The sequence below is a fragment of the Accipiter gentilis genome, unplaced genomic scaffold, assembly GCF_929443795.1.
Source record: "Accipiter gentilis unplaced genomic scaffold, bAccGen1.1, whole genome shotgun sequence".
NCBI lineage: Eukaryota > Metazoa > Chordata > Aves > Accipitriformes > Accipitridae > Astur > Astur gentilis.
The window spans coordinates 76381-144753 of record NW_026060855.1 but is presented as its reverse complement, the minus strand read 5'-3'; the positions used below and the strand labels follow the sequence as shown (position 1 = coordinate 144753).

Sequence of the window (68373 nt, the reverse complement as noted above, 5' to 3'; positions counted from 1 at the left end):
CTTATAAGGACCGGAGATCTCAGGTAGCAGCCCCAGATTTGTCTAATGAGGCTACCCTAGATGATTCTTCTCTTTTGCAGGAAGCTCTCTTCTCCGGGATCAACCCAAGACTCCTCCCAGGCGTCATCCCAGAACGTTTTGACCTCTGCGTTCAGGACCGGAGATCCCAGCTACCTGCCCCAGACTCCTCCAAGTAAGTAGCTCGAGACATTTTTGTTCTCCTGTAGAGAAATCTCTCAACTCCGACAGGCACCTTAGACTCCTCCCAGGCATCTCCCACAGTCTTCTGTCCTCTGCTTTACCTACCTAAGGGGTCAGGTAGAAGCCCCAGACTCCTCCAAGGAAGCTACCGTTGAGGTTTTTTTCTTTTTTGGAGGAACCTCTGCCCTCCTGGATTCCCTGTGATTCCTTCCAGACGTCTCCTAGCATCTTTTGGCCTTTTCTTATAAGGACCGGAGATCCCAGGTAGCAGCCCCAGACTTGTCTAATGAGGCTACCCTAGATGATTCTTCTCTTTTGCAGGAAGCTCTCTTCTCTGGGATCAACCCAAGAGTCCTCCCAGGCGTCATCCCAGAATGTTTTGACCTCTGCGTTCAGGACAGGAGATCCCAGCTACCTGCCCCAGACTCCTCCAAGTAAGTAGCTCGAGACATTTTTGTTCTCCTGTAGAGAAATCTCTCAACTCCGACAGCCACCTGAGACTCCTCCCAGGCATCTCCCACAGTCTTCTGTCCTCTGCTTTACCTACCTAAGGGGTCAGGTAGAAGCCCCAGACTCCTCCAAGGAAGCTACCATTGAGGTTTTTTCTTTTTTGGAGGAGCCTGTGCCCTCTGGGATCCCCTGTGATTCCTTCCAGACGTCTCCTAGAGTCTTTTGGCCTTTTCTTATAAGGACCGGAGATCCCAGGTAGCAGCCCCAGACTTGTCTAATGAGGCTACCCTAGATGATTCTTCTGTTTTGCAGGAAGCTCTCTTCTCCAGGATTGACCCAAGAGTCCTCCCAGGCGTCATCCCAGAACGTTTTGACCTCTGCATTCGGGACCGGAGATCCCAGCTACCTGCCCCAGACTCCTCCAAGTAAGTAGCTCGAGACATTTTTGTTCTCCTGTAGAGAAATCTCTCAACTCCGACAGCCACCTGAGACTCCTCCCAGGCATCTCCCACAGTCTTCTGTCCTCTGCTTTACCTACCTAAGGGGTCAGGTAGAAGCCCTAGACTCCTCCAAGGAAGCTACCGTTGACGTTTTTTTCTTTTTTGGAGGAACCTCTGCCCTCCGGGATCCCCTGTGATTCCTTCCAGACGTCTCCTAGAGTCTTTTGGGCATTTCTTATAAGGACCTGAGATCGCAGGTAGCAGCCCCAGACTTGTCTAATGAGGCTACCCTAGATGATTCTTCTGTTTTGCAGGAAGCTCTCTTCTCCGGAATCGACCCAAGACTCCTCCCAGGCGTCATCCCAGAACATTTTGACCTCTGCGTTCGGGACCGGAGATCCCAGCTACCTGCCCCAGACTCCTCCAAGTAAGTAGCTCGAGACATTTTTGTTCTCCTGTAGAGAAATCTCTCAACTCCGACAGCCACCTGAGACTCCTCCCAGGCATCTCCCACAGTCTTCTCTCCTCTGCTTTACCTACCTAAGGGGTCAGGTAGAAGCCCCAGACTCCTCCAAGGAAGCTACCGTTGAGGTTTTTTTCTTTTTTTCGAGGAGCCTCTGACCTCCGGGATTCCCTGTGATTCCTTCCAGACGTCTCCTAGCGTCTTTTGGCCTTTTCTTATAAGGACCGGAGATCCCAGGTAGCAGCCCCAGACTTGTCTAATGAGGCTACCCTATATGATTCTTCTCTTTTGCAGGAAGCTCTCTTCTCTGGGATCGACCCAAGACTCCTCCCAGGCGTCATCCCAGAACGTTTTGACATCTGCGTTCGGGACCGGAGATCCCATCTACCTGCCCCAGACTCCTCCAGGTAAGTAGCTCGAGACATTTTTGTTCTCCTGTAGAGAAATCCCTCAACTCCGACAGGCACCTGAGACTCCTCCCAGGCATCTCCCACAGTCTTCTGTCCTCTGCTTTACCTACCTAAGGGGTCAGGTAGAAACCCCAGACTCCTCCAAGGAAGCTACCATTGAGGCTTTTTTCTTTTTTGGAGGAAACACTGCCCTCCGGGATCCCCTTTGATTCCTTCCAGACATCTCCTAGAGTCTTTTGGCCTTTTCTTATAAGGACCGGAGATCCCAGGTAGCAGCCCCAGACTTGTTTAATGAGGCTACCCTAGATGATTCTTCTCTTTTGCAGGAAGCTCTCTTCTCCGGAATCAACCCAAGACTCCTCCCAGGCGTCATCCCAGAACATTTTGACCTCTGCGTTCGGGACCGGAGATCCCAGCTACCTGCCCCAGACTCCTCCAAGTAAGTAGCTCGAGACATTTTTGTTCTCCTGTAGAGAAATCTCTCAACTCCGACAGCCACCTGAGACTCCTCCCAGGCATCTCCCACAGTCTTCTGTCCTCTGCTTTACCTACCTAAGGGGTCAGGTAGAAGCCCCAGACTCCTCTTAGGAAGCTACTGTTGAGGCTTTTTTCTGTTTTGGAGGAGCCTGTGCCCTCTGGGATCCCCTGTGATTCCTTCCAGACGTCTCCTAGAGTCTTTTGGCCTTTTCTTATAAGGACCGGAGATCTCAGGTAGCAGCCCCAGATTTGTCTAATGAGGCTACCCTAGATGATTCTTCTCTTTTGCAGGAAGCTCTCTTCTCCGGGATCGACCCAAGACTCCTCCCAGGCGTCATCCCAGAACGTTTTGACCTCTGCGTTCAGGACCGGAGATCCCAGCTACCTGCCCCAGACTCCTCCAAGTAAGTAGCTCGAGACATTTTTGTTCTCCTGTAGAGAAATCTCTCAACTCCGACAGCCACCTGAGACTCCTCCCAGGCATCTCCCACAGTCTTCTGTCTTCTGCTTTACCTACCTAAGGGGTCAGGTAGAAGCCCCAGACTCCTCCAAGGAAGCTACCGTTGAGGTTTTTTCTGTTTTGGCAGAGCCTGTGCCCTCTGGGATCCCCTGTGATTCCTTCCAGACGTCTCCTAGAGTCTTTTGGGCTTTTCTTATAAGGACCGGAGATCGCAGGTAGCAGCCCCAGACTTGTCTAATGAGGCTACCCTAGATGATTCTTCTGTTTTGCAGGAAGCTCTCTTCTCCAGGATTGACCCAAGACTCCTCCCAGGCGTCATCCCAGAACGTTTTGACCTCTGCATTCGGGACCGGAGATCCCAGCTACCTGCCCCAGACTCCTCCAAGTAAGTAGCTCGAGACATTTTTGTTCTCCTGTAGAGAAATCTCTCAACTCCGACAGGCACCTGAGACTCCTCCCAGGCATCTCCCACAGTCTTCTGTCCTCTGCTTTACCTACCTAAGGGGTCAGGTAGAAACCCCAGACTCCTCCAAGGAAGCTACAGTTGAGGCTTTTTTCTTTTTTGGAGGAAACACTGCCCTCCGGGATCCCCTTTGATTCCTTCCAGACGTCTCCTAGAGTCTTTTGGGCTTTTCTTATAAGGACCGGAGATCGCAGGTAGCAGCCCCAGACTTGTTTAATGAGGCTACCCTAGATGATTCTTCTCTTTTGCAGGAAGCTCTCTTCTCCGGGATCGACCCAAGACTCCTCCCAGGCGTCATCCCAGAACATTTTGACCTCTTCGTTCGGGACCGGAGATCCCAGCTACCTGCCCCAGACTCCTCCAAGTAAGTAGCTCGAGACATTTTTGTTCTCCTGTAGAGAAATCTCTCAACTCCGACAGGCACCTGAGACTCCTCCCAGGCATCTCCCACAGTCTTCTGTCCTCTGCTTTACCTACCTAAGGGGTCAGGTAGAAGCCCCAGACTCCTCTTAGGAAGCTACTGTTGAGGCTTTTTTCTGTTTTGGAGGAGCCTGTGCCCTCTGGGATCCCCTGTGATTCCTTCCAGACGTCTCCTAGAGTCTTTTGGCCTTTTCTTATAAGGACCGGAGATCTCAGGTAGCAGCCCCAGATTTGTCTAATGAGGCTACCCTAGATGATTCTTCTCTTTTGCAGGAAGCTCTCTTCTCCGGGATCGACCCAAGACTCCTCCCAGGCGTCATCCCAGAACGTTTTGACCTCTGCGTTCGAGACCGGAGATCCCAGCTACCTGCCCCAGACTCCTCCAAGTAAGTAGCTCGAGACATTTTTGTTCTCCTGTAGAGAAATCTCTCAACTCCGACAGGCACCTTAGACTCCTCCCAGGCATCTCCCACAGTCTTCTGTCCTCTGCTTTACCTACCTAAGGGGTCAGGTAGAAGCCCCAGACTCCTCCAAGGAAGCTACCGTTGAGGTTTTTTTCTTTTTTGGAGGAACCTCTGCCCTCCTGGATTCCCTGTGATTCCTTCCAGACGTCTCCTAGCGTCTTTTGGCCTTTTCTTATAAGGACCGGAGATCCCAGGTAGCAGCCCCAGACTTGTCTAATGAGGCTACCCTAGATGATTCTTCTCTTTTGCAGGAAGCTCTCTTCTCTGGGATCAACCCAAGAGTCCTCCCAGGCATCATCCCAGAATGTTTTGACCTCTGCGTTCAGGACCGGAGATCCCAGCTACCTGCCCCAGACTCCTCCAAGTAAGTAGCTCGAGACATTTTTGTTCTCCTGTAGAGAAATCTCTCAACTCCGACAGCCACCTGAGACTCCTCCCAGGCATCTCCCACAGTCTTCTGTCCTCTGCTTTACCTACCTAAGGGGTCAGGTAGAAGCCCCAGACTCCTCCAAGGAAGCTACCATTGAGGTTTTTTCTTTTTTGGAGGAGCCTGTGCCCTCTGGGATCCCCTGTGATTCCTTCCAGACGTCTCCTAGAGTCTTTTGGCCTTTTCTTATAAGGACCGGAGATCCCAGGTAGCAGCCCCAGACTTGTCTAATGAGGCTACCCTAGATGATTCTTCTGTTTTGCAGGAAGCTCTCTTCTCCAGGATCGACCCAAGAGTCCTCCCAGGCGTCATCCCAGAGCGTTTTGACCTCTGCATTCGGGACCGGAGATCCCAGCTACCTGCCCCAGACTCCTCCAAGTAAGTAGCTCGAGACATTTTTGTTCTCCTGTAGAGAAATCTCTCAACTCCGACAGCCACCTGAGACTCCTCCCAGGCATCTCCCACAGTCTTCTGTCCTCTGCTTTACCTACCTAAGGGGTCAGGTAGAAGCCCTAGACTCCTCCAAGGAAGCTACCGTTGACGTTTTTTTCTTTTTTGGAGGAACCTCTGCCCTCCGGGATCCCCTGTGATTCCTTCCAGACGTCTCCTAGAGTCTTTTGGGCATTTCTTATAAGGACCCGAGATCGCAGGTAGCAGCCCCAGACTTGTCTAATGAGGCTACCCTAGATGATTCTTCTGTTTTGCAGGAAGCTCTCTTCTCCGGGATCGACCCAAGACTCCTCCCAGGCGTCATCCCAGAACATTTTTACCTCTGCGTTCGGGACCGGAGATCCCAGCTACCTGCCCCAGACTCCTCCAAGTAAGTAGCTCGAGACATTTTTGTTCTCCTGTAGAGAAATCTCTCAACTCCGACAGGCACCTGAGACTCCTCCCAGGCATCTCCCACAGTCTTCTGTCCTCTGCTTTACCTACCTAAGGGGTCAGGTAGAAGCCCCAGACTCCTCCAAGGAAGCTACCGTTGAGGTTTTTTCTTTTTTGGAGGAGCCTGTGCCCTCTGGGATCCCCTGTGATTCCTTCCAGACGTCTCCTAGAGTCTTTTGGCCTTTTCTTATAAGGACTGGAGATCTCAGGTAGCAGCCCCAGACTTGTCTAATGAGGCTACCCTAGATGATTCTTCTCTTTTGCAGTAAGCTCTCTTTTCTGGGATCAACCGAAGAGTCCTCCCAGGCGTCATCCCAGAATGTTTTGACCTCTGCGTTCAGGACCGGAGATCCCAGCTACCTGCCCCAGACTCCTCCAGGTAAGTAGCTCGAGACATTTTTGTTCTCCTGTAGAGAAATCTCTCAACTCCGACAGCCACCTGAGACTCCTCCCAGGCATCTCCCACAGTCTTCTGTCTTCTGCTTTACCTACCTAAGGGGTCAGGTAGAAGCCCCAGACTCCTCCAAGGAAGCTACCGTTGAGTTTTTTTTCTTTTTTGGAGGAACCTCTGCCCTCCTGGATTCCCTGTGATTCCTTCCAGACGTCTCCTAGAGTCTTTTGGCCTTTTCTTATAAGGACCGGAGATCCCAGGTAGCAGCCCCAGACTTGTCTAATGAGGCTACCCTAGATGATTCTTCTCTTTTGCAGGAAGCTCTCTTCTCCGGAATCAACCCAAGACTCCTCCCAGGCGTCATCCCAGAACATTTTGACCTCTGCGTTCGGGACCGGAGATCCCAGCTACCTGCCCCAGACTCCTCCAGGTAAGTAGCTCGAGACATTTTTGTTCTCCTGTAGAGAAATCTCTCAACTCCGACAGCCACCTGAGACTCCTCCCAGGCATCTCCCACAGTCTTCTGTCCTCTGCTTTACCTACCTAAGGGGTCAGGTAGAAGCCCCAGACTCCTCCAAGGAAGCTACCGTTGAGGTTTTTTTCTTTTTTTCGAGGAGCCTCTGACCTCCGGGATTCCCTGTGATTCCTTCCAGACGTCTCCTAGCGTCTTTTGGCCTTTTCTCATAAGGACCGGAGATCCCAGGTAGCAGCCCCAGACTTGTCTAATGAGGCTACCCTATATGATTCTTCTCTTTTGCAGGAAGCTCTCTTCTCTGGGATCGACCCAAGACTCCTCCCAGGCGTCATCCCAGAACGTTTTGACATCTGTGTTCGGGACCGGAGATCCCATCTACCTGCCCCAGACTCCTCCAAGTAAGTAGCTCGAGACATTTTTGTTCTCCTGTAGAGAAATCTCTCAACTCCGACAGGCACCTGAGACTCCTCCCAGGCATCTCCCACAGTCTTCTGTCCTCTGCTTTACCTACCTAAGGGGTCAGGTAGAAGCCCCAGACTCCTCCAAGGAAGCTACCGTTGAGGTTTTTTCTTTTTTGGAGGAGCCTGTGCCCTCTGGTATCCCCTGTGATTCCTTCCAGACGTCTCCTAGAGTCTTTTGGCCTTTTCTTATAAGGACCGGAGATCCCAGGTAGCAGCCCCAGACTTGTCTAATGAGGCTACCCTAGATGATTCTTTTCTTTTGCATGAAGTTCTCTTCTCTAGGATCGACCCAAGAGTCCTCCCAGGCGTCATCCCAGAATGTTTTGACCTCTGCGTTCAGGACCGGAGATCCCAGCTACCTGCCCCAGACTCCTCCAAGTAAGTAGCTCGAGACATTTTTGTTCTCCTGTAGAGAAATCTCTCAACTCCGACAGCCACCTGAGACTCCTCCCAGGCATCTCCCACAGTCTTCTGTCCTCTGCTTTACCTACCTAAGGGGTCAGGTAGAAGCCCCAGACTCCTCCAAGGAAGCTACCATTGAGGTTTTTTCTTTTTTGGAGGAGCCTGTGCCCTCTGGGATCCCCTGTGATTCCTTCCAGACGTCTCCTAGAGTCTTTTGGCCTTTTCTTATAAGGACCGGAGATCCCAGGTAGCAGCCCCAGACTTGTCTAATGAGGCTACCCTAGATGATTCTTTTCTTTTGCAGGAAGTTCTCCTCTCCGGGATCGACCCAAGACTCCTCCCAGGCGTCATCCCAGAATGTTTTGACCTCTGCGTTCGGGACCGGAGATCCCATCTACCTGCCCCAGACTCCTCCAAGTAAGTAGCTCGAGACATTTTTGTTCTCCTGTAGAGAAATCTCTCAACTCCGACAGGCACCTGAGACTCCTCCCAGGCATCTCCCACAGTCTTCTGTCCTCTGCTTTACCTACCTAAGGGGTCAGGTAGAAACCCCAGACTCCTCCAAGGAAGCTACAGTTGAGGCTTTTTTCTTTTTTGGAGGAAACACTGCCCTCCGGGATCCCCTTTGATTCCTTCCAGACGTCTCCTAGAGTCTTTTGGGCTTTTCTTATAAGGACCGGAGATCGCAGGTAGCAGCCCCAGACTTGTTTAATGAGGCTACCCTAGATGATTCTTCTCTTTTGCAGGAAGCTCTCTTCTCCGGGATCGACCCAAGACTCCTCCCAGGCGTCATCCCAGAACATTTTGACCTCTTCGTTCGGGACCGGAGATCCCAGCTACCTGCCCCAGACTCCTCCAAGTAAGTAGCTCGAGACATTTTTGTTCTCCTGTAGAGAAATCTCTCAACTCCGACAGGCACCTGAGACTCCTCCCAGGCATCTCCCACAGTCTTCTGTCCTCTGCTTTACCTACCTAAGGGGTCAGGTAGAAGCCCCAGACTCCTCTTAGGAAGCTACTGTTGAGGCTTTTTTCTGTTTTGGAGGAGCCTGTGCCCTCTGGGATCCCCTGTGATTCCTTCCAGACGTCTCCTAGAGTCTTTTGGCCTTTTCTTATAAGGACCGGAGATCTCAGGTAGCAGCCCCAGATTTGTCAAATGAGGCTACCCTAGATGATTCTTCTCTTTTGCAGGAAGCTCTCTTCTCCGGGATCGACCCAAGACTCCTCCCAGGCGTCATCCCAGAACGTTTTGACCTCTGCGTTCGAGACCGGAGATCCCAGCTACCTGCCCCAGACTCCTCCAAGTAAGTAGCTCGAGACATTTTTGTTCTCCTGTAGAGAAATCTCTCAACTCCGACAGGCACCTTAGACTCCTCCCAGGCATCTCCCACAGTCTTCTGTCCTCTGCTTTACCTACCTAAGGGGTCAGGTAGAAGCCCCAGACTCCTCCAAGGAAGCTACCGTTGAGGTTTTTTTATTTTTTGGAGGAACCTCTGCCCTCCTGGATTCCCTGTGATTCCTTCCAGACGTCTCCTAGCGTCTTTTGGCCTTTTCTTATAAGGACCGGAGATCCCAGGTAGCAGCCCCAGACTTGTCTAATGAGGCTACCCTAGATGATTCTTCTCTTTTGCAGGAAGCTCTCTTCTCTGGGATCAACCCAAGAGTCCTCCCAGGCATCATCCCAGAATGTTTTGACCTCTGCGTTCAGGACCGGAGATCCCAGCTACCTGCCCCAGACTCCTCCAAGTAAGTAGCTCGAGACATTTTTGTTCTCCTGTAGAGAAATCTCTCAACTCCGACAGCCACCTGAGACTCCTCCCAGGCATCTCCCACAGTCTTCTGTCCTCTGCTTTACCTACCTAAGGGGTCAGGTAGAAGCCCCAGACTCCTCCAAGGAAGCTACCATTGAGGTTTTTTCTTTTTTGGAGGAGCCTGTGCCCTCTGGGATCCCCTGTGATTCCTTCCAGACGTCTCCTAGAGTCTTTTGGCCTTTTCTTATAAGGACCGGAGATCCCAGGTAGCAGCCCCAGACTTGTCTAATGAGGCTACCCTAGATGATTCTTCTGTTTTGCAGGAAGCTCTCTTCTCCAGGATCGACCCAAGAGTCCTCCCAGGCGTCATCCCAGAGCGTTTTGACCTCTGCATTCGGGACCGGAGATCCCAGCTACCTGCCCCAGACTCCTCCAAGTAAGTAGCTCGAGACATTTTTGTTCTCCTGTAGAGAAATCTCTCAACTCCGACAGCCACCTGAGACTCCTCCCAGGCATCTCCCACAGTCTTCTGTCCTCTGCTTTACCTACCTAAGGGGTCAGGTAGAAGCCCTAGACTCCTCCAAGGAAGCTACCGTTGACGTTTTTTTCTTTTTTGGAGGAACCTCTGCCCTCCGGGATCCCCTGTGATTCCTTCCAGACGTCTCCTAGAGTCTTTTGGGCATTTCTTATAAGGACCCGAGATCGCAGGTAGCAGCCCCAGACTTGTCTAATGAGGCTACCCTAGATGATTCTTCTGTTTTGCAGGAAGCTCTCTTCTCCGGGATCGACCCAAGACTCCTCCCAGGCGTCATCCCAGAACATTTTTACCTCTGCGTTCGGGACCGGAGATCCCAGCTACCTGCCCCAGACTCCTCCAGGTAAGTAGCTCGAGACATTTTTGTTCTCCTGTAGAGAAATCTCTCAACTCCGACAGGCACCTGAGACTCCTCCCAGGCATCTCCCACAGTCTTCTGTCCTCTGCTTTACCTACCTAAGGGGTCAGGTAGAAGCCCCAGACTCCTCCAAGGAAGCTACCGTTGAGGTTTTTTCTTTTTTGGAGGAGCCTGTGCCCTCTGGGATCCCCTGTGATTCCTTCCAGACGTCTCCTAGAGTCTTTTGGCCTTTTCTTATAAGGACTGGAGATCTCAGGTAGCAGCCCCAGACTTGTCTAATGAGGCTACCCTAGATGATTCTTCTCTTTTGCAGTAAGCTCTCTTTTCTGGGATCAACCGAAGAGTCCTCCCAGGCGTCATCCCAGAATGTTTTGACCTCTGCGTTCAGGACCGGAGATCCCAGCTACCTGCCCCAGACTCCTCCAAGTAAGTAGCTCGAGACATTTTTGTTCTCCTGTAGAGAAATCTCTCAACTCCGACAGCCACCTGAGACTCCTCCCAGGCATCTCCCACAGTCTTCTGTCTTCTGCTTTACCTACCTAAGGGGTCAGGTAGAAGCCCCAGACTCCTCCAAGGAAGCTACCGTTGAGTTTTTTTTCTTTTTTGGAGGAACCTCTGCCCTCCTGGATTCCCTGTGATTCCTTCCAGACGTCTCCTAGAGTCTTTTGGCCTTTTCTTATAAGGACCGGAGATCCCAGGTAGCAGCCCCAGACTTGTCTAATGAGGCTACCCTAGATGATTCTTCTCTTTTGCAGGAAGCTCTCTTCTCCGGAATCAACCCAAGACTCCTCCCAGGCGTCATCCCAGAACATTTTGACCTCTGCGTTCGGGACCGGAGATCCCAGCTACCTGCCCCAGACTCCTCCAGGTAAGTAGCTCGAGACATTTTTGTTCTCCTGTAGAGAAATCTCTCAACTCCGACAGGCACCTGAGACTCCTCCCAGGCATCTCCCACAGTCTTCTGTCCTCTGCTTTACCTACCTAAGGGGTCAGGTAGAAGCCCCAGACTCCTCCAAGGAAGCTACCGTTGAGGTTTTTTTCTTTTTTTCGAGGAGCCTCTGACCTCCGGGATTCCCTGTGATTCCTTCCAGACGTCTCCTAGCGTCTTTTGGCCTTTTCTCATAAGGACTGGAGATCCCAGGTAGCAGCCCCAGACTTGTCTAATGAGGCTACCCTATATGATTCTTCTCTTTTGCAGGAAGCTCTCTTCTCTGGGATCGACCCAAGACTCCTCCCAGGCGTCATCCCAGAACGTTTTGACATCTGTGTTCGGGACCGGAGATCCCATCTACCTGCCCCAGACTCCTCCAAGTAAGTAGCTCGAGACATTTTTGTTCTCCTGTAGAGAAATCTCTCAACTCCGACAGGCACCTGAGACTCCTCCCAGGCATCTCCCACAGTCTTCTGTCCTCTGCTTTACCTACCTAAGGGGTCAGGTAGAAGCCCCAGACTCCTCCAAGGAAGCTACCGTTGAGGTTTTTTCTTTTTTGGAGGAGCCTGTGCCCTCTGGTATCCCCTGTGATTCCTTCCAGACGTCTCCTAGAGTCTTTTGGCCTTTTCTTATAAGGACCGGAGATCCCAGGTAGCAGCCCCAGACTTGTCTAATGAGGCTACCCTAGATGATTCTTTTCTTTTGCATGAAGTTCTCTTCTCTAGGATCGACCCAAGAGTCCTCCCAGGCGTCATCCCAGAATGTTTTGACCTCTGCGTTCAGGACCGGAGATCCCAGCAACCTGCCCCAGACTCCTCCAAGTAAGTAGCTCGAGACATTTTTGTTCTCCTGTAGAGAAATCTCTCAACTCCGACAGCCACCTGAGACTCCTCCCAGGCATCTCCCACAGTCTTCTGTCCTCTGCTTTACCTACCTAAGGGGTCAGGTAGAAGCCCCAGACTCCTCCAAGGAAGCTACCATTGAGGTTTTTTCTTTTTTGGAGGAGCCTGTGCCCTCTGGGATCCCCTGTGATTCCTTCCAGACGTCTCCTAGAGTCTTTTGGCCTTTTCTTATAAGGACCGGAGATCCCAGGTAGCAGCCCCAGACTTGTCTAATGAGGCTACCCTAGATGATTCTTTTCTTTTGCAGGAAGATCTCCTCTCCGGGATCGACCCAAGACTCCTCCCAGGCGTCATCCCAGAATGTTTTGACCTCTGCGTTCGGGACCGGAGATCCCATCTACCTGCCCCAACCTCCTCCAAGTAAGTAGCTCGAGACATTTTTGTTCTCCTGTAGAGAAATCTCTCAACTCCGACAGCCACCTGAGACTCCTCCCAGGCATCTCCCACAGTCTTCTGTCCTCTGCTTTACCTACCTAAGGGGTCAGGTAGAAACCCCAGACTCCTCCAAGGAAGCTACAGTTGAGGCTTTTTTCTTTTTTGGAGGAAACACTGCCCTCCGGGATCCCCTTTGATTCCTTCCAGACGTCTCCTAGAGTCTTTTGGGCTTTTCTTATAAGGACCGGAGATCGCAGGTAGCAGCCCCAGACTTGTTTAATGAGGCTACCCTAGATGATTCTTCTCTTTTGCAGGAAGCTCTCTTCTCCGGGATCGACCCAAGACTCCTCCCAGGCGTCATCCCAGAACATTTTGACCTCTTCGTTCGGGACCGGAGATCCCAGCTACCTGCCCCAGACTCCTCCAAGTAAGTAGCTCGAGACATTTTTGTTCTCCTGTAGAGAAATCTCTCAACTCCGACAGGCACCTGAGACTCCTCCCAGGCATCTCCCACAGTCTTCTGTCCTCTGCTTTACCTACCTAAGGGGTCAGGTAGAAGCCCCAGACTCCTCTTAGGAAGCTACTGTTGAGGCTTTTTTCTGTTTTGGAGGAGCCTGTGCCCTCTGGGATCCCCTGTGATTCCTTCCAGACGTCTCCTAGAGTCTTTTGGCCTTTTCTTATAAGGACCGGAGATCTCAGGTAGCAGCCCCAGATTTGTCTAATGAGGCTACCCTAGATGATTCTTCTCTTTTGCAGGAAGCTCTCTTCTCCGGGATCGACCCAAGACTCCTCCCAGGCGTCATCCCAGAACGTTTTGACCTCTGCGTTCGAGACCGGAGATCCCAGCTACCTGCCCCAGACTCCTCCAAGTAAGTAGCTCGAGACATTTTTGTTCTCCTGTAGAGAAATCTCTCAACTCCGACAGGCACCTTAGACTCCTCCCAGGCATCTCCCACAGTCTTCTGTCCTCTGCTTTACCTACCTAAGGGGTCAGGTAGAAGCCCCAGACTCCTCCAAGGAAGCTACCGTTGAGGTTTTTTTCTTTTTTGGAGGAACCTCTGCCCTCCTGGATTCCCTGTGATTCCTTCCAGACGTCTCCTAGCGTCTTTTGGCCTTTTCTTATAAGGACCGGAGATCCCAGGTAGCAGCCCCAGACTTGTCTAATGAGGCTACCCTAGATGATTCTTCTCTTTTGCAGGAAGCTCTCTTCTCTGGGATCAACCCAAGAGTCCTCCCAGGCGTCATCCCAGAATGTTTTGACCTCTGCGTTCAGGACCGGAGATCCCAGCTACCTGCCCCAGACTCCTCCAAGTAAGTAGCTCGAGACATTTTTGTTCTCCTGTAGAGAAATCTCTCAACTCCGACAGCCACCTGAGACTCCTCCCAGGCATCTCCCACAGTCTTCTGTCCTCTGCTTTACCTACCTAAGGGGTCAGGTAGAAGCCCCAGACTCCTCCAAGGAAGCTACCATTGAGGTTTTTTCTTTTTTGGAGGAGCCTGTGCCCTCTGGGATCCCCTGTGATTCCTTCCAGACGTCTCCTAGAGTCTTTTGGCCTTTTCTTATAAGGACCGGAGATCCCAGGTAGCAGCCCCAGACTTGTCTAATGAGGCTACCCTAGATGATTCTTCTGTTTTGCAGGAAGCTCTCTTCTCCAGGATCGACCCAAGAGTCCTCCCAGGCGTCATCCCAGAGCGTTTTGACCTCTGCATTCGGGACCGGAGATCCCAGCTACCTGCCCCAGACTCCTCCAAGTAAGTAGCTCGAGACATTTTTGTTCTCCTGTAGAGAAATCTCTCAACTCCGACAGCCACCTGAGACTCCTCCCAGGCATCTCCCACAGTCTTCTGTCCTCTGCTTTACCTACCTAAGGGGTCAGGTAGAAGCCCTAGACTCCTCCAAGGAAGCTACCGTTGACGTTTTTTTCTTTTTTGGAGGAACCTCTGCCCTCCGGGATCCCCTGTGATTCCTTCCAGACGTCTCCTAGAGTCTTTTGGGCATTTCTTATAAGGACCCGAGATCGCAGGTAGCAGCCCCAGACTTGTCTAATGAGGCTACCCTAGATGATTCTTCTGTTTTGCAGGAAGCTCTCTTCTCCGGGATCGACCCAAGACTCCTCCCAGGCGTCATCCCAGAACATTTTTACCTCTGCGTTCGGGACCGGAGATCCCAGCTACCTGCCCCAGACTCCTCCAGGTAAGTAGCTCGAGACATTTTTGTTCTCCTGTAGAGAAATCTCTCAACTCCGACAGGCACCTGAGACTCCTCCCAGGCATCTCCCACAGTCTTCTGTCCTCTGCTTTACCTACCTAAGGGGTCAGGTAGAAGCCCCAGACTCCTCCAAGGAAGCTACCGTTGAGGTTTTCTCTTTTTTGGAGGAGCCTGTGCCCTCTGGGATCCCCTGTGATTCCTTCCAGACGTCTCCTAGAGTCTTTTGGCCTTTTCTTATAAGGACTGGAGATCTCAGGTAGCAGCCCCAGACTTGTCTAATGAGGCTACCCTAGATGATTCTTCTCTTTTGCAGTAAGCTCTCTTTTCTGGGATCAACCGAAGAGTCCTCCCAGGCGTCATCCCAGAATGTTTTGACCTCTGCGTTCAGGACCGGAGATCCCAGCTACCTGCCCCAGACTCCTCCAAGTAAGTAGCTCGAGACATTTTTGTTCTCCTGTAGAGAAATCTCTCAACTCCGACAGCCACCTGAGACTCCTCCCAGGCATCTCCCACAGTCTTCTGTCTTCTGCTTTACCTACCTAAGGGGTCAGGTAGAAGCCCCAGACTCCTCCAAGGAAGCTACCGTTGAGTTTTTTTTCTTTTTTGGAGGAACCTCTGCCCTCCTGGATTCCCTGTGATTCCTTCCAGACGTCTCCTAGAGTCTTTTGGCCTTTTCTTATAAGGACCGGAGATCCCAGGTAGCAGCCCCAGACTTGTCTAATGAGGCTACCCTAGATGATTCTTCTCTTTTGCAGGAAGCTCTCTTCTCCGGAATCAACCCAAGACTCCTCCCAGGCGTCATCCCAGAACATTTTGACCTCTGCGTTCGGGACCGGAGATCCCAGCTACCTGCCCCAGACTCCTCCAGGTAAGTAGCTCGAGACATTTTTGTTCTCCTGTAGAGAAATCTCTCAACTCCGACAGCCACCTGAGACTCCTCCCAGGCATCTCCCACAGTCTTCTGTCCTCTGCTTTACCTACCTAAGGGGTCAGGTAGAAGCCCCAGACTCCTCCAAGGAAGCTACCGTTGAGGTTTTTTTCTTTTTTTCGAGGAGCCTCTGACCTCCGGGATTCCCTGTGATTCCTTCCAGACGTCTCCTAGCGTCTTTTGGCCTTTTCTCATAAGGACCGGAGATCCCAGGTAGCAGCCCCAGACTTGTCTAATGAGGCTACCCTATATGATTCTTCTCTTTTGCAGGAAGCTCTCTTCTCTGGGATCGACCCAAGACTCCTCCCAGGCGTCATCCCAGAACGTTTTGACATCTGTGTTCGGGACCGGAGATCCCATCTACCTGCCCCAGACTCCTCCAAGTAAGTAGCTCGAGACATTTTTGTTCTCCTGTAGAGAAATCTCTCAACTCCGACCGGCACCTGAGACTCCTCCCAGGCATCTCCCACAGTCTTCTGTCCTCTGCTTTACCTACCTAAGGGGTCAGGTAGAAGCCCCAGACTCCTCCAAGGAAGCTACCGTTGAGGTTTTTTCTTTTTTGGAGGAGCCTGTGCCCTCTGGTATCCCCTGTGATTCCTTCCAGACGTCTCCTAGAGTCTTTTGGCCTTTTCTTATAAGGACCGGAGATCCCAGGTAGCAGCCCCAGACTTGTCTAATGAGGCTACCCTAGATGATTCTTTTCTTTTGCATGAAGTTCTCTTCTCTAGGATCGACCCAAGAGTCCTCCCAGGCGTCATCCCAGAACGTTTTGACCTCTGCGTTCAGGACCGGAGATCCCAGCTACCTGCCCCAGACTCCTCCAAGTAAGTAGCTCGAGACATTTTTGTTCTCCTGTAGAGAAATCTCTCAACTCCGACAGCCACCTGAGACTCCTCCCAGGCATCTCCCACAGTCTTCTGTCCTCTGCTTTACCTACCTAAGGGGTCAGGTAGAAGCCCCAGACTCCTCCAAGGAAGCTACCATTGAGGTTTTTTCTTTTTTGGAGGAGCCTGTGCCCTCTGGGATCCCCTGTGATTCCTTCCAGACGTCTCCTAGAGTCTTTTGGCCTTTTCTTATAAGGACCGGAGATCCCAGGTAGCAGCCCCAGACTTGTCTAATGAGGCTACCCTAGATGATTCTTTTCTTTTGCAGGAAGATCTCCTCTCCGGGATCGACCCAAGACTCCTCCCAGGCGTCATCCCAGAATGTTTTGACCTCTGCGTTCGGGACCGGAGATCCCATCTACCTGCCCCAACCTCCTCCAAGTAAGTAGCTCGAGACATTTTTGTTCTCCTGTAGAGAAATCTCTCAACTCCGACAGCCACCTGAGACTCCTCCCAGGCATCTCCCACAGTCTTCTGTCCTCTGCTTTACCTACCTAAGGGGTCAGGTAGAAACCCCAGACTCCTCCAAGGAAGCTACAGTTGAGGCTTTTTTCTTTTTTGGAGGAAACACTGCCCTCCGGGATCCCCTTTGATTCCTTCCAGACGTCTCCTAGAGTCTTTTGGGCTTTTCTTATAAGGACCGGAGATCGCAGGTAGCAGCCCCAGACTTGTTTAATGAGGCTACCCTAGATGATTCTTCTCTTTTGCAGGAAGCTCTCTTCTCCGGGATCGACCCAAGACTCCTCCCAGGCGTCATCCCAGAACATTTTGACCTCTTCGTTCGGGACCGGAGATCCCAGCTACCTGCCCCAGACTCCTCCAAGTAAGTAGCTCGAGACATTTTTGTTCTCCTGTAGAGAAATCTCTCAACTCCGACAGGCACCTGAGACTCCTCCCAGGCATCTCCCACAGTCTTCTGTCCTCTGCTTTACCTACCTAAGGGGTCAGGTAGAAGCCCCAGACTCCTCTTAGGAAGCTACTGTTGAGGCTTTTTTCTGTTTTGGAGGAGCCTGTGCCCTCTGGGATCCCCTGTGATTCCTTCCAGACGTCTCCTAGAGTCTTTTGGCCTTTTCTTATAAGGACCGGAGATCTCAGGTAGCAGCCCCAGATTTGTCTAATGAGGCTACCCTAGATGATTCTTCTCTTTTGCAGGAAGCTCTCTTCTCCGGGATCGACCCAAGACTCCTCCCAGGCGTCATCCCAGAACGTTTTGACCTCTGCGTTCGAGACCGGAGATCCCAGCTACCTGCCCCAGACTCCTCCAAGTAAGTAGCTCGAGAAATTTTTGTTCTCCTGTAGAGAAATCTCTCAACTCCGACAGGCACCTTAGACTCCTCCCAGGCATCTCCCACAGTCTTCTGTCCTCTGCTTTACCTACCTAAGGGGTCAGGTAGAAGCCCCAGACTCCTCCAAGGAAGCTACCGTTGAGGTTTTTTTCTTTTTTGGAGGAACCTCTGCCCTCCTGGATTCCCTGTGATTCCTTCCAGACGTCTCCTAGCGTCTTTTGGCCTTTTCTTATAAGGACCGGAGATCCCAGGTAGCAGCCCCAGACTTGTCTAATGAGGCTACCCTAGATGATTCTTCTCTTTTGCAGGAAGCTCTCTTCTCTGGGATCAACCCAAGAGTCCTCCCAGGCATCATCCCAGAATGTTTTGACCTCTGCGTTCAGGACCGGAGATCCCAGCTACCTGCCCCAGACTCCTCCAAGTAAGTAGCTCGAGACATTTTTGTTCTCCTGTAGAGAAATCTCTCAACTCCGACAGCCACCTGAGACTCCTCCCAGGCATCTCCCACAGTCTTCTGTCCTCTGCTTTACCTACCTAAGGGGTCAGGTAGAAGCCCCAGACTCCTCCAAGGAAGCTACCATTGAGGTTTTTTCTTTTTTGGAGGAGCCTGTGCCCTCTGGGATCCCCTGTGATTCCTTCCAGACGTCTCCTAGAGTCTTTTGGCCTTTTCTTATAAGGACCGGAGATCCCAGGTAGCAGCCCCAGACTTGTCTAATGAGGCTACCCTAGATGATTCTTCTGTTTTGCAGGAAGCTCTCTTCTCCAGGATCGACCCAAGAGTCCTCCCAGGCGTCATCCCAGAGCGTTTTGACCTCTGCATTCGGGACCGGAGATCCCAGCTACCTGCCCCAGACTCCTCCAAGTAAGTAGCTCGAGACATTTTTGTTCTCCTGTAGAGAAATCTCTCAACTCCGACAGCCACCTGAGACTCCTCCCAGGCATCTCCCACAGTCTTCTGTCCTCTGCTTTACCTACCTAAGGGGTCAGGTAGAAGCCCTAGACTCCTCCAAGGAAGCTACCGTTGACGTTTTTTTCTTTTTTGGAGGAACCTCTGCCCTCCGGGATCCCCTGTGATTCCTTCCAGACGTCTCCTAGAGTCTTTTGGGCATTTCTTATAAGGACCCGAGATCGCAGGTAGCAGCCCCAGACTTGTCTAATGAGGCTACCCTAGATGATTCTTCTGTTTTGCAGGAAGCTCTCTTCTCCGGGATCGACCCAAGACTCCTCCCAGGCGTCATCCCAGAACATTTTTACCTCTGCGTTCGGGACCGGAGATCCCAGCTACCTGCCCCAGACTCCTCCAAGTAAGTAGCTCGAGACATTTTTGTTCTCCTGTAGAGAAATCTCTCAACTCCGACAGGCACCTGAGACTCCTCCCAGGCATCTCCCACAGTCTTCTGTCCTCTGCTTTACCTACCTAAGGGGTCAGGTAGAAGCCCCAGACTCCTCCAAGGAAGCTACCGTTGAGGTTTTTTCTTTTTTGGAGGAGCCTGTGCCCTCTGGGATCCCCTGTGATTCCTTCCAGACGTCTCCTAGAGTCTTTTGGCCTTTTCTTATAAGGACTGGAGATCTCAGGTAGCAGCCCCAGACTTGTCTAATGAGGCTACCCTAGATGATTCTTTTCTTTTGCAGGAAGTTCTCCTCTCCGGGATCGACCCAAGACTCCTCCCAGGCGTCATCCCAGAATGTTTTGACCTCTGCGTTCGGGACCGGAGATCCCATCTACCTGCCCCAACCTCCTCCAAGTAAGTAGCTCGAGACATTTTTGTTCTCCTGTAGAGAAATCTCTCAACTCCGACAGCCACCTGAGACTCCTCCCAGGCATCTCCCACAGTCTTCTGTCCTCTGCTTTACCTACCTAAGGGGTCAGGTAGAAACCCCAGACTCCTCCAAGGAAGCTACAGTTGAGGCTTTTTTCTTTTTTGGAGGAAACACTGCCCTCCGGGATCCCCTTTGATTCCTTCCAGACGTCTCCTAGAGTCTTTTGGGCTTTTCTTATAAGGACCGGAGATCGCAGGTAGCAGCCCCAGACTTGTTTAATGAGGCTACCCTAGATGATTCTTCTCTTTTGCAGGAAGCTCTCTTCTCCGGGATCGACCCAAGACTCCTCCCAGGCGTCATCCCAGAACATTTTGACCTCTTCGTTCGGGACCGGAGATCCCAGCTACCTGCCCCAGACTCCTCCAAGTAAGTAGCTCGAGACATTTTTGTTCTCCTGTAGAGAAATCTCTCAACTCCGACAGGCACCTGAGACTCCTCCCAGGCATCTCCCACAGTCTTCTGTCCTCTGCTTTACCTACCTAAGGGGTCAGGTAGAAGCCCCAGACTCCTCTTAGGAAGCTACTGTTGAGGCTTTTTTCTGTTTTGGAGGAGCCTGTGCCCTCTGGGATCCCCTGTGATTCCTTCCAGACGTCTCCTAGAGTCTTTTGGCCTTTTCTTATAAGGACCGGAGATCTCAGGTAGCAGCCCCAGATTTGTCTAATGAGGCTACCCTAGATGATTCTTCTCTTTTGCAGGAAGCTCTCTTCTCCGGGATCGACCCAAGACTCCTCCCAGGCGTCATCCCAGAACGTTTTGACCTCTGCGTTCGAGACCGGAGATCCCAGCTACCTGCCCCAGACTCCTCCAAGTAAGTAGCTCGAGACATTTTTGTTCTCCTGTAGAGAAATCTCTCAACTCCGACAGGCACCTTAGACTCCTCCCAGGCATCTCCCACAGTCTTCTGTCCTCTGCTTTACCTACCTAAGGGGTCAGGTAGAAGCCCCAGACTCCTCCAAGGAAGCTACCGTTGAGGTTTTTTTCTTTTTTGGAGGAACCTCTGCCCTCCTGGATTCCCTGTGATTCCTTCCAGACGTCTCCTAGCGTCTTTTGGCCTTTTCTTATAAGGACCGGAGATCCCAGGTAGCAGCCCCAGACTTGTCTAATGAGGCTACCCTAGATGATTCTTCTCTTTTGCAGGAAGCTCTCTTCTCTGGGATCAACCCAAGAGTCCTCCCAGGCATCATCCCAGAATGTTTTGACCTCTGCGTTCAGGACCGGAGATCCCAGCTACCTGCCCCAGACTCCTCCAAGTAAGTAGCTCGAGACATTTTTGTTCTCCTGTAGAGAAATCTCTCAACTCCGACAGCCACCTGAGACTCCTCCCAGGCATCTCCCACAGTCTTCTGTCCTCTGCTTTACCTACCTAAGGGGTCAGGTAGAAGCCCCAGACTCCTCCAAGGAAGCTACCATTGAGGTTTTTTCTTTTTTGGAGGAGCCTGTGCCCTCTGGGATCCCCTGTGATTCCTTCCAGACGTCTCCTAGAGTCTTTTGGCCTTTTCTTATAAGGACCGGAGATCCCAGGTAGCAGCCCCAGACTTGTCTAATGAGGCTACCCTAGATGATTCTTCTGTTTTGCAGGAAGCTCTCTTCTCCAGGATCGACCCAAGAGTCCTCCCAGGCGTCATCCCAGAGCGTTTTGACCTCTGCATTCGGGACCGGAGATCCCAGCTACCTGCCCCAGACTCCTCCAAGTAAGTAGCTCGAGACATTTTTGTTCTCCTGTAGAGAAATCTCTCAACTCCGACAGCCACCTGAGACTCCTCCCAGGCATCTCCCACAGTCTTCTGTCCTCTGCTTTACCTACCTAAGGGGTCAGGTAGAAGCCCTAGACTCCTCCAAGGAAGCTACCGTTGACGTTTTTTTCTTTTTTGGAGGAACCTCTGCCCTCCGGGATCCCCTGTGATTCCTTCCAGACGTCTCCTAGAGTCTTTTGGGCATTTCTTATAAGGACCCGAGATCGCAGGTAGCAGCCCCAGACTTGTCTAATGAGGCTACCCTAGATGATTCTTCTGTTTTGCAGGAAGCTCTCTTCTCCGGGATCGACCCAAGACTCCTCCCAGGCGTCATCCCAGAACATTTTTACCTCTGCGTTCGGGACCGGAGATCCCAGCTACCTGCCCCAGACTCCTCCAAGTAAGTAGCTCGAGACATTTTTGTTCTCCTGTAGAGAAATCTCTCAACTCCGACAGGCACCTGAGACTCCTCCCAGGCATCTCCCACAGTCTTCTGTCCTCTGCTTTACCTACCTAAGGGGTCAGGTAGAAGCCCCAGACTCCTCCAAGGAAGCTACCGTTGAGGTTTTTTCTTTTTTGGAGGAGCCTGTGCCCTCTGGGATCCCCTGTGATTCCTTCCAGACGTCTCCTAGAGTCTTTTGGCCTTTTCTTATAAGGACTGGAGATCTCAGGTAGCAGCCCCAGACTTGTCTAATGAGGCTACCCTAGATGATTCTTTTCTTTTGCAGGAAGTTCTCCTCTCCGGGATCGACCCAAGACTCCTCCCAGGCGTCATCCCAGAATGTTTTGACCTCTGCGTTCGGGACCGGAGATCCCATCTACCTGCCCCAACCTCCTCCAAGTAAGTAGCTCGAGACATTTTTGTTCTCCTGTAGAGAAATCTCTCAACTCCGACAGCCACCTGAGACTCCTCCCAGGCATCTCCCACAGTCTTCTGTCCTCTGCTTTACCTACCTAAGGGGTCAGGTAGAAACCCCAGACTCCTCCAAGGAAGCTACAGTTGAGGCTTTTTTCTTTTTTGGAGGAAACACTGCCCTCCGGGATCCCCTTTGATTCCTTCCAGACGTCTCCTAGAGTCTTTTGGGCTTTTCTTATAAGGACCGGAGATCGCAGGTAGCAGCCCCAGACTTGTTTAATGAGGCTACCCTAGATGATTCTTCTCTTTTGCAGGAAGCTCTCTTCTCCGGGATCGACCCAAGACTCCTCCCAGGCGTCATCCCAGAACATTTTGACCTCTTCGTTCGGGACCGGAGATCCCAGCTACCTGCCCCAGACTCCTCCAAGTAAGTAGCTCGAGACATTTTTGTTCTCCTGTAGAGAAATCTCTCAACTCCGACAGCCACCTGAGACTCCTCCCAGGCATCTCCCACAGTCTTCTGTCTTCTGCTTTACCTACCTAAGGGGTCAGGTAGAAGCCCCAGACTCCTCCAAGGAAGCTACCGTTGAGTTTTTTTTCTTTTTTGGAGGAACCTCTGCCCTCCTGGATTCCCTGTGATTCCTTCCAGACGTCTCCTAGAGTCTTTTGGCCTTTTCTTATAAGGACCGGAGATCCCAGGTAGCAGCCCCAGACTTGTCTAATGAGGCTACCCTAGATGATTCTTCTCTTTTGCAGGAAGCTCTCTTCTCCGGAATCAACCCAAGACTCCTCCCAGGCGTCATCCCAGAACATTTTGACCTCTGCGTTCGGGACCGGAGATCCCAGCTACCTGCCCCAGACTCCTCCAGGTAAGTAGCTCGAGACATTTTTGTTCTCCTGTAGAGAAATCTCTCAACTCCGACAGCCACCTGAGACTCCTCCCAGGCATCTCCCACAGTCTTCTGTCCTCTGCTTTACCTACCTAAGGGGTCAGGTAGAAGCCCCAGACTCCTCCAAGGAAGCTACCGTTGAGGTTTTTTTCTTTTTTTCGAGGAGCCTCTGACCTCCGGGATTCCCTGTGATTCCTTCCAGACGTCTCCTAGCGTCTTTTGGCCTTTTCTCATAAGGACCGGAGATCCCAGGTAGCAGCCCCAGACTTGTCTAATGAGGCTACCCTATATGATTCTTCTCTTTTGCAGGAAGCTCTCTTCTCTGGGATCGACCCAAGACTCCTCCCAGGCGTCATCCCAGAACGTTTTGACATCTGTGTTCGGGACCGGAGATCCCATCTACCTGCCCCAGACTCCTCCAAGTAAGTAGCTCGAGACATTTTTGTTCTCCTGTAGAGAAATCTCTCAACTCCGACAGGCACCTGAGACTCCTCCCAGGCATCTCCCACAGTCTTCTGTCCTCTGCTTTACCTACCTAAGGGGTCAGGTAGAAGCCCCAGACTCCTCCAAGGAAGCTACCGTTGAGGTTTTTTCTTTTTTGGAGGAGCCTGTGCCCTCTGGTATCCCCTGTGATTCCTTCCAGACGTCTCCTAGAGTCTTTTGGCCTTTTCTTATAAGGACCGGAGATCCCAGGTAGCAGCCCCAGACTTGTCTAATGAGGCTACCCTAGATGATTCTTTTCTTTTGCATGAAGTTCTCTTCTCTAGGATCGACCCAAGAGTCCTCCCAGGCGTCATCCCAGAATGTTTTGACCTCTGCGTTCAGGACCGGAGATCCCAGCTACCTGCCCCAGACTCCTCCAAGTAAGTAGCTCGAGACATTTTTGTTCTCCTGTAGAGAAATCTCTCAACTCCGACAGCCACCTGAGACTCCTCCCAGGCATCTCCCACAGTCTTCTGTCCTCTGCTTTACCTACCTAAGGGGTCAGGTAGAAGCCCCAGACTCCTCCAAGGAAGCTACCATTGAGGTTTTTTCTTTTTTGGAGGAGCCTGTGCCCTCTGGGATCCCCTGTGATTCCTTCCAGACGTCTCCTAGAGTCTTTTGGCCTTTTCTTATAAGGACCGGAGATCCCAGGTAGCAGCCCCAGACTTGTCTAATGAGGCTACCCTAGATGATTCTTTTCTTTTGCAGGAAGTTCTCCTCTCCGGGATCGACCCAAGACTCCTCCCAGGCGTCATCCCAGAATGTTTTGACCTCTGCGTTCGGGACCGGAGATCCCATCTACCTGCCCCAACCTCCTCCAAGTAAGTAGCTCGAGACATTTTTGTTCTCCTGTAGAGAAATCTCTCAACTCCGACAGGCACCTGAGACTCCTCCCAGGCATCTCCCACAGTCTTCTGTCCTCTGCTTTACCTACCTAAGGGGTCAGGTAGAAACCCCAGACTCCTCCAAGGAAGCTACAGTTGAGGCTTTTTTCTTTTTTGGAGGAAACACTGCCCTCCGGGATCCCCTTTGATTCCTTCCAGACGTCTCCTAGAGTCTTTTGGGCTTTTCTTATAAGGACCGGAGATCGCAGGTAGCAGCCCCAGACTTGTTTAATGAGGCTACCCTAGATGATTCTTCTCTTTTGCAGGAAGCTCTCTTCTCCGGGATCGACCCAAGACTCCTCCCAGGCGTCATCCCAGAACATTTTGACCTCTTCGTTCGGGACCGGAGATCCCAGCTACCTGCCCCAGACTCCTCCAAGTAAGTAGCTCGAGACATTTTTGTTCTCCTGTAGAGAAATCTCTCAACTCCGACAGCCACCTGAGACTCCTCCCAGGCATCTCCCACAGTCTTCTGTCCTCTGCTTTACCTACCTAAGGGGTCAGGTAGAAGCCCTAGACTCCTCCAAGGAAGCTACCGTTGACGTTTTTTTCTTTTTTGGAGGAACCTCTGCCCTCCGGGATCCCCTGTGATTCCTTCCAGACGTCTCCTAGAGTCTTTTGGGCATTTCTTATAAGGACCCGAGATCGCAGGTAGCAGCCCCAGACTTGTCTAATGAGGCTACCCTAGATGATTCTTCTGTTTTGCAGGAAGCTCTCTTCTCCGGGATCGACCCAAGACTCCTCCCAGGCGTCATCCCAGAACATTTTTACCTCTGCGTTCGGGACCGGAGATCCCAGCTACCTGCCCCAGACTCCTCCAAGTAAGTAGCTCGAGACATTTTTGTTCTCCTGTAGAGAAATCTCTCAACTCCGACAGGCACCTGAGACTCCTCCCAGGCATCTCCCACAGTCTTCTGTCCTCTGCTTTACCTACCTAAGGGGTCAGGTAGAAGCCCCAGACTCCTCCAAGGAAGCTACCGTTGAGGTTTTTTCTTTTTTGGAGGAGCCTGTGCCCTCTGGGATCCCCTGTGATTCCTTCCAGACGTCTCCTAGAGTCTTTTGGCCTTTTCTTATAAGGACTGGAGATCTCAGGTAGCAGCCCCAGACTTGTCTAATGAGGCTACCCTAGATGATTCTTTTCTTTTGCAGGAAGTTCTCCTCTCCGGGATCGACCCAAGACTCCTCCCAGGCGTCATCCCAGAATATTTTGACCTCTGCGTTCGGGACCGGAGATCCCATCTACCTGCCCCAACCTCCTCCAAGTAAGTAGCTCGAGACATTTTTGTTCTCCTGTAGAGAAATCTCTCAACTCCGACAGCCACCTGAGACTCCTCCCAGGCATCTCCCACAGTCTTCTGTCCTCTGCTTTACCTACCTAAGGGGTCAGGTAGAAACCCCAGACTCCTCCAAGGAAGCTACAGTTGAGGCTTTTTTCTTTTTTGGAGGAAACACTGCCCTCCGGGATCCCCTTTGATTCCTTCCAGACGTCTCCTAGAGTCTTTTGGGCTTTTCTTATAAGGACCGGAGATCGCAGGTAGCAGCCCCAGACTTGTTTAATGAGGCTACCCTAGATGATTCTTCTCTTTTGCAGGAAGCTCTCTTCTCCGGGATCGACCCAAGACTCCTCCCAGGCGTCATCCCAGAACATTTTGACCTCTTCGTTCGGGACCGGAGATCCCAGCTACCTGCCCCAGACTCCTCCAAGTAAGTAGCTCGAGACATTTTTGTTCTCCTGTAGAGAAATCTCTCAACTCCGACAGCCACCTGAGACTCCTCCCAGGCATCTCCCACAGTCTTCTGTCTTCTGCTTTACCTACCTAAGGGGTCAGGTAGAAGCCCCAGACTCCTCCAAGGAAGCTACCGTTGAGTTTTTTTTCTTTTTTGGAGGAACCTCTGCCCTCCTGGATTCCCTGTGATTCCTTCCAGACGTCTCCTAGAGTCTTTTGGCCTTTTCTTATAAGGACCGGAGATCCCAGGTAGCAGCCCCAGACTTGTCTAATGAGGCTACCCTAGATGATTCTTCTCTTTTGCAGGAAGCTCTCTTCTCCGGAATCAACCCAAGACTCCTCCCAGGCGTCATCCCAGAACATTTTGACCTCTGCGTTCGGGACCGGAGATCCCAGCTACCTGCCCCAGACTCCTCCAGGTAAGTAGCTCGAGACATTTTTGTTCTCCTGTAGAGAAATCTCTCAACTCCGACAGCCACCTGAGACTCCTCCCAGGCATCTCCCACAGTCTTCTGTCCTCTGCTTTACCTACCTAAGGGGTCAGGTAGAAGCCCCAGACTCCTCCAAGGAAGCTACCGTTGAGGTTTTTTTCTTTTTTTCGAGGAGCCTCTGACCTCCGGGATTCCCTGTGATTCCTTCCAGACGTCTCCTAGAGTCTTTTGGCCTTTTCTCATAAGGACCGGAGATCCCAGGTAGCAGCCCCAGACTTGTCTAATGAGGCTACCCTATATGATTCTTCTCTTTTGCAGGAAGCTCTCTTCTCTGGGATCGACCCAAGACTCCTCCCAGGCGTCATCCCAGAACGTTTTGACATCTGTGTTCGGGACCGGAGATCCCATCTACCTGCCCCAGACTCCTCCAAGTAAGTAGCTCGAGACATTTTTGTTCTCCTGTAGAGAAATCTCTCAACTCCGACAGGCACCTGAGACTCCTCCCAGGCATCTCCCACAGTCTTCTGTCCTCTGCTTTACCTACCTAAGGGGTCAGGTAGAAGCCCCAGACTCCTCCAAGGAAGCTACCGTTGAGGTTTTTTCTTTTTTGGAGGAGCCTGTGCCCTCTGGTATCCCCTGTGATTCCTTCCAGACGTCTCCTAGAGTCTTTTGGCCTTTTCTTATAAGGACCGGAGATCCCAGGTAGCAGCCCCAGACTTGTCTAATGAGGCTACCCTAGATGATTCTTTTCTTTTGCATGAAGTTCTCTTCTCTAGGATCGACCCAAGAGTCCTCCCAGGCGTCATCCCAGAATGTTTTGACCTCTGCGTTCAGGACCGGAGATCCCAGCTACCTGCCCCAGACTCCTCCAAGTAAGTAGCTCGAGACATTTTTGTTCTCCTGTAGAGAAATCTCTCAACTCCGACAGCCACCTGAGACTCCTCCCAGGCATCTCCCACAGTCTTCTGTCCTCTGCTTTACCTACCTAAGGGGTCAGGTAGAAGCCCCAGACTCCTCCAAGGAAGCTACCATTGAGGTTTTTTCTTTTTTGGAGGAGCCTGTGCCCTCTGGGATCCCCTGTGATTCCTTCCAGACGTCTCCTAGAGTCTTTTGGCCTTTTCTTATAAGGACCGGAGATCCCAGGTAGCAGCCCCAGACTTGTCTAATGAGGCTACCCTAGATGATTCTTTTCTTTTGCAGGAAGTTCTCCTCTCCGGGATCGACCCAAGACTCCTCCCAGGCGTCATCCCAGAATGTTTTGACCTCTGCGTTCGGGACCGGAGATCCCATCTACCTGCCCCAACCTCCTCCAAGTAAGTAGCTCGAGACATTTTTGTTCTCCTGTAGAGAAATCTCTCAACTCCGACAGGCACCTGAGACTCCTCCCAGGCATCTCCCACAGTCTTCTGTCCTCTGCTTTACCTACCTAAGGGGTCAGGTAGAAACCCCAGACTCCTCCAAGGAAGCTACAGTTGAGGCTTTTTTCTTTTTTGGAGGAAACACTGCCCTCCGGGATCCCCTTTGATTCCTCCAGACGTCTCCTAGAGTCTTTTGGGCTTTTCTTATAAGGACCGGAGATCGCAGGTAGCAGCCCCAGACTTGTTTAATGAGGCTACCCTAGATGATTCTTCTCTTTTGCAGGAAGCTCTCTTCTCCGGGATCGACCCAAGACTCCTCCCAGGCGTCATCCCAGAACATTTTGACCTCTTCGTTCGGGACCGGAGATCCCAGCTACCTGCCCCAGACTCCTCCAAGTAAGTAGCTCGAGACATTTTTGTTCTCCTGTAGAGAAATCTCTCAACTCCGACAGGCACCTGAGACTCCTCCCAGGCATCTCCCACAGTCTTCTGTCCTCTGCTTTACCTACCTAAGGGGTCAGGTAGAAGCCCCAGACTCCTCTTAGGAAGCTACTGTTGAGGCTTTTTTCTGTTTTGGAGGAGCCTGTGCCCTCTGGGATCCCCTGTGATTCCTTCCAGACGTCTCCTAGAGTCTTTTGGCCTTTTCTTATAAGGACCGGAGATCTCAGGTAGCAGCCCCAGATTTGTCTAATGAGGCTACCCTAGATGATTCTTCTCTTTTGCAGGAAGCTCTCTTCTCCGGGATCGACCCAAGACTCCTCCCAGGCGTCATCCCAGAACGTTTTGACCTCTGCGTTCGAGACCGGAGATCCCAGCTACCTGCCCCAGACTCCTCCAAGTAAGTAGCTCGAGACATTTTTGTTCTCCTGTAGAGAAATCTCTCAACTCCGACAGGCACCTTAGACTCCTCCCAGGCATCTCCCACAGTCTTCTGTCCTCTGCTTTACCTACCTAAGGGGTCAGGTAGAAGCCCCAGACTCCTCCAAGGAAGCTACCGTTGAGGTTTTTTTCTTTTTTGGAGGAACCTCTGCCCTCCTGGATTCCCTGTGATTCCTTCCAGACGTCTCCTAGCGTCTTTTGGCCTTTTCTTATAAGGACCGGAGATCCCAGGTAGCAGCCCCAGACTTGTCTAATGAGGCTACCCTAGATGATTCTTCTCTTTTGCAGGAAGCTCTCTTCTCTGGGATCAACCCAAGAGTCCTCCCAGGCATCATCCCAGAATGTTTTGACCTCTGCGTTCAGGACCGGAGATCCCAGCTACCTGCCCCAGACTCCTCCAAGTAAGTAGCTCGAGACATTTTTGTTCTCCTGTAGAGAAATCTCTCAACTCCGACAGCCACCTGAGACTCCTCCCAGGCATCTCCCACAGTCTTCTGTCCTCTGCTTTACCTACCTAAGGGGTCAGGTAGAAGCCCCAGACTCCTCCAAGGAAGCTACCATTGAGGTTTTTTCTTTTTTGGAGGAGCCTGTGCCCTCTGGGATCCCCTGTGATTCCTTCCAGACGTCTCCTAGAGTCTTTTGGCCTTTTCTTATAAGGACCGGAGATCCCAGGTAGCAGCCCCAGACTTGTCTAATGAGGCTACCCTAGATGATTCTTCTGTTTTGCAGGAAGCTCTCTTCTCCAGGATCGACCCAAGAGTCCTCCCAGGCGTCATCCCAGAGCGTTTTGACCTCTGCATTCGGGACCGGAGATCCCAGCTACCTGCCCCAGACTCCTCCAAGTAAGTAGCTCGAGACATTTTTGTTCTCCTGTAGAGAAATCTCTCAACTCCGACAGCCACCTGAGACTCCTCCCAGGCATCTCCCACAGTCTTCTGTCCTCTGCTTTACCTACCTAAGGGGTCAGGTAGAAGCCCTAGACTCCTCCAAGGAAGCTACCGTTGACGTTTTTTTCTTTTTTGGAGGAACCTCTGCCCTCCGGGATCCCCTGTGATTCCTTCCAGACGTCTCCTAGAGTCTTTTGGGCATTTCTTATAAGGACCGGAGATCGCAGGTAGCAGCCCCAGACTTGTCTAATGAGGCTACCCTAGATGATTCTTCTGTTTTGCAGGAAGCTCTCTTCTCCGGGATCGACCCAAGACTCCTCCCAGGCGTCATCCCAGAACATTTTTACCTCTGCGTTCGGGACCGGAGATCCCAGCTACCTGCCCCAGACTCCTCCAGGTAAGTAGCTCGAGACATTTTTGTTCTCCTGTAGAGAAATCTCTCAACTCCGACAGGCACCTGAGACTCCTCCCAGGCATCTCCCACAGTCTTCTGTCCTCTGCTTTACCTACCTAAGGGGTCAGGTAGAAGCCCCAGACTCCTCCAAGGAAGCTACCGTTGAGGTTTTTTCTTTTTTGGAGGAGCCTGTGCCCTCTGGGATCCCCTGTGATTCCTTCCAGACGTCTCCTAGAGTCTTTTGGCCTTTTCTTATAAGGACTGGAGATCTCAGGTAGCAGCCCCAGACTTGTCTAATGAGGCTACCCTAGATGATTCTTCTCTTTTGCAGTAAGCTCTCTTTTCTGGGATCAACCGAAGAGTCCTCCCAGGCGTCATCCCAGAAAGTTTTGACCTCTGCGTTCAGGACCGGAGATCCCAGCTACCTGCCCCAGACTCCTCCAAGTAAGTAGCTCGACACATTTTTGTTCTCCTGTAGAGAAATCTCTCAACTCCGACAGCCACCTGAGACTCCTCCCAGGCATCTCCCACAGTCTTCTGTCTTCTGCTTTACCTACCTAAGGGGTCAGGTAGAAGCCCCAGACTCCTCCAAGGAAGCTACCGTTGAGTTTTTTTTCTTTTTTGGAGGAACCTCTGCCCTCCTGGATTCCCTGTGATTCCTTCCAGACGTCTCCTAGAGTCTTTTGGCCTTTTCTTATAAGGACCGGAGATCCCAGGTAGCAGCCCCAGACTTGTCTAATGAGGCTACCCTAGATGATTCTTCTCTTTTGCAGGAAGCTCTCTTCTCCGGAATCAACCCAAGACTCCTCCCAGGCGTCATCCCAGAACATTTTGACCTCTGCGTTCGGGACCGGAGATCCCAGCTACCTGCCCCAGACTCCTCCAGGTAAGTAGCTCGAGACATTTTTGTTCTCCTGTAGAGAAATCTCTCAACTCCGACAGCCACCTGAGACTCCTCCCAGGCATCTCCCACAGTCTTCTGTCCTCTGCTTTACCTACCTAAGGGGTCAGGTAGAAGCCCCAGACTCCTCCAAGGAAGCTACCGTTGAGGTTTTTTTCTTTTTTTCGAGGAGCCTCTGACCTCCGGGATTCCCTGTGATTCCTTCCAGACGTCTCCTAGCGTCTTTTGGCCTTTTATCATAAGGACCGGAGATCCCAGGTAGCAGCCCCAGACTTGTCTAATGAGGCTACCCTATATGATTCTTCTCTTTTGCAGGAAGCTCTCTTCTCTGGGATCGACCCAAGACTCCTCCCAGGCGTCATCCCAGAACGTTTTGACATCTGTGTTCGGGACCGGAGATCCCATCTACCTGCCCCAGACTCCTCCAAGTAAGTAGCTCGAGACATTTTTGTTCTCCTGTAGAGAAATCTCTCAACTCCGACAGGCACCTGAGACTCCTCCCAGGCATCTCCCACAGTCTTCTGTCCTCTGCTTTACCTACCTAAGGGGTCAGGTAGAAGCCCCAGACTCCTCCAAGGAAGCTACCGTTGAGGTTTTTTCTTTTTTGGAGGAGCCTGTGCCCTCTGGTATCCCCTGTGATTCCTTCCAGACGTCTCCTAGAGTCTTTTGGCCTTTTCTTATAAGGACCGGAGATCCCAGGTAGCAGCCCCAGACTTGTCTAATGAGGCTACCCTAGATGATTCTTTTCTTTTGCATGAAGTTCTCTTCTCTAGGATCGACCCAAGAGTCCTCCCAGGCGTCATCCCAGAATGTTTTGACCTCTGCGTTCAGGACCGGAGATCCCAGCTACCTGCCCCAGACTCCTCCAAGTAAGTAGCTCGAGACATTTTTGTTCTCCTGTAGAGAAATCTCTCAACTCCGACAGCCACCTGAGACTCCTCCCAGGCATCTCCCACAGTCTTCTGTCCTCTGCTTTACCTACCTAAGGGGTCAGGTAGAAGCCCCAGACTCCTCCAAGGAAGCTACCATTGAGGTTTTTTCTTTTTTGGAGGAGCCTGTGCCCTCTGGGATCCCCTGTGATTCCTTCCAGACGTCTCCTAGAGTCTTTTGGCCTTTTCTTATAAGGACCGGAGATCCCAGGTAGCAGCCCCAGACTTGTCTAATGAGGCTACCCTAGATGATTCTTTTCTTTTGCAGGAAGTTCTCCTCTCCGGGATCGACCCAAGACTCCTCCCAGGCGTCATCCCAGAATGTTTTGACCTCTGCGTTCGGGACCGGAGATCCCATCTACCTGCCCCAACCTCCTCCAAGTAAGTAGCTCGAGACATTTTTGTTCTCCTGTAGAGAAATCTCTCAACTCCGACAGCCACCTGAGACTCCTCCCAGGCATCTCCCACAGTCTTCTGTCCTCTGCTTTACCTACCTAAGGGGTCAGGTAGAAACCCCAGACTCCTCCAAGGAAGCTACAGTTGAGGCTTTTTTCTTTTTTGGAGGAAACACTGCCCTCCGGGATCCCCTTTGATTCCTTCCAGACGTCTCCTAGAGTCTTTTGGGCTTTTCTTATAAGGACCGGAGATCGCAGGTAGCAGCCCCAGACTTGTTTAATGAGGCTACCCTAGATGATTCTTCTCTTTTGCAGGAAGCTCTCTTCTCCGGGATCGACCCAAGACTCCTCCCAGGCGTCATCCCAGAACATTTTGACCTCTTCGTTCGGGACCGGAGATCCCAGCTACCTGCCCCAGACTCCTCCAAGTAAGTAGCTCGAGACATTTTTGTTCTCCTGTAGAGAAATCTCTCAACTCCGACAGGCACCTGAGACTCCTCCCAGGCATCTCCCACAGTCTTCTGTCCTCTGCTTTACCTACCTAAGGGGTCAGGTAGAAGCCCCAGACTCCTCTTAGGAAGCTACTGTTGAGGCTTTTTTCTGTTTTGGAGGAGCCTGTGCCCTCTGGGATCCCCTGTGATTCCTTCCAGACGTCTCCTAGAGTCTTTTGGCCTTTTCTTATAAGGACCGGAGATCTCAGGTAGCAGCCCCAGATTTGTCTAATGAGGCTACCCTAGATGATTCTTCTCTTTTGCAGGAAGCTCTCTTCTCCGGGATCGACCCAAGACTCCTCCCAGGCGTCATCCCAGAACGTTTTGACCTCTGCGTTCGAGACCGGAGATCCCAGCTACCTGCCCCAGACTCCTCCAAGTAAGTAGCTCGAGACATTTTTGTTCTCCTGTAGAGAAATCTCTCAACTCCGACAGGCACCTTAGACTCCTCCCAGGCATCTCCCACAGTCTTCTGTCCTCTGCTTTACCTACCTAAGGGGTCAGGTAGAAGCCCCAGACTCCTCCAAGGAAGCTACCGTTGAGGTTTTTTTCTTTTTTGGAGGAACCTCTGCCCTCCTGGATTCCCTGTGATTCCTTCCAGACGTCTCCTAGCGTCTTTTGGCCTTTTCTTATAAGGACCGGAGATCCCAGGTAGCAGCCCCAGACTTGTCTAATGAGGCTACCCTAGATGATTCTTCTCTTTTGCAGGAAGCTCTCTTCTCTGGGATCAACCCAAGAGTCCTCCCAGGCGTCATCCCAGAATGTTTTGACCTCTGCGTTCAGGACCGGAGATCCCAGCTACCTGCCCCAGACTCCTCCAAGTAAGTAGCTCGAGACATTTTTGTTCTCCTGTAGAGAAATCTCTCAACTCCGACAGCCACCTGAGACTCCTCCCAGGCATCTCCCACAGTCTTCTGTCCTCTGCTTTACCTACCTAAGGGGTCAGGTAGAAGCCCCAGACTCCTCCAAGGAAGCTACCATTGAGGTTTTTTCTTTTTTGGAGGAGCCTGTGCCCTCTGGTATCCCCTGTGATTCCTTCCAGACGTCTCCTAGAGTCTTTTGGCCTTTTCTTATAAGGACCGGAGATCCCAGGTAGCAGCCCCAGACTTGTCTAATGAGGCTACCCTAGATGATTCTTCTGTTTTGCAGGAAGCTCTCTTCTCCAGGATCGACCCAAGAGTCCTCCCAGGCGTCATCCCAGAGCGTTTTGACCTCTGCATTCGGGACCGGAGATCCCAGCTACCTGCCCCAGACTCCTCCAAGTAAGTAGCTCGAGACATTTTTGTTCTCCTGTAGAGAAATCTCTCAACTCCGACAGCCACCTGAGACTCCTCCCAGGCATCTCCCACAGTCTTCTGTCCTCTGCTTTACCTACCTAAGGGGTCAGGTAGAAGCCCTAGACTCCTCCAAGGAAGCTACCGTTGACGTTTTTTTCTTTTTTGGAGGAACCTCTGCCCTCCGGGATCCCCTGTGATTCCTTCCAGACGTCTCCTAGAGTCTTTTGGGCATTTCTTATAAGGACCCGAGATCGCAGGTAGCAGCCCCAGACTTGTCTAATGAGGCTACCCTAGATGATTCTTCTGTTTTGCAGGAAGCTCTCTTCTCCGGGATCGACCCAAGACTCCTCCCAGGCGTCATCCCAGAACATTTTTACCTCTGCGTTCGGGACCGGAGATCCCAGCTACCTGCCCCAGACTCCTCCAGGTAAGTAGCTCGAGACATTTTTGTTCTCCTGTAGAGAAATCTCTCAACTCCGACAGGCACCTGAGACTCCTCCCAGGCATCTCCCACAGTCTTCTGTCCTCTGCTTTACCTACCTAAGGGGTCAGGTAGAAGCCCCAGACTCCTCCAAGGAAGCTACCGTTGAGGTTTTTTCTTTTTTGGAGGAGCCTGTGCCCTCTGGGATCCCCTGTGATTCCTTCCAGACGTCTCCTAGAGTCTTTTGGCCTTTTCTTATAAGGACTGGAGATCTCAGGTAGCAGCCCCAGACTTGTCTAATGAGGCTACCCTAGATGATTCTTCTCTTTTGCAGGAAGCTCTCTTTTCTGGGATCAACCGAAGAGTCCTCCCAGGCGTCATCCCAGAATGTTTTGACCTCTGCGTTCAGGACCGGAGATCCCAGCTACCTGCCCCAGACTCCTCCAAGTAAGTAGCTCGACACATTTTTGTTCTCCTGTAGAGAAATCTCTCAACTCCGACAGCCACCTGAGACTCCTCCCAGGCATCTCCCACAGTCTTCTGTCTTCTGCTTTACCTACCTAAGGGGTCAGGTAGAAGCCCCAGACTCCTCCAAGGAAGCTACCGTTGAGTTTTTTTTCTTTTTTGGAGGAACCTCTGCCCTCCTGGATTCCCTGTGATTCCTTCCAGACGTCTCCTAGAGTCTTTTGGCCTTTTCTTACAAGGACCGGAGATCCCAGGTAGCAGCCCCAGACTTGTCTAATGAGGCTACCCTAGATGATTCTTCTCTTTTGCAGGAAGCTCTCTTCTCCGGAATCAACCCAAGACTCCTCCCAGGCGTCATCCCAGAACATTTTGACCTCTGCGTTCGGGACCGGAGATCCCAGCTACCTGCCCCAGACTCCTCCAGGTAAGTAGCTCGAGACATTTTTGTTCTCCTGTAGAGAAATCTCTCAACTCCGACAGCCACCTGAGACTCCTCCCAGGCATCTCCCACAGTCTTCTGTCCTCTGCTTTACCTACCTAAGGGGTCAGGTAGAAGCCCCAGACTCCTCCAAGGAAGCTACCGTTGAGGTTTTTTTCTTTTTTTCGAGGAGCCTCTGACCTCCGGGATTCCCTGTGATTCCTTCCAGACGTCTCCTAGCGTCTTTTGGCCTTTTCTCATAAGGACCGGAGATCCCAGGTAGCAGCCCCAGACTTGTCTAATGAGGCTACCCTATATGATTCTTCTCTTTTGCAGGAAGCTCTCTTCTCTGGGATCGACCCAAGACTCCTCCCAGGCGTCATCCCAGAACGTTTTGACATCTGTGTTCGGGACCGGAGATCCCATCTACCTGCCCCAGACTCCTCCAAGTAAGTAGCTCGAGACATTTTTGTTCTCCTGTAGAGAAATCTCTCAACTCCGACAGGCACCTGAGACTCCTCCCAGGCATCTCCCACAGTCTTCTGTCCTCTGCTTTACCTACCTAAGGGGTCAGGTAGAAGCCCCAGACTCCTCCAAGGAAGCTACCGTTGAGGTTTTTTCTTTTTTGGAGGAGCCTGTGCCCTCTGGTATCCCCTGTGATTCCTTCCAGACGTCTCCTAGAGTCTTTTGGCCTTTTCTTATAAGGACCGGAGATCCCAGGTAGCAGCCCCAGACTTGTCTAATGAGGCTACCCTAGATGATTCTTTTCTTTTGCATGAAGTTCTCTTCTCTAGGATCGACCCAAGAGTCCTCCCAGGCGTCATCCCAGAACGTTTTGACCTCTGCGTTCAGGACCGGAGATCCCAGCTACCTGCCCCAGACTCCTCCAAGTAAGTAGCTCGAGACATTTTTGTTCTCCTGTAGAGAAATCTCTCAACTCCGACAGCCACCTGAGACTCCTCCCAGGCATCTCCCACAGTCTTCTGTCCTCTGCTTTACCTACCTAAGGGGTCAGGTAGAAGCCCCAGACTCCTCCAAGGAAGCTACCGTTGAGGTTTTTTCTTTTTTGGAGGAGCCTGTGCCCTCTGGGATCCCCTGTGATTCCTTCCAGACGTCTCCTAGAGTCTTTTGGCCTTTTCTTATAAGGACCGGAGATCCCAGGTAGCAGCCCCAGACTTGTCTAATGAGGCTACCCTAGATGATTCTTTTCTTTTGCAGGAAGTTCTCCTCTCCGGGATCGACCCAAGACTCCTCCCAGGCGTCATCCCAGAATGTTTTGACCTCTGCGTTCGGGACCGGAGATCCCATCTACCTGCCCCAACCTCCTCCAAGTAAGTAGCTCGAGACATTTTTGTTCTCCTGTAGAGAAATCTCTCAACTCCGACAGCCACCTGAGACTCCTCCCAGGCATCTCCCACAGTCTTCTGTCCTCTGCTTTACCTACCTAAGGGGTCAGGTAGAAACCCCAGACTCCTCCAAGGAAGCTACAGTTGAGGCTTTTTTCTTTTTTGGAGGAAACACTGCCCTCCGGGATCCCCTTTGATTCCTTCCAGACGTCTCCTAGAGTCTTTTGGGCTTTTCTTATAAGGACCGGAGATCGCAGGTAGCAGCCCCAGACTTGTTTAATGAGGCTACCCTAGATGATTCTTCTCTTTTGCAGGAAGCTCTCTTCTCCGGGATCGACCCAAGACTCCTCCCAGGCGTCATCCCAGAACATTTTGACCTCTTCGTTCGGGACCGGAGATCCCAGCTACCTGCCCCAGACTCCTCCAAGTAAGTAGCTCGAGACATTTTTGTTCTCCTGTAGAGAAATCTCTCAACTCCGACAGCCACCTGAGACTCCTCCCAGGCATCTCCCACAGTCTTCTGTCCTCTGCTTTACCTACCTAAGGGGTCAGGTAGAAGCCCCAGACTCCTCTTAGGAAGCTACTGTTGAGGCTTTTTTCTGTTTTGGAGGAGCCTGTGCCCTCTGGGATCCCCTGTGATTCCTTCCAGACGTCTCCTAGAGTCTTTTGGCCTTTTCTTATAAGGACCGGAGATCTCAGGTAGCAGCCCCAGATTTGTCTAATGAGGCTACCCTAGATGATTCTTCTCTTTTGCAGGAAGCTCTCTTCTCCGGGATCGACCCAAGACTCCTCCCAGGCGTCATCCCAGAACGTTTTGACCTCTGCGTTCGAGACCGGAGATCCCAGCTACCTGCCCCAGACTCCTCCAAGTAAGTAGCTCGAGACATTTTTGTTCTCCTGTAGAGAAATCTCTCAACTCCGACAGGCACCTTAGACTCCTCCCAGGCATCTCCCACAGTCTTCTGTCCTCTGCTTTACCTACCTAAGGGGTCAGGTAGAAGCCCCAGACTCCTCCAAGGAAGCTACCGTTGAGGTTTTTTTCTTTTTTGGAGGAACCTCTGCCCTCCTGGATTCCCTGTGATTCCTTCCAGACGTCTCCTAGCGTCTTTTGGCCTTTTCTTATAAGGACCGGAGATCCCAGGTAGCAGCCCCAGACTTGTCTAATGAGGCTACCCTAGATGATTCTTCTCTTTTGCAGGAAGCTCTCTTCTCTGGGATCAACCCAAGAGTCCTCCCAGGCGTCATCCCAGAATGTTTTGACCTCTGCGTTCAGGACCGGAGATCCCAGCTACCTGCCCCAGACTCCTCCAAGTAAGTAGCTCGAGACATTTTTGTTCTCCTGTAGAGAAATCTCTCAACTCCGACAGCCACCTGAGACTCCTCCCAGGCATCTCCCACAGTCTTCTGTCCTCTGCTTTACCTACCTAAGGGGTCAGGTAGAAGCCCCAGACTCCTCCAAGGAAGCTACCATTGAGGTTTTTTCTTTTTTGGAGGAGCCTGTGCCCTCTGGGATCCCCTGTGATTCCTTCCAGACGTCTCCTAGAGTCTTTTGGCCTTTTCTTATAAGGACCGGAGATCCCAGGTAGCAGCCCCAGACTTGTCTAATGAGGCTACCCTAGATGATTCTTCTGTTTTGCAGGAAGCTCTCTTCTCCAGGATCGACCCAAGAGTCCTCCCAGGCGTCATCCCAGAGCGTTTTGACCTCTGCATTCGGGACCGGAGATCCCAGCTACCTGCCCCAGACTCCTCCAAGTAAGTAGCTCGAGACATTTTTGTTCTCCTGTAGAGAAATCTCTCAACTCCGACAGCCACCTGAGACTCCTCCCAGGCATCTCCCACAGTCTTCTGTCCTCTGCTTTACCTACCTAAGGGGTCAGGTAGAAGCCCTAGACTCCTCCAAGGAAGCTACCGTTGACGTTTTTTTCTTTTTTGGAGGAACCTCTGCCCTCCGGGATCCCCTGTGATTCCTTCCAGACGTCTCCTAGAGTCTTTTGGGCATTTCTTATAAGGACCCGAGATCGCAGGTAGCAGCCCCAGACTTGTCTAATGAGGCTACCCTAGATGATTCTTCTGTTTTGCAGGAAGCTCTCTTCTCCGGGATCGACCCAAGACTCCTCCCAGGCGTCATCCCAGAACATTTTTACCTCTGCGTTCGGGACCGGAGATCCCAGCTACCTGCCCCAGACTCCTCCAGGTAAGTAGCTCGAGACATTTTTGTTCTCCTGTAGAGAAATCTCTCAACTCCGACAGGCACCTGAGACTCCTCCCAGGCATCTCCCACAGTCTTCTGTCCTCTGCTTTACCTACCTAAGGGGTCAGGTAGAAGCCCCAGACTCCTCCAAGGAAGCTACCGTTGAGGTTTTTTCTTTTTTGGAGGAGCCTGTGCCCTCTGGGATCCCCTGTGATTCCTTCCAGACGTCTCCTAGAGTCTTTTGGCCTTTTCTTATAAGGACTGGAGATCTCAGGTAGCAGCCCCAGACTTGTCTAATGAGGCTACCCTAGATGATTCTTCTCTTTTGCAGTAAGCTCTCTTTTCTGGGATCAACCGAAGAGTCCTCCCAGGCGTCATCCCAGAATGTTTTGACCTCTGCGTTCAGGACCGGAGATCCCAGCTACCTGCCCCAGACTCCTCCAAGTAAGTAGCTCGACACATTTTTGTTCTCCTGTAGAGAAATCTCTCAACTCCGACAGCCACCTGAGACTCCTCCCAGGCATCTCCCACAGTCTTCTGTCTTCTGCTTTACCTACCTAAGGGGTCAGGTAGAAGCCCCAGACTCCTCCAAGGAAGCTACCGTTGAGTTTTTTTTCTTTTTTGGAGGAACCTCTGCCCTCCTGGATTCCCTGTGATTCCTTCCAGACGTCTCCTAGAGTCTTTTGGCCTTTTCTTATAAGGACCGGAGATCCCAGGTAGCAGCCCCAGACTTGTCTAATGAGGCTACCCTAGATGATTCTTCTCTTTTGCAGGAAGCTCTCTTCTCCGGAATCAACCCAAGACTCCTCCCAGGCGTCATCCCAGAACATTTTGACCTCTGCGTTCGGGACCGGAGATCCCAGCTACCTGCCCCAGACTCCTCCAGGTAAGTAGCTCGAGACATTTTTGTTCTCCTGTAGAGAAATCTCTCAACTCCGACAGCCACCTGAGACTCCTCCCAGGCATCTCCCACAGTCTTCTGTCCTCTGCTTTACCTACCTAAGGGGTCAGGTAGAAGCCCCAGACTCCTCCAAGGAAGCTACCGTTGAGGTTTTTTTCTTTTTTTCGAGGAGCCTCTGACCTCCGGGATTCCCTGTGATTCCTTCCAGACGTCTCCTAGCGTCTTTTGGCCTTTTCTCATAAGGACCGGAGATCCCAGGTAGCAGCCCCAGACTTGTCTAATGAGGCTACCCTATATGATTCTTCTCTTTTGCAGGAAGCTCTCTTCTCTGGGATCGACCCAAGACTCCTCCCAGGCGTCATCCCAGAACGTTTTGACATCTGTGTTCGGGACCGGAGATCCCATCTACCTGCCCCAGACTCCTCCAAGTAAGTAGCTCGAGACATTTTTGTTCTCCTGTAGAGAAATCTCTCAACTCCGACAGGCACCTGAGACTCCTCCCAGGCATCTCCCACAGTCTTCTGTCCTCTGCTTTACCTACCTAAGGGGTCAGGTAGAAGCCCCAGACTCCTCCAAGGAAGCTACCGTTGAGGTTTTTTCTTTTTTGGAGGAGCCTGTGCCCTCTGGTATCCCCTGTGATTCCTTCCAGACGTCTCCTAGAGTCTTTTGGCCTTTTCTTATAAGGACCGGAGATCCCAGGTAGCAGCCCCAGACTTGTCTAATGAGGCTACCCTAGATGATTCTTTTCTTTTGCATGAAGTTCTCTTCTCTAGGATCGACCCAAGAGTCCTCCCAGGCGTCATCCCAGAACGTTTTGACCTCTGCGTTCAGGACCGGAGATCCCAGCTACCTGCCCCAGACTCCTCCAAGTAAGTAGCTCGAGACATTTTTGTTCTCCTGTAGAGAAATCTCTCAACTCCGACAGCCACCTGAGACTCCTCCCAGGCATCTCCCACAGTCTTCTGTCCTCTGCTTTACCTACCTAAGGGGTCAGGTAGAAGCCCCAGACTCCTCCAAGGAAGCTACCATTGAGGTTTTTTCTTTTTTGGAGGAGCCTGTGCCCTCTGGGATCCCCTGTGATTCCTTCCAGACGTCTCCTAGAGTCTTTTGGCCTTTTCTTATAAGGACCGGAGATCCCAGGTAGCAGCCCCAGACTTGTCTAATGAGGCTACCCTAGATGATTCTTTTCTTTTGCAGGAAGTTCTCCTCTCCGGGATCGACCCAAGACTCCTCCCAGGCGTCATCCCAGAATGTTTTGACCTCTGCGTTCGGGACCGGAGATCCCATCTACCTGCCCCAACCTCCTCCAAGTAAGTAGCTCGAGACATTTTTGTTCTCCTGTAGAGAAATCTCTCAACTCCGACAGCCACCTGAGACTCCTCCCAGGCATCTCCCACAGTCTTCTGTCCTCTGCTTTACCTACCTAAGGGGTCAGGTAGAAACCCCAGACTCCTCCAAGGAAGCTACAGTTGAGGCTTTTTTCTTTTTTGGAGGAAACACTGCCCTCCGGGATCCCCTTTGATTCCTTCCAGACGTCTCCTAGAGTCTTTTGGCCTTTTCTTATAAGGACTGGAGATCTCAGGTAGCAGCCCCAGACTTGTCTAATGAGGCTACCCTAGATGATTCTTCTCTTTTGCAGTAAGCTCTCTTTTCTGGGATCAACCGAAGAGTCCTCCCAGGCGTCATCCCAGAATGTTTTGACCTCTGCGTTCAGGACCGGAGATCCCAGCTACCTGCCCCAGACTCCTCCAAGTAAGTAGCTCGACACATTTTTGTTCTCCTGTAGAGAAATCTCTCAACTCCGACAGCCACCTGAGACTCCTCCCAGGCATCTCCCACAGTCTTCTGTCTTCTGCTTTACCTACCTAAGGGGTCAGGTAGAAGCCCCAGACTCCTCCAAGGAAGCTACCGTTGAGTTTTTTTTCTTTTTTGGAGGAACCTCTGCCCTCCTGGATTCCCTGTGATTCCTTCCAGACGTCTCCTAGAGTCTTTTGGCCTTTTCTTATAAGGACCGGAGATCCCAGGTAGCAGCCCCAGACTTGTCTAATGAGGCTACCCTAGATGATTCTTCTCTTTTGCAGGAAGCTCTCTTCTCCGGAATCAACCCAAGACTCCTCCCAGGCGTCATCCCAGAACATTTTGACCTCTGCGTTCGGGACCGGAGATCCCAGCTACCTGCCCCAGACTCCTCCAGGTAAGTAGCTCGAGACATTTTTGTTCTCCTGTAGAGAAATCTCTCAACTCCGACAGCCACCTGAGACTCCTCCCAGGCATCTCCCACAGTCTTCTGTCCTCTGCTTTACCTACCTAAGGGGTCAGGTAGAAGCCCCAGACTCCTCCAAGGAAGCTACCGTTGAGGTTTTTTTCTTTTTTTCGAGGAGCCTCTGACCTCCGGGATTCCCTGTGATTCCTTCCAGACGTCTCCTAGCGTCTTTTGGCCTTTTCTCATAAGGACCGGAGATCCCAGGTAGCAGCCCCAGACTTGTCTAATGAGGCTACCCTATATGATTCTTCTCTTTTGCAGGAAGCTCTCTTCTCTGGGATCGACCCAAGACTCCTCCCAGGCGTCATCCCAGAACGTTTTGACATCTGTGTTCGGGACCGGAGATCCCATCTACCTGCCCCAGACTCCTCCAAGTAAGTAGCTCGAGACATTTTTGTTCTCCTGTAGAGAAATCTCTCAACTCCGACAGGCACCTGAGACTCCTCCCAGGCATCTCCCACAGTCTTCTGTCCTCTGCTTTACCTACCTAAGGGGTCAGGTAGAAGCCCCAGACTCCTCCAAGGAAGCTACCGTTGAGGTTTTTTCTTTTTTGGAGGAGCCTGTGCCCTCTGGTATCCCCTGTGATTCCTTCCAGACGTCTCCTAGAGTCTTTTGGCCTTTTCTTATAAGGACCGGAGATCCCAGGTAGCAGCCCCAGACTTGTCTAATGAGGCTACCCTAGATGATTCTTTTCTTTTGCATGAAGTTCTCTTCTCTAGGATCGACCCAAGAGTCCTCCCAGGCGTCATCCCAGAACGTTTTGACCTCTGCGTTCAGGACCGGAGATCCCAGCTACCTGCCCCAGACTCCTCCAAGTAAGTAGCTCGAGACATTTTTGTTCTCCTGTAGAGAAATCTCTCAACTCCGACAGCCACCTGAGACTCCTCCCAGGCATCTCCCACAGTCTTCTGTCCTCTGCTTTACCTACCTAAGGGGTCAGGTAGAAGCCCCAGACTCCTCCAAGGAAGCTACCATTGAGGTTTTTTCTTTTTTGGAGGAGCCTGTGCCCTCTGGGATCCCCTGTGATTCCTTCCAGACGTCTCCTAGAGTCTTTTGGCCTTTTCTTATAAGGACCGGAGATCCCAGGTAGCAGCCCCAGACTTGTCTAATGAGGCTACCCTAGATGATTCTTTTCTTTTGCAGGAAGTTCTCCTCTCCGGGATCGACCCAAGACTCCTCCCAGGCGTCATCCCAGAATGTTTTGACCTCTGCGTTCGGGACCGGAGATCCCATCTACCTGCCCCAACCTCCTCCAAGTAAGTAGCTCGAGACATTTTTGTTCTCCTGTAGAGAAATCTCTCAACTCCGACAGCCACCTGAGACTCCTCCCAGGCATCTCCCACAGTCTTCTGTCCTCTGCTTTACCTACCTAAGGGGTCAGGTAGAAACCCCAGACTCCTCCAAGGAAGCTACAGTTGAGGCTTTTTTCTTTTTTGGAGGAAACACTGCCCTCCGGGATCCCCTTTGATTCCTTCCAGACGTCTCCTAGAGTCTTTTGGCCTTTTCTTATAAGGACTGGAGATCTCAGGTAGCAGCCCCAGACTTGTCTAATGAGGCTACCCTAGATGATTCTTCTCTTTTGCAGTAAGCTCTCTTTTCTGGGATCAACCGAAGAGTCCTCCCAGGCGTCATCCCAGAATGTTTTGACCTCTGCGTTCGGGACCGGAGATCCCAGCTACCTGCCCCAGACTCCTCCAGGTAAGTAGCTCGAGACATTTTTGTTCTCCTGTAGAGAAATCTCTCAACTCCGACAGGCACCTGAGACTCCTCCCAGGCATCTCCCACAGTCTTCTGTCCTCTGCTTTACCTACCTAAGGGGTCAGGTAGAAGCCCCAGACTCCTCCAAGGAAGCTACCGTTGAGGTTTTTTCTTTTTTGGAGGAGCCTGTGCCCTCTGGGATCCCCTGTGATTCCTTCCAGACGTCTCCTAGAGTCTTTTGGCCTTTTCTTATAAGGACTGGAGATCTCAGGTAGCAGCCCCAGACTTGTCTAATGAGGCTACCCTAGATGATTCTTCTCTTTTGCAGTAAGCTCTCTTTTCTGGGATCAACCGAAGAGTCCTCCCAGGCGTCATCCCAGAATGTTTTGACCTCTGCGTTCAGGACCGGAGATCCCAGCTACCTGCCCCAGACTCCTCCAAGTAAGTAGCTCGACACATTTTTGTTCTCCTGTAGAGAAATCTCTCAACTCCGACAGCCACCTGAGACTCCTCCCAGGCATCTCCCACAGTCTTCTGTCTTCTGCTTTACCTACCTAAGGGGTCAGGTAGAAGCCCCAGACTCCTCCAAGGAAGCTACCGTTGAGTTTTTTTTCTTTTTTGGAGGAACCTCTGCCCTCCTGGATTCCCTGTGATTCCTTCCAGACGTCTCCTAGAGTCTTTTGGCCTTTTCTTATAAGGACCGGAGATCCCAGGTAGCAGCCCCAGACTTGTCTAATGAGGCTACCCTAGATGATTCTTCTCTTTTGCAGGAAGCTCTCTTCTCCGGAATCAACCCAAGACTCCTCCCAGGCGTCATCCCAGAACATTTTGACCTCTGCGTTCGGGACCGGAGATCCCAGCTACCTGCCCCAGACTCCTCCAGGTAAGTAGCTCGAGACATTTTTGTTCTCCTGTAGAGAAATCTCTCAACTCCGACAGCCACCTGAGACTCCTCCCAGGCATCTCCCACAGTCTTCTGTCCTCTGCTTTACCTACCTAAGGGGTCAGGTAGAAGCCCCAGACTCCTCCAAGGAAGCTACCGTTGAGGTTTTTTTCTTTTTTTCGAGGAGCCTCTGACCTCCGGGATTCCCTGTGATTCCTTCCAGACGTCTCCTAGCGTCTTTTGGCCTTTTCTCATAAGGACCGGAGATCCCAGGTAGCAGCCCCAGACTTGTCTAATGAGGCTACCCTATATGATTCTTCTCTTTTGCAGGAAGCTCTCTTCTCTGGGATCGACCCAAGACTCCTCCCAGGCGTCATCCCAGAACGTTTTGACATCTGTGTTCGGGACCGGAGATCCCATCTACCTGCCCCAGACTCCTCCAAGTAAGTAGCTCGAGACATTTTTGTTCTCCTGTAGAGAAATCTCTCAACTCCGACAGGCACCTGAGACTCCTCCCAGGCATCTCCCACAGTCTTCTGTCCTCTGCTTTACCTACCTAAGGGGTCAGGTAGAAGCCCCAGACTCCTCCAAGGAAGCTACCGTTGAGGTTTTTTCTTTTTTGGAGGAGCCTGTGCCCTCTGGTATCCCCTGTGATTCCTTCCAGACGTCTCCTAGAGTCTTTTGGCCTTTTCTTATAAGGACCGGAGATCCCAGGTAGCAGCCCCAGACTTGTCTAATGAGGCTACCCTAGATGATTCTTTTCTTTTGCATGAAGTTCTCTTCTCTAGGATCGACCCAAGAGTCCTCCCAGGCGTCATCCCAGAATGTTTTGACCTCTGCGTTCAGGACCGGAGATCCCAGCTACCTGCCCCAGACTCCTCCAAGTAAGTAGCTCGAGACATTTTTGTTCTCCTGTAGAGAAATCTCTCAACTCCGACAGCCACCTGAGACTCCTCCCAGGCATCTCCCACAGTCTTCGGTCCTCTGCTTTACCTACCTAAGGGGTCAGGTAGAAGCCCCAGACTCCTCCAAGGAAGCTACCATTGAGGTTTTTTCTTTTTTGGAGGAGCCTGTGCCCTCTGGGATCCCCTGTGATTCCTTCCAGACGTCTCCTAGAGTCTTTTGGCCTTTTCTTATAAGGACCGGAGATCCCAGGTTGCAGCCCCAGACTTGTCTAATGAGGCTACCCTAGATGATTCTTTTCTTTTGCAGGAAGTTCTCCTCTCCGGGATCGACCCAAGACTCCTCCCAGGCGTCATCCCAGAATGTTTTGACCTCTGCGTTCGGGACCGGAGATCCCATCTACCTGCCCCAACCTCCTCCAAGTAAGTAGCTCGAGACATTTTTGTTCTCCTGTAGAGAAATCTCTCAACTCCGACAGCCACCTGAGACTCCTCCCAGGCATCTCCCACAGTCTTCTGTCCTCTGCTTTACCTACCTAAGGGGTCAGGTAGAAGCCCCAGACTCCTCCAAGGAAGCTACCGTTGAGGCTTTTTTCTTTTTTGGAGGAAACACTGCCCTCCGGGAGCCCCTTTGATTCCTTCCAGACGTCTCCTAGAGTCTTTTGGGCTTTTCTTATAAGGACCGGAGATCGCAGGTAGCAGCCCCAGATTTGTCTAATGAGGCTACCCTAGATGATTCTTCTCTTTTGCAGGAAGCTCTCTTCTCCGGGATCGACCCAAGACTCCTCCCAGGCGTCATCCCAGAACGTTTTGACCTCTGCGTTCGAGACCGGAGATCCCAGCTACCTGCCCCAGACTCCTCCAAGTAAGTAGCTCGAGACATTTTTGTTCTCCTGTAGAGAAATCTCTCAACTCCGACAGGCACCTTAGACTCCTCCCAGGCATCTCCCACAGTCTTCTGTCCTCTGCTTTACCTACCTAAGGGGTCAGGTAGAAGCCCCAGACTCCTCCAAGGAAGCTACCGTTGAGGTTTTTTTCTTTTTTGGAGGAACCTCTGCCCTCCTGGATTCCCTGTGATTCCTTCCAGACGTCTCCTAGCGTCTTTTGGCCTTTTCTTATAAGGACCGGAGATCCCAGGTAGCAGCCCCAGACTTGTCTAATGAGGCTACCCTAGATGATTCTTCTCTTTTGCAGGAAGCTCTCTTCTCTGGGATCAACCCAAGAGTCCTCCCAGGTGTCATCCCAGAATGTTTTGACCTCTGCGTTCAGGACCGGAGATCCCAGCTACCTGCCCCAGACTCCTCCAAGTAAGTAGCTCGAGACATTTTTGTTCTCCTGTAGAGAAATCTCTCAACTCCGACAGCCACCTGAGACTCCTCCCAGGCATCTCCCACAGTCTTCTGTCCTCTGCTTTACCTACCTAAGGGGTCAGGTAGAAGCCCCAGACTCCTCCAAGGAAGCTACCATTGAGGTTTTTTCTTTTTTGGAGGAGCCTGTGCCCTCTGGGATCCCCTGTGATTCCTTCCAGACGTCTCCTAGAGTCTTTTGGCCTTTTCTTATAAGGACCGGAGATCCCAGGTAGCAGCCCCAGACTTGTCTAATGAGGCTACCCTAGATGATTCTTCTGTTTTGCAGGAAGCTCTCTTCTCCAGGATTGACCCAAGAGTCCTCCCAGGCGTCATCCCAGAGCGTTTTGACCTCTGCATTCGGGACCGGAGATCCCAGCTACCTGCCCCAGACTCCTCCAAGTAAGTAGCTCGAGACATTTTTGTTCTCCTGTAGAGAAATCTCTCAACTCCGACAGCCACCTCAGACTCCTCCCAGGCATCTCCCACAGTCTTCTGTCCTCTGCTTTACCTACCTAAGGGGTCAGGTAGAAGCCCTAGACTCCTCCAAGGAAGCTACCGTTGACGTTTTTTTCTTTTTTGGAGGAACCTCTGCCCTCCGGGATCCCCTGTGATTCCTTCCAGACGTCTCCTAGAGTCTTTTGGGCATTTCTTATAAGGACCCGAGATCGCAGGTAGCAGCCCCAGACTTGTCTAATGAGGCTACCCTAGATGATTCTTCTGTTTTGCAGGAAGCTCTCTTCTCCGGGATCGACCCAAGACTCCTCCCAGGCGTCATCCCAGAGCGTTTTGACCTCTGCATTCGGGACCGGAGATCCCAGCTACCTGCCCCAGACTCCTCCAAGTAAGTAGCTCGAGACATTTTTGTTCTCCTGTAGAGAAATCTCTCAACTCCGACAGCCACCTGAGACTCCTCCCAGGCATCTCCCACAGTCTTCTGTCCTCTGCTTTACCTACCTAAGGGGTCAGGTAGGAACCCCAGACTCCTCCAAGGAAGCTACCGTTGAGGCTTTTTTCTTTTTTGGAGGAACCTCTGCCCTCCGGGATCCCCTGTGATTCCTTCCAGACGTCTCCTAGAGTCTTTTGGGCATTTCTTATAAGGACCCGAGATCGCAGGTAGCAGCCCCAGACTTGTCTAATGAGGCTACCCTAGATGATTCTTCTGTTTTGCAGGAAGCTCTCTTCTCCGGGATCGACCCAAGACTCCTCCCAGGCGTCATCCCAGAACATTTTTACCTCTGCGTTCGGGACCGGAGATCCCAGCTACCTGCCCCAGACTCCTCCAGGTAAGTAGCTCGAGACATTTTTGTTCTCCTGTAGAGAAATCTCTCAACTCCGACAGGCACCTGAGACTCCTCCCAGGCATCTCCCACAGTCTTCTGTCCTCTGCTTTACCTACCTAAGGGGTCAGGTAGAAGCCCCAGACTCCTCCAAGGAAGCTACCATTGAGGTTTTTTCTTTTTTGGAGGAGCCTGTGCCCTCCGGGATCCCCTGTGATTCCTTCCAGACGTCTCCTAGAGTCTTTTGGCCTTTTCTTATAAGGACCGGAGATCCCAGGTAGCAGCCCCAGACTTGTCTAATGAGGCTACCCTAGATGATTCTTTTCTTTTGCAGGAAGTTCTCTTCTCCGGGATCGACCCAAGACTCCTCCCAGGCGTCATCCCAGAATGTTTTGACCTCTGCGTTCGGGACCGGAGATCCCATCTACCTGCCCCAGACTCCTCCAAGTAAGTAGCTCGAGACATTTTTGTTCTCCTGTAGAGAAATCTCTCAACTCCGTCAGCCACCTGAGACTCCTCCCAGGCATCTCCCACAGTCTTCTGTCCTCTGCTTTACCTACCTAAGGGGTCAGGTAGAAGCCCCAGACTCCTCCAAGGAAGCTACCGTTGAGGTTTTTTCTTTTTTGGAGGAGCCTGTGCCCTCTGGGATCCCCTGTGATTCCTTCCAGACGTCTCCTAGAGTCTTTTGGCCTTTTCTTATAAGGACTGGAGATCTCAGGTAGCAGCCCCAGACTTGTCTAATGAGGCTACCCTAGATGATTCTTCTCTTTTGCAGTAAGCTCTCTTTTCTGGGATCAACCGAAGAGTCCTCCCAGGCGTCATCCCAGAATGTTTTGACCTCTGCGTTCAGGACCGGAGATCCCAGCTACCTGCCCCAGACTCCTCCAAGTAAGTAGCTCGACACATTTTTGTTCTCCTGTAGAGAAATCTCTCAACTCCGACAGCCACCTGAGACTCCTCCCAGGCATCTCCCACAGTCTTCTGTCTTCTGCTTTACCTACCTAAGGGGTCAGGTAGAAGCCCCAGACTCCTCCAAGGAAGCTACCGTTGAGTTTTTTTTCTTTTTTGGAGGAACCTCTGCCCTCCTGGATTCCCTGTGATTCCTTCCAGACGTCTCCTAGAGTCTTTTGGCCTTTTCTTATAAGGACCGGAGATCCCAGGTAGCAGCCCCAGACTTGTCTAATGAGGCTACCCTAGATGATTCTTCTCTTTTGCAGGAAGCTCTCTTCTCCGGAATCAACCCAAGACTCCTCCCAGGCGTCATCCCAGAACATTTTGACCTCTGCGTTCGGGACCGGAGATCCCAGCTACCTGCCCCAGACTCCTCCAGGTAAGTAGCTCGAGACATTTTTGTTCTCCTGTAGAGAAATCTCTCAACTCCGACAGGCACCTGAGACTCCTCCCAGGCATCTCCCACAGTCTTCTGTCCTCTGCTTTACCTACCTAAGGGGTCAGGTAGAAGCCCCAGACTCCTCCAAGGAAGCTACCGTTGAGGTTTTTTTCTTTTTTTCGAGGAGCCTCTGACCTCCGGGATTCCCTGTGATTCCTTCCAGACGTCTCCTAGCGTCTTTTGGCCTTTTCTCATAAGGACCGGAGATCCCAGGTAGCAGCCCCAGACTTGTCTAATGAGGCTACCCTATATGATTCTTCTCTTTTGCAGGAAGCTCTCTTCTCTGGGATCGACCCAAGACTCCTCCCAGGCGTCATCCCAGAACGTTTTGACATCTGTGTTCGGGACCGGAGATCCCAGCTACCTGCCCCAGACTCCTCCAAGTAAGTAGCTCGAGACATTTTTGTTCTCCTGTAGAGAAATCTCTCAACTCCGACAGGCACCTGAGACTCCTCCCAGGCATCTCCCACAGTCTTCTGTCCTCTGCTTTACCTACCTAAGGGGTCAGGTAGAAGCCCCAGACTCCTCCAAGGAAGCTACCGTTGAGGTTTTTTCTTTTTTGGAGGAGCCTGTGCCCTCTGGTATCCCCTGTGATTCCTTCCAGACGTCTCCTAGAGTCTTTTGGCCTTTTCTTATAAGGACCGGAGATCCCAGGTAGCAGCCCCAGACTTGTCTAATGAGGCTACCCTAGATGATTCTTTTCTTTTGCATGAAGTTCTCTTCTCTAGGATCGACCCAAGAGTCCTCCCAGGCGTCATCCCAGAATGTTTTGACCTCTGCGTTCAGGACCGGAGATCCCAGCTACCTGCCCCAGACTCCTCCAAGTAAGTAGCTCGAGACATTTTTGTTCTCCTGTAGAGAAATCTCTCAACTCCGACAGCCACCTGAGACTCCTCCCAGGCATCTCCCACAGTCTTCTGTCCTCTGCTTTACCTACCTAAGGGGTCAGGTAGAAGCCCCAGACTCCTCCAAGGAAGCTACCATTGAGGTTTTTTCTTTTTTGGAGGATCCTGTGCCCTCTGGGATCCCCTGTGATTCCTTCCAGACGTCTCCTAGAGTCTTTTGGCCTTTTCTTATAAGGACCGGAGATCCCAGGTAGCAGCCCCAGACTTGTCTAATGAGGCTACCCTAGATGATTCTTTTCTTTTGCAGGAAGTTCTCCTCTCCGGGATCGACCCAAGACTCCTCCCAGGCGTCATCCCAGAATGTTTTGACCTCTGCGTTCGGGACCGGAGATCCCATCTACCTGCCCCAACCTCCTCCAAGTAAGTAGCTCGAGACATTTTTGTTCTCCTGTAGAGAAATCTCTCAACTCCGACAGCCACCTGAGACTCCTCCCAGGCATCTCCCACAGTCTTCTGTCCTCTGCTTTACCTACCTAAGGGGTCAGGTAGAAGCCCCAGACTCCTCCAAGGAAGCTACCGTTGAGGCTTTTTTCTTTTTTGGAGGAAACACTGCCCTCCGGGAGCCCCTTTGATTCCTTCCAGATGTCTCCTAGAGTCTTTTGGGCTTTTCTTATAAGGACCGGAGATCGCAGGTAGCAGCCCCAGATTTGTCTAATGAGGCTACCCTAGATGATTCTTCTCTTTTGCAGGAAGCTCTCTTCTCCGGGATCGACCCAAGACTCCTCCCAGGCGTCATCCCAGAACGTTTTGACCTCTGCGTTCGAGACCGGAGATCCCAGCTACCTGCCCCAGACTCCTCCAAGTAAGTAGCTCGACACATTTTTGTTCTCCTGTAGAGAAATCTCTCAACTCCGACAGGCAACTTAGACTCCTCCCAGGCATCTCCCACAGTCTTCTGTCCTCTGCTTTACCTACCTAAGGGGTCAGGTAGAAGCCCCAGACTCCTCCAAGGAAGCTACCGTTGAGGTTTTTTTCTTTTTTGGAGGAACCTCTGCCCTCCTGGATTCCCTGTGATTCCTTCCAGACGTCTCCTAGCGTCTTTTGGCCTTTTCTTATAAGGACCGGAGATCCCAGGTAGCAGCCCCAGACTTGTCTAATGAGGCTACCCTAGATGATTCTTCTCTTTTGCAGGAAGCTCTCTTCTCTGGGATCAACCCAAGAGTCCTCCCAGGCGTCATCCCAGAATGTTTTGACCTCTGCGTTCAGGACCGGAGATCCCATCTACCTGCCCCAGACTCCTCCAAGTAAGTAGCTCGAGACATTTTTGTTCTCCTGTAGAGAAATCCCTCAACTCCGACAGGCACCTGAGACTCCTCCCAGGCATCTCCCACAGTCTTCTGTCCTCTGCTTTACCTACCTAAGGGGTCAGGTAGAAGCCCCAGACTCCTCCAAGGAAGCTACCATTGAGGTTTTTTCTTTTTTGGAGGAGCCTGTGCCCTCTGGGATCCCCTGTGATTCCTTCCAGACGTCTCCTAGAGTCTTTTGGCCTTTTCTTATAAGGACCGGAGATCCCAGGTAGCAGCCCCAGACTTGTCTAATGAGGCTACCCTAGATGATTCTTCTGTTTTGCAGGAAGCTCTCTTCTCCAGGATTGACCCAAGAGTCCTCCCAGGCGTCATCCCAGAATGTTTTGACCTCTGCATTCGGGACCGGAGATCCCAGCTACCTGCCCCAGACTCCTCCAAGTAAGTAGCTCGAGACATTTTTGTTTTCCTGTAGAGAAATCTCTCAACTCCGACAGCCACCTGAGACTCCTCCCAGGCATCTCCCACAGTCTTCTGTCCTCTGCTTTACCTACCTAAGGGGTCAGGTAGAAGCCCTAGACTCCTCCAAGGAAGCTACCGTTGACGTTTTTTTCTTTTTTGGAGGAACCTCTGCCCTCCGGGATCCCCTGTGATTCCTTCCAGACGTCTCCTAGAGTCTTTTGGGCATTTCTTATAAGGACCCGAGATCGCAGGTAGCAGCCCCAGACTTGTCTAATGAGGCTACCCTAGATGATTCTTCTGTTTTGCAGGAAGCTCTCTTCTCCGGGATCGACCCAAGACTCCTCCCAGGCGTCATCCCAGAACATTTTTACCTCTGCGTTCGGGACCGGAGATCCCAGCTACCTGCCCCAGACTCCTCCAGGTAAGTAGCTCGAGACATTTTTGTTCTCCTGTAGAGAAATCTCTCAACTCCGACAGGCACCTGAGACTCCTCCCAGGCATCTCCCACAGTCTTCTGTCCTCTGCTTTACCTACCTAAGGGGTCAGGTAGAAGCCCCAGACTCCTCCAAGGAAGCTACCGTTGAGGTTTTTTTCTTTTTTTCGAGGAGCCTCTGACCTCCGGGATTCCCTGTGATTCCTTCCAGACGTCTCCTAGCGTCTTTTTGCCTTTTCTTATAAGGACCGGAGATCCCAGGTAGCAGCCCCAGACTTGTCTAATGAGGCTACCCTATATGATTCTTCTCTTTTGCAGGAAGCTCTCTTCTCTGGGATCGACCCAAGACTCCTCCCAGGCGTCATCCCAGAACGTTTTGACATCTGCGTTCGGGACCGGAGATCCCATCTACCTGCCCCAGACTCCTCCAAGTAAGTAGCTCGAGACATTTTTGTTCTCCTGTAGAGAAATCCCTCAACTCCGACAGGCACCTGAGACTCCTCCCAGGCATCTCCCACAGTCTTCTGTCCTCTGCTTTACCTACCTAAGGGGTCAGGTAGAAACCCCAGACTCCTCCAAGGAAGCTACCGTTGAGGCTTTTTTCTTTTTTGGAGGAAACACTGCCCTCCGGGATCCCCTTTGATTCCTTCCAGACGTCTCCTAGAGTCTTTTGGCCTTTTCTTATAAGGACCGGAGATCGCAGGTAGCAGCCCCAGACTTGTCTAATGAGGCTACCCTAGATGATTCTTCTCTTTTGCAGGAAGCTCTCTTCTCCAGAATCAACCCAAGACTCCTCCCAGGCGTCATCCCAGAACATTTTGACCTCTGCGTTCGGGACTGGAGATCCCAGCTACCTGCCCCAGACTCCTCCAAGTAAGTAGCTCGAGACATTTTTGTTCTCCTGTAGAGAAATCTCTCAACTCCGACAGCCACCTGAGACTCCTCCCAGGCATCTCCCACAGTCTTCTGTCCTCTGCTTTACCTACCTAAGGGGTCAGGTAGAAGCCCCAGACTCCTCCAAGGAAGCTACCATTGAGGTTTTTTCTTTTTTGGAGGAGCCTGTGCCCTCCGGGATCCCCTGTGATTCCTTCCAGACGTCTCCTAGAGTCTTTTGGCCTTTTCTTATAAGGACCGGAGATCCCAGGTAGCAGCCCCAGACTTGTCTAATGAGGCTACCCTAGAAGATTCTTCTCTTTTGCAGGAAGCTCTCTTCTCTGGGATCAACCCAAGAGTCCTCCCAGGCGTCATCCCAGAATGTTTTGACCTCTGCGTTCAGGACCGGAGATCCCAGCTACCTGCCCCAGACTCCTCCAAGTAAGTAGCTCGACACATTTTTGTTCTCCTGTAGAGAAATCTCTCAACTCCGACAGCCACCTGAGACTCCTCCCAGGCATCTCCCACAGTCTTCTGTCTTCTGCTTTACCTACCTAAGGGGTCAGGTAGAAGCCCCAGACTCCTCCAAGGAAGCTACCGTTGAGGTTTTTTTCTTTTTTGGAGGAACCTCTGCCCTCCTGGATTCCCTGTGATTCCTTCCAGACGTCTCCTAGCGTCTTTTGGCCTTTTCTTATAAGGACCGGAGATCCCAGGTAGCAGCCCCAGACTTGTCTAATGAGGCTACCCTAGATGATTCTTCTCTTTTGCAGGAAGCTCTCTTCTCCGGGATCGACCCAAGACTCCTCCCAGGCGTCATCCCAGAACATTTTTACCTCTCCGTTCGGGACCGGAGATCCCAGCTACCTGCCCCAGACTCCTCCAGGTAAGTAGCTCGAGACATTTTTGTTCTCCTGTAGAGAAATCTCTCAACTCCGACAGGCACCTGAGACTCCTCCCAGGCATCTCCCACAGTCTTCTGTCCTCTGCTTTACCTACCTAAGGGCTCAGGTAGAAGCCCCAGACTCCTCCAAGGAAGCTACCGTTGAGGCTTTTTTCTTTTTTTCGAGGAGCCTCTGATCTCCGGGATTCCCTGTGATTCCTTCCAGACGTCTCCTAGCGTCTTTTGGCCTTTTCTTATAAGGACCGGAGATCCCAGGTAGCAGCCCCAGACTTGTCTAATGAGGCTACCCTAGATGATTCTTCTCTTTTGCAGGAAGCTCTCTTCTCCGGGATCGACCCAAGACTCCTCCCAGGGGTCATCCCAGAACGTTTTGACCTCTGCGTTCAGGACCGGAGATCCCATCTACCTGCCCCAGACTCCTCCAAGTAAGTAGCTAAGAGACATTTTTGTTCTCCTGTAGAGAAATCTCTCAACTCCGACAGCCACCTGAGACTCCTCCCAGGCATCTCCCACAGTCTTCTGTCCTCTGCTTTACCTACCTAAGGGGTCAGGTAGAAGCCCTAGACTCCTCCAAGGAAGCTACCGTTGAGGTTTTTTTCTTTTTTTCGAGGAGCCTCTGACCTCCGGGATTCCCTGTGATTCCTTCCAGACGTCTCCTAGAGTCTTTTGGCCTTTTCTTATAAGGACCGGAGATCCCAGGTAGCAGCCCCAGACTTGTCTAATGAGGCTACCCTAGATGATTCTTTTCTTTTGCAGGAAGTTCTCTTCTCCGGGATCGACCCAAGACTCCTCCCAGGCGTCATCCCAGAATGTTTTGACCTCTGCGTTCAGGACCGGAGATCCCAGCTACCTGCCCCAGACTCCTCCAAGTAAGTAGCTCGAGACATTTTTGTTCTCCTGTAGAGAAATCTCTCAACTCCGACAGGCACCTGAGACTCCTCCCAGGCATCTCCCACAGTCTTCTGTCCTCTGCTTTACCTACCTAAGGGGTCAGGTAGAAGCCCCAGACTCCTCCAAGGAAGCTACCGTTGAGGTTTTTTTCTTTTTTGGAGGAAACACTGCCCTCTGGGATCCCCTTTGATTCCTTCCAGACCTCTCCTAGAGTCTTTTGGGCTTTTCTTATGAGGACCGGAGATCCCAGGTAGCAGCCCCAGACTTGTCTAACGAGGCTACCCTAGATCATTCTTCTCTTTTGCAGGAAGCTCTCCTCCAGGATCGACCTGAGAGTCCTCCCAGGCATCTCCCAGAATCTTTTCGCGTCTGCTTTTCAGACCTTAGATCCTAAGAAAAGATACCTATGAAGAGGCCAAAAGGCTCTGGAGATGCCTGGGAGGAGACACAGGTGGATCCCAAAGGGGCGAGCTTGCTCCAAAAGAGAAAAATCTCAAGGGTAGTTTCCTTTTAGGAGTCTGGGGCTGCTACCTGAGATCTTGCACGAGCAGCAGGCAGTAACCTAGCCAAAACGGAGCGGAGGAGTCCTGACAAGTGGTCCTGCTCAGTGCTGCAGAGGAAGGCAAAAACTCCTGGGGCCCAGTGCCAATCTGCACCAGGGTAAAATTCCTTCCTGACCCCAGAGCTGGCAATCGGCTATTCCCTGAGCACGTGTGAGCAAGACCTGCCTCCTGGTCCCGCAGGCCGGTCAGGCCCCCCAGAGGATGCCCAAGCCCTGTTCTCCCTGAACCTGGAGCCATCTTGGGGCTTCCAAGAGTGGCCAAGTGCCCCCGGCCTGATTGACCTTGGGGGCAAGAATCCTTCCCGCGCCTTTGGGCCACCAGCGGGTGCTCCAAAGCACTGGGAGCCCTGGCAACATCTCTGCATCCCACTTCTTACGGCTGCTGCCACTGGTTCCGCAGGGAGTGAGGACGGCGAGCTCTGCAGTGCTCCTCAAGAAGACATTCCCTTGGTCTTGCCACAGCTCTCCATGCAAACAAGCCTGATGGCCTCGGGCACCTCCAGGGCTTGGTGGTTCTTCATGTCTCTAGCAGCCTGGTCCAGCCTCTGGTCTTCCTCCCTCAGCACTGGGCAAGGAATTCCAGCGGCTCCTCACGGACTTCCTCTGGGATGTGTCTGGGCCGCCTGCCAGGCAGACTGGCAGTGGGACAGGGGAGGCTGCCCCTTTTATAGTGCCCCGGGGCATTGTGACTGCTGCGTTGCCGGGTGGTGGCATTGTGACATGGGGTGGGGGGTGAGGGGGCCCCCTGTGCGCAGCGCTGCCTGCCGCCCCTCGGCCCAGCATCCTTGGGAGGAAGGCCTTTGGGGTGCCAGCCCCGCGGGCTGTGTGGCGTTACTGAGTCCAGAAGTTTGGCAGAAAATAAACTGCCTTGCATTCCAGCTTATCCTCAGATGTCAGAGGGGCTGGGGACGGCTAGGTTTAATTTCTTTCTGAGCGATGTCCAATTCGACGCTCTAAGGGCGGTCGCGTTCAATATGCTGAGCTATCACAATGAGGGATGCCCTTAATAGCGCACTGTACTCTCGGCTTAGCTGTCTTCAATGCACGAGAATGACCAGACTTAGGGAGTTTGGTTGCACGAACGAACTATCACGACTAGATTAATGAGCAGCGCAGTTTATTAAAGCAACGGTACAGGTGCTTTTGGATTGCCTGTGATAAATAGACTGTCTGCAAAGCACGTGCAGGTGGCATTACAGTCGCTTATAAGCGCATGAAATGATGAAAGAAAAGAGCTCTGAAGAATTCTAAGTTAGAATTATAATTCTAATTAGAATTCTAATTCTAATTCATTTCTGTTGTAGGTACCCGTTGCTTTGGCTCCAACCACCCCTGAGAGCGCGGCAGAGCCCCTGGTGCGCCCAGAAGAGCTGGCAAACCTGTCAGAGGAAAGATGGTAAAACGAGCTCGCTTTGGTTAAAATCAGAACCGACTCCAGTGGGTCGTGCCTTTCCCTACCTCATACCGCTGTGGGATGAAAAGGTTTGCAGGCTCTCCCCAGGACAAGGAGAAAAAGAAAAAACGAAAGAGAAAACAGGTCTGGGGAGAGAAGAGTGACAGACACGCAGAAAAGAGGAGGAGGAAGAGAGAAAACGTTTTTGGGGACGGACCGGTGAAAAGATGCAGGAAGGTCCAGCAGTTCAGGAAGCCCAGGTGTGTACCAGGCTCTGCTGCCCATCTTTCCCAACTCTCAGCGCTGCTGCAAGTCAGTCCGACCTGCTGGCAAGGGACGGTGCTGCGCGGGGCTTGGAAATAACTCCATGGCCGCTCCCCAGGGGCTCCCCATCGAGCCCTGCTGCGTGGCACAGGGGCCCTGTGCATCTGTGCATGCATGCAGGTCTCTAAGGGCATTTCCCGTGGGCATAAGGCGCCAGAGCCGTGCCCTGGTTGATGCCAGCCATAGCTCTCTCTTCTGGGCTATGAACAATTCCTCGTCAACGGTGTTCCCTAAAGAAAGGGGAAGCGAGTCATGCCTATTCCTGCCTTCATGGGTTTATCAGTGCTCTCTGACTCTGTCGTTGTAGGTGCCGTTTCCCTGTTACTGGCTGAAGCCCTGTGACTCCCAGGCCCGCCCCCCCGCCGCAGTTGATGTTTGCAATAAAAGGATCTTTTCTCTCTTCTGAGTGTGTCTGCCATACGATATTCTGGAGTAGGTAGATGGGTTTTTGTGATGAGTCCTCAGGGAGGAGTCTGGGATCTTGCCTTGTCCCAGCATCCTTTCCCGCAGGCATCAGGGCTGAGTTCAGGTGCTTTAGGAGTGAAACCAAAGCACGGACTCACACAGGAGGGTGGAGGTTGGAAGGGACCTGTAGAGTTCCTCTGGTCCAACCTGCCTGCTCAAGCAGGCTCACCTAGAGCAGGTTGCCCGGGACAATGTGCCCTTGGGTTTTGAACATCGCCAAGGACGGAGACTCTGCAAACTCCCTGGGCAACCTGTGCCAGTGTTTGACCACGTTGACAGGAAAAAGTTGTTTTCTCATGTGCAGCTGGAGCATATCATGTGTTTTAATTTGTGCCTGTTGCCGCTGGTGCTCTCACTGGGCACTCTTGAGAAGAGCCTGGCTCCCTCATCTTCATTCCCTCCCAGCAGGGATAGATAGATGATAGATTGATAGATAGATAGATAGATAAGAAACCCCCCGGCTTTCTCTTCTCCCCACGGCAGTGTGCCAGCTTAAAAGCACCAGGGCAAAGTTGGCTTCCTTGAGGCTCCTTGTTTTGCAGGTGACTTGGAGACGTGGAGGTGCGTGAGGTTCCCCTGCCAAGAGAGGCAGAGGGCTGGAGGGCACAGCTGGACTCCTGCTCCTGCAACAGCAGGGACTCGCTGGCCAGAAATGGCCCCGAGGACCCCGGCAAGGGGCTGTGCTCAGTGCTGCAGAGGAAGGGGAAACTCCCCCCGGGAGCTGTGCCAATCTGCCCGGGGGAAAAAAACTCCTTCCTGAGCCCAGCCCTGGTGCCCCGAGCAGGGTCCGGGGAGCTCCTGCGGGGGAGCGCGTTTGGGGTCGGCAGCCAGGGACCTTTTCCAGCCTGTTTGGTGCAAAGGCACGGGTGGGCATGGGGCATCAGTCCCGGGAGAGCCGTGGCTGACTCCTCTTTCCCGGGAAGGGCAGGTCGCTCTCGCCGTGTCTCTGTCCTGCGCCCACCCGGGTTTCTTTGTCCTGCCAGCTGCTGCCCAGCGAGGAGGATTCGGCTGAGCTCAGCAGGGATGTCCCGGGACCCGCTGAAGGAGAGCTCCTGCTTGGTCAGCATCCTGACCGCTAGCCCCGCTCTCGGGACGGCACGTCCCGTCCCACGCGTGAAGCGGTGCCTGGGCTTGCCCTGGGAGCGGCACGACTCGGGAGTGTTCTCCGGCTGCTGCGGCTCCCGTCCGTGCGATGGACGGAGGCGGCGGTTTCCCTGGCGGCTCTCCGCTGGTCTCGGCCCGCGACCCCTCGGGCTCCCTTTGGGCAGCCCTGCCCCGCACGCTGGGGATGGAAAGCGGCACGATCCTGCTGCACCTGCAGCTGCAGCTGCCGCGGGGACAAAGCCACGGGGGAGTGAGCGAGCGAGCAGCCTCGTGGTGCTTGGTCGCCGGCTGGGCTGAAACCACCACAGTCCTTTTTTGCTGACATCATCGCAACTGGGGAGAGAAAGGGCTGAGCTACCAGGGCCACTGCCAGCAGACTGTCATTAGGCACCAGAGTCAACGTTGACTCGAGAGGCCTGGGCAGAGCCCAGACCCCCCTGAAAGCAGCTGCAAGACCTGCCACGAGGTACAGGCCAACTCCTCTGATGCTTCGGGCTCACGCTGGAACCCCAAGCGCTCCAAGCCCCAAAATGCAGCTGCCTCTGCAGCGCAGCAGCAGCAGCAGCAGGAGCCAGTGCCGAGCAGCGTGGGGAGATGGAGCAGAGAGGGGGGGCGCCCGGGCCGGGCTCGGCTCCGTTCGGCTCATCTCGTTTCTGTTCGGCTCCCTTCGGCTGAGCTCGACTCCCTTCGGCTGGGCTCGGCTCATCTCTTCGTCTGGGCTCGGCTCCTCTCGGCTGGGTTCGTCTCCTCTCGTTTGCGCTCGGCTGCCCTCGGTTCCGCTCCGGCCGCAGCCCCGGCCCGGCCCCGCCTGAGGCAAGGGCGGGCGGCGGGCGCGGCGGGGCCGGTGGCCGTGGCGGGGGCTCCTCCCCGTCCGTGGAGCGGTGGGCTGCCCGGCGGTCGCCAGCGCCGGGGCTGCCCGGGGGCCTCGCAGGCCGGCAGCGGGGCTGAGGCGGCGGCGGCGGCGGTGGCGGCATCTCCCCTCGCGGCAGGCCGGGGCGCCGGGTCCCGGCCTTCCCCCCGCAGGCCCGGCCAGCCCCGGCCCCTCCCTGCCGCCCCCGGGGCTGCGGAGGCAGCAGGGGACTGCCTGCCGCTGGTGGCTGTCCGGCGGAGGCCGGCGGGCACCGCGGAGACGTGCGGCTGTGTGTGGAGAGAAAGGAGTTTCTGCCGGCTGTCCCCGCAGGGAAGGGACCCGCAGCCGCCGGGGGTCTCCCTCCCTCCCTCCCTCCCTCCCAGCCTGGCGTGGGTGGCGGGCTGCGACACAGTCCTGCCCGGGGGTTCTTGGCAGCCCCCGGGGCAAGAGGCCCTGGAGGGAGCTTCAGGGAGGTCGGCAGTGGCGTTTCCAGAGCAGTCGCGTCCCGTTGGCTCTGCTGCTTCCTTCCCTCGGCTGGGAGAACGGAGGACGTCCTCGACAGCAGGTACCTACCTGTCGGTTGCCTGAAACCAGGAGGTTCCTAGGTTTCTAGGAGACCCTCAATTCGGACGGGACTGGGGGGGCTGCTCTTTTCCTGCCCTCTTTCACTGACCGTGAAAGCGGTCGCTTCCGAGGGGCTACTGCGCTTGCACGGGAGTGTAATGGGAGTAATGGGAGCTGTAAAAAGCGCTCCTGTTCCAGTGCCGTGCGTGGGTTTCGTGCTTCAGTGGGAAAAGAGGCTGTTTTTACTGACGGTGTTTTGAAATGTTGTTTAAAGCGTTCAGCTGAGAAGCTCTCGAGCCTCTGTAGTGGTTTAACCCCAGCCGGCAGCTAAGCCCTGCACGGCCGCTCACTCGCTGCCCCGCAGTGGGAGGAGGGAGAGGATCGGAAGGGTGAATCAACTCGCGTGTTGGGATAAAGATGGTTTAACAAGTAAAAGCTGTGCACGCGAGCAAAGCCAAGTCAGGAATTCAGTCACTGCTTCCCATTGTCTGGCAGGTGTTTAGTTTGCAGGAAAGCAGGGTTCCATCACGCCTAAGAGTTACTTGGGCATGTCCCCCCTTCCTCCTTCTTCCCCCAGTTATATTGCTGAGCGTGACATCCTGTGGTCTGGAATATCCCTTGGGTCAGTTGGGGTCAGCTGTCCCAGTTTTGTGCCCCCCCCAGCTTCTTGTGCACCCGCAGCCGACTCCCTGGTGGGGTGGGGTGAGGGGCAGAAAAGGCCTTGATGCTGTGTAAGCACTGCTTTCAGCACAAATCCAAAACGTAGCCCCGTGCAAGCTACTGTGGGGAAAATTAACTCTCTGCCAGTCAAAACCAGCACAGCCGTGGAGCTCTGTACGCAAAGTATGTCCTTCTTTCTTGGGCTGTCTGCTGGTAGCAATGTGCCTTTTGCTGGCCTGGCAATCTGGCGCTCAAGTGTGGATGTGGAAAGAGTCTTTGGAAACTCTCAGTGGCAGCAGTTGTTTGTTGTGCTCTTGGGATTTTTTCTTTCACGAGGTTCCCCTTGCGCTGCCACTCCTCTTTCCGACGTCTTTGTGACAAACCTGTCCTGTTGTTTGGAAAGAAGAGCGTGCCTCTGCTGCAGGCAGAGGGGCTGAGCAGGCCTTTTAGGATAACTGCTGCTCTCAGTTTCTAGAAGGCACTGTAGTGTCAAGCCTGAGAAAGGAGAGTGAAGGGAGAGTGTTTTAGTCTGTGGTACTGCTGGCATGCAAGGCAGAGAAAGGAAAGCGGCCTTTGGGTGTGCAGGGGACAATGAATAGGAAGGTTGTGGGAGGTAACAGTTGTGTGGTAAGGCTGCAATGGGAAGTTTGAGTTAGCAGCCAGCAAAGTAACTAAAGCACAGGGTGCTGAGCAGCCTGGTCAGCTGGGGAAGATGTAAAACAAGTGAGGAGGATGGTCCTTTAGAAGTGAAAAAGAGACTTTCCCTGAGGGTATTGCCCTGGAGGAATCTGCTTGTGTCTGCTAGTCAGGCAGGCAGACAGAGATGATGGGCAAGTGCTTCTGTGAGTGGGCAAAACCTTGACCAGCTCAGTCGAGGAGCTCTGGAGCTTTTAGTTTGAGAGGGGACTGGGAATTGCTGGAGGCTGCGATCTGTAATAATTCCAGAAGTTTGAGGTGCTCTGAAAAAGGAGCTGGAGCTGCTTAGGTTTAAGGGTTGTATTTTTAAGCAGGTGCCTCTAGATTGGGTCCTGCTGAAGGAGTGTTCTGTAGGGCTCAAACTTGGTCTGAAACTTTATGAGTTGTTGTTGGTGTCTCAGCCTCTGATAAAAAATGAATAATGATAGTATTCATGAGTATTAATAAAAAAGCCGTGGCTCAGCATAATCTGGCTCCCTGTGTATGTTGTTGCAAGGCTGTGATCATCATCGGACAGCAGTTCAAGGTTGATGCCCTCAGAGGCTTTTGGAAAATGTTCTGAACTGTTGAGGTTAAGTCTCTTTTCAGGTGGTGGCACCCGTGCAGAAACTAGGACTGAGATCCTTTTGAGCCAGGAAAGTATCCCTGCATCAGAGGAACAGAACAGTGTCGTGGCATCCCGAAAGGGCTGTTTTCATGCCAGTGAGGTTGCAGCAGGGCTAAAATGCCATAGGCAATGACTCAAGCCTCTGCCCAGAGAGTGGTTTTATGAGTGTGAGTGAATTTGCTTTGGCAATGAGATGTGCACAGGCATTGCCAGGGCCTGGCTTTACTCTGGAAGTGACTGTTGTTAGCTGCTGCAGAATTGAAGAGACTGTGCTATGAACACCACGCCAATTAGGCTGTCTCCAGACCTGAAGCTGCATTAAATCTCGTGCCACACTAGTCTCCTTTTTCCTTTGGAGAAGTAGGCCGAGTCTTTGAAATTCTGCTGCATGACTTTATTTTGGGATGAATTGAAACGCAGTTGTTTCTTTAGCTTTGCTTATTAGCATTCTGCTGGAATAGCGTCAGATCTAGGAGGATTAACCTTCCTCCTTGTTTTGTTCTCTGTGTTGATTTTGGAGAGGAAGGTGTGTTGTCTGTCTTGTGGTGTCGTGTGGTGTTCAGAAGATGCTTGAAATGTTGCTCTTGTCTGTGACCAAGCTCTTTCCCTCAGCGTAATCCCTTTGGACAGTGCTGCCAGTAGTGTGCGTACGTTTCTGAGCAGCCTGCAGGTGTTTGATCTCCTGATGGTACAGAGAGCACTGCATTTGTTTGAGTTTGGCAGCCTGTCATCGCCCCTTGCTTTCTTCCATTCTTTCCACCCTCTTCAGCGTCCCTTCCTGAATCGTACTTTTGTGTCCCTGGTGATTCATGAAGGCTTCATGACCACAGCGTGAGTCTTGGGTGGGTGATATCTGTCCTTCTGCTGTGGCGCGCTGTGTAACTCCTTTCATTAACTTGTTCCATATTAAGCGAGGAGAGGGCCTTTCTGAAGAGGAAGGAGAGTTCTCATCTCTGACCGAGTTCTGGCTGGGGCCCCTGAATGTGGAGGATATGAGAATGGCTGCCTGCCAGACCATATACCAGAGAACACTTGCATGCCGTAATTCCTTACACTCCACCCTATTTCCTTATTTCCAAGTGACACTTGTGCGACATTTGTTTACTTCTGAATGGGTTCAGCTTTCCTTTGAGACTTTCTCTCCCTGTGCATTTTATTGTTGGCCGATACCTGGCAGTGAACAACTTTGAGAAGCTGGCTTACAAAAGATGTAGTTAACAGTTGGGAAGCTGTGGAAGCCAGGGGACGTTCTTTTAATGACGCCATTACTTTGTGGCCAAGCTTGGTGACAGCTGATGAGTTCTGTTGTTGTCATCTTCTTCCTGAGACAGAAGAAAGCCCCTGCCGTTCCCGAGGAAATGAGACCAATATACTGCCTGTTTAAAAATGCTCCTGTTAGTTAAGTTGAAACAAATCTTCAGAGTACAGTAGTAGCATTGCAAATATTATTGAAGAAAATGTGCTGATTGTAACTGATACAGAAAATTATTGGTTAATTTCTTTTTCTTTTTCAATTTTGAAAATACTGAAAGGTATTCCTAGAAAAAGTTTCCCGTTTATAAAGCAGGAGTTTGTTGGGGCTGAATTACAGTTCCTTTGTAACTGAATTGGGTCAATATTCCGAAAAAGGGGAATATGTTTATTTTTGAAACAGATCAATACTGCATGTGTTGTGCTGGCAAGGAGGAGGCTTCTTAAATGTAGAACTTGTTAAATTTAAAAGCACACCTCCACTCTCCATAGTATTGCTTCTATGTTAATTCAGGGTTAAGATATTCGTTCACTTCAGTTTCTGTGAATCTGTTAGGGCAGCGTGCTCTAAGGTGATGGGAGGGAGCAGGGGGAAGAAGGGGAGGAGGAAAAGCAAAATATCTGCAACCTGCTCTTCCATGACTCCTGCAAACTGTAATGTTATTTTTTTTTGTTATTTTTTCCCCTACCTTCTGCGCATTATGTGCTTGAGCAGAAAGTAGATTCAAGTGAGGAACTTCCTTTTGAGGACTAAAGGATGCCTCAGTGCCTTGTTGCCATTGTAGCTGTGAGTGTAGCTGTAGTGGCAGACGTGTGTTTTCTTATTTTTAATATTATTTTTAGGTTTTGACTTAAACCAACCCTTGTCGGCCTAGTTAAGCTTTTTTTATTGTCTGACCCCAGATCTCACAGGGACAAACACAGCAGCAGTATCTAAGCAAGGGATCAGGCTGCATGTGCTCAGAGGGGTGGTGGGATTTGGTTAAGCAGCCTTAATGTTGTGGATGTCTGCAACTCTTGCATCTCACGTTACGGCCCTGTTTGCCATGCCCCTCTCACCTCTGGTTTCTCGCCCCAGGTACGGTCCACAGTGAGCGACTTTGCTGTTTTCCTCACTATCGTCATCATGGTGCTCCTTGACTTTGTGGTTGGGATCCCATTGCCGAAGCTCCAGGTCCCCCATGCGTTCAAGGTAACGGGGTGTTTTGGCACGTGGGGGTGCCACAAGGTGATGCCGGGGCAGGGCAGGGCTGAGTCTGGAGGAGATGCTGGTGGTGTGACCATCTCCTCTTCCACCTCCAAGTGCCTTGCTTCCTCCTGGAAACGAGAAGATGGCCCCAAAACTAGATACCTACAGGGGAAGTATCTAGAGCTGCTTGCAAGGAGGAGACTGGCACTGCTGAAGCCCCCGGGAGAGGGGGACATGAAGCCAGGGCTGGGAGGTGCTCTGACGCAAGGAGGGAGGGGAAAATGAAAGCCAGTGGAGTGCCTGGGCTGGGAGACAATGCTGATGTGTGGGCTTTGTTGCAGCCTACCAGAGACGACCACGGGTGGTTCATCAACCCCATAGGACCCAACCCTTGGTGGACGGTGTTGGCTGCGCTCGTCCCAGCTCTGCTCTGCACCATCTTGATATTCATGGACCAGCAGATCAGTGCCGTTATTGTGAACAGGAAGGAGCACAAGCTGAAGGTAAGGGCCTGTGAGAGATGACTCCAGCCCGTTCTGGGCTGCAGGTCTGGGGAGAAGCTCTTATTCCTGATGCTTTCTGAAGGTATTGGTTTGGGACAAGGTCAGGCTGCGTGGCAGGATGCTCTCCTGGATTAACGATGATGCAGGGAGCAAGTGACAGGGCAGTATAGATGAGCAACCTTTTGGAGGAGCAAATTAATCTTGGAGCAATAGAGAAGTGCGTTTTTGTTTTAAAATGGCAGCAGCAGCAGGTGCGGGGAATGAATTGTTTTGATGCGCTGCCAGGGATAACTCAGAGTCACACCTTCCTCGCAAGTGGTAGAATTTTCTTTGTAAGTGGAAAAAATGGTTTGGTGCTTTTGGGTTGTGGGTTGGTTTTTTTTTTGGAGAAGTATGTATCACACAAGCTCTGCGTATCCCTTGTGTCTGAACTCCTGCCAGATTTTCATGCCAGGTGCTTGTGCAAAGCCTGCACACACCCTTGCTTGTTTCCATTTCTTGTTTTGAATTCTGAAGAAGTTGACTTGTGCTCGAGCAGGGTTTGAGTCTGACTTGCGACGTTATCCTTGCTCTTGTGCTATGGGATGCTCTGTTTCTTGTTTTCCTGCCTGCAGAAAGGATGCGGGTACCACCTGGACCTTTTTGTGGTGGCCGTGATGCTCGGGGTGTGCTCTGTGATGGGGCTGCCCTGGTTTGTGGCTGCGACCGTCCTGTCCATCACCCACGTGAATAGCCTCAAAGTAGAGTCTGACTGCTCAGCTCCAGGAGAACAACCCAAGTTTCTGGGGATACGAGAGCAGAGAGTCACTGGCTTGCTGATCTTTGTGTTCATGGGCTGCTCCGTCTTCTTCACTTCTGTGTTAAAGGTGAGAGGAAAATGCAAACCACCCAACAACCGCGAGCTTGTTGGAGGTTACAGAAAAACAGTCCCTTCTCTGCAGGCCTGAGTAGTTAGTTGTGGAGCGGAGGAGGAGGAGGTGATCCCAACCCTTGGGGCTTGACCCACGGTGGGAACCAGCCTCGGTTAGGCTTTGCAGCCCTTCAGGCCCCCGTTTGGTGTGCTCGAGATGAGCAAGCAATGCAACTGCTTGAATTTTTGGGTGTCTTTCAGGCCCGCCCATGTTTATGGGTTACAGTTGAGCATATTCAGACCAGCACATCTGCTGTCTTTCAAACAGGCAGCCCTTTAGTGGCTGCAATTTGCTCCCCAAATGCCCCGGAGCAGCCGTTCCCAGGAGCTAAACACACTGAGGTCATCCCTGTGGGCTTCCTTGCACGTTCCTCCCACAAAGTAATCTCGTCTCTAGGCTAAAAGGAGGCCTGTGGCCTTTACCTGTTGCCCCAAGAATAGGCAGAAGTGTTTCTTCTACCGCCAGAGAATGCGGCATAGGGTAGCACGGGTGAAATCGCCTATTTTCCTCCAACCTTTCTGGAAAATAGGATTATTCTGAGGAGAGGTAACTCCCAAGTTCAGCCTAAAGCAGAGCCTTAGCTCACTCGTGCGCACAAAATGGCAAAACAATGGTTAAAATCTGACCCATCTCTAAGCCTGAATGGAAAAAGCTTCAAGCAATTTTAGGCAGTGCCTGTGGAAGAGGGTGGTAATACTGAAAATGCAATACAGAAAAAGAAACGATTGCATTCTTTCTTTTTTTTTTCTTCCCCCCCCCAGTTTATACCAATGCCTGTGCTTTATGGCGTCTTTCTCTACATGGGTGTGTCGTCACTCAGAGGAATTCAGGTACGGACTCTTTTACAGCGTGCAGCATGTCGGCTCCCTGGTATTTTGTCTCCGTAGCAGCAGGGAAAAAAGCAGTGGCATGGGAAAAACTTCTCGCAGAGCAAGCAATGAAACTCTTTTGTGTAAGAAAGAGATTGGTGGAGGCACAGGAGGTAGATAGGGCTGGGAGGACCAGGCAAGTTCAGCGCTCTCTGTTGCAGGGTTTAGGGCAGGTCAGTGTTTGGTTACGTGAAAAGCGGGGGAATTTGGTGCAAAGGGAAGGCAGTTTCTACCACTGGTGGAAATCCTTGCGGGGGGATTCAGTGGGCTGAGAAATGCTAATAATGGAATGGCATGAAATAGTTGCCGTTTGGTGGGCAGCTCTCAGGGGCAAGCCGGTTGCTAGATGGAGCGAAGGGAAAATGGGTGCTGCTCCCAGGAGGAACGCGGTGGGATCCAGGATTTCTGACGGCAAGCGAGATGCTGCAAAGTGCCTCCACGTCTCGAGAGGGCCAGCAACTTGCCGCAGTCCCAAGGTGGCAACCTTTCCCTTTTATTTCGCAGTTCTTTGATCGCTTGAAGCTGTTTTGGATGCCGGCGAAACACCAGCCGGATTTCATCTAACTGCGGCACGTGCCCTTGCGAAAGGTGCATTTCTTCACGGCGATCCAGCTGACCTGCCTCGTCCTGCTCTGGACCATCAAGGTGTCCCGTGCCGCCATCATCTTTCCCATGATGGTAAGAGCTGCCACCGCTCGGCAGCGGGGTGTTTGCAGCGTTGGAGTGAGAGGTGGCATCGTCTCTGAGCCCACCGCATCTTCCCTCTTATTCGTGAAGGTTTTGGCTCTCGTCTTTGTCCGGAAAGCGATGGATTTCTGCTTCTCAAAGCGAGAGCTCAGCTCTCTGGATGACCTTATGCCAGAAAGGAAGAAGAAGTTGGACGATGCCAGAAATGAAGCTGGAGAAGAAGAAGAGGTAAGGCTTGCTGTGTCCTCGGGGCTGGACATCTCCGTGTGTCTGTGAGATTGCCTGTTTCTCTTACAGCTTGTCTGGAAACGTTGGGGGAAGATCAGCACTCAATCGAAATAGATCCCAATAGCCTGTAACTTTTGTAACCTTTGTTTCCTCAAGTAGCAGTGACCTGAACGCTTGAATACAGGTGTAATTTTTAAAACGAGTCGTTTTTCACAAAGGTCATTATCATTATGATGATTATTATTAGATGATGCTGCTGCTGCTGCTGGCAAGACTTGCTCATAATCGTGTTTTGAACACACAATCCCCCTGCCCCGAAATCTTTGGAGTGAACGGTTTCTCCCCTGCTGCACTAATACCTATAGCTGCCAAGGGGCAGAAGGGGAGGGCAGACTGCTAAGTTTGTGCTGGGCATTCAGCTTATCTCCACTTTGATCAAAGACAGAGAACGTGATTTGTCCCTTTTTTACATCTGGAGTCCAGGAGCGTGATGGAAGCTGCTGCTGCTGCAAGTTCAGT

At 52.0% G+C, this 68373-nt stretch overlaps 1 protein-coding gene and 4 long non-coding RNA genes across 10 annotated transcripts in view; all 5 read left to right on the top strand.

Moving 5' to 3' along the window:
• Window positions 1-7159: 7159 nt before the first annotated feature.
• LOC126036993 (uncharacterized) lies at window positions 7160-10293 on the top strand. Its single transcript, XR_007505418.1, has 3 exons — window positions 7160-7262; window positions 7591-7703; window positions 10241-10293. It is a non-coding gene; the product is annotated as an uncharacterized LOC126036993 (long non-coding RNA).
• A 36164-nt stretch (window positions 10294-46457) lies between these two features.
• On the top strand, window positions 46458-57656 carry LOC126036992 (uncharacterized). 2 transcript variants are annotated; one of them, XR_007505417.1, is made up of 7 exons: window positions 46458-46500; window positions 54010-54082; window positions 54413-54525; window positions 54857-54969; window positions 56858-56949; window positions 57036-57206; window positions 57578-57656. It is a non-coding gene; the product is annotated as an uncharacterized LOC126036992 (long non-coding RNA). The 2 variants fall into 2 exon arrangements; XR_007505416.1 differs by lacking the exon at window positions 46458-46500 and having other exon boundaries at window positions 53913-54082.
• On the top strand, window positions 47789-53568 carry LOC126036994 (uncharacterized). Of its 3 annotated transcripts, none has more exons than XR_007505421.1 (3): window positions 47789-47898; window positions 52645-52757; window positions 53528-53568. It is a non-coding gene; the product is annotated as an uncharacterized LOC126036994 (long non-coding RNA). The 3 variants fall into 3 exon arrangements; XR_007505419.1 differs by lacking the exon at window positions 47789-47898 and adding an exon at window positions 51763-51872; XR_007505420.1 differs by lacking the exon at window positions 47789-47898 and adding an exon at window positions 52205-52314.
• LOC126036991 (uncharacterized) lies at window positions 48180-50495 on the top strand. The gene is made up of 4 exons (XR_007505415.1): window positions 48180-48339; window positions 49553-49665; window positions 49998-50106; window positions 50435-50495. It is a non-coding gene; the product is annotated as an uncharacterized LOC126036991 (long non-coding RNA).
• A 6651-nt stretch (window positions 57657-64307) lies between the features above and the next one.
• The window catches only part of LOC126036990 (electroneutral sodium bicarbonate exchanger 1-like), a 5280-nt gene continuing 1214 nt past the window's right edge, over window positions 64308-68373 (top strand). For 2 of the 3 annotated variants that reach the window (XM_049797199.1, XM_049797198.1), the window contains exons 1-7: window positions 64308-64659; window positions 64998-65159; window positions 65774-66025; window positions 66832-66900; window positions 67444-67617; window positions 67717-67854; window positions 68338-68373. The exon at window positions 68338-68373 is cut by the window's right edge and continues 57 nt beyond it. In XM_049797199.1, the coding sequence (XP_049653156.1) occupies window positions 64594-64659; window positions 64998-65159; window positions 65774-66025; window positions 66832-66900; window positions 67444-67503 (609 nt within the window). In that variant the 5' untranslated portion in view covers window positions 64308-64593 and the 3' untranslated portion in view covers window positions 67504-67617; window positions 67717-67854; window positions 68338-68373. Of the gene's footprint in view, window positions 64660-64997; window positions 65160-65773; window positions 66026-66831; window positions 66901-67443; window positions 67618-67716; window positions 67855-68332 lie in introns of all 3 variants that reach the window. The other variant, XM_049797200.1, reaches the window with a different exon arrangement.